The sequence below is a fragment of the Nicotiana tomentosiformis genome, unplaced genomic scaffold, assembly GCF_000390325.3.
Source record: "Nicotiana tomentosiformis unplaced genomic scaffold, ASM39032v3 Un00011, whole genome shotgun sequence".
In the NCBI taxonomy this organism is placed as follows: Eukaryota; Viridiplantae; Streptophyta; class Magnoliopsida; order Solanales; family Solanaceae; genus Nicotiana; species Nicotiana tomentosiformis.
In genome coordinates, this window is record NW_027174570.1 from 658,118 (window position 1) to 730,206 (window position 72,089).

Below are 72,089 nucleotides of genomic sequence, written 5' to 3' on the forward strand. Positions count from 1 at the left end.
AAAGGTTGGAACATGGGCAATCATTTCCTGGAGATGGTAATGGTAATTTTTCTATTGGCACGCTGAATTGGAACATGAAATTTAAGGATGCTACCTCTGCTGCTCAAGTAGCGACTAAGTTTGCAGAACATGTAGGACTAGAAACAAGAGCTGTTGTAGAACTTTCAAGGCAATATTGTGTTGATGATGGTGGTTCATGCCACTTAGGTTTCAAGGATGAAAGGTTGGAACATGGGCAATCATTTCCTCGAGATGGTAATAGTATTTTTTCTATTGGCAGGCAGAATTGGAACATGAAATTTAAGGATGCTACCTCTGTTGCTCAAGTAGCGACTGAGTTTGCAGAACACGCAAGCCTGGCTGCCAGAGCTATTGTAGAACGTTAAAGTCAATATTGTGTTGATGATGGTGGGTCATGCCACTTAGTTTTCAAGGATGAAAGATTGGAACATCTGGAATCATTTTCTTGAGATAGTAATGGAAATCTTTCTGTTGGCAGGCAGTATTGGAACATGAAATTTAAGGATGCTACCTCTGCTGCTCAAGCAGCGGTTGAGTTTGCAGAACATGCAAGCCTAGCTACCAGAGATGTTGGAGAACTCTCAAGGCAATATTGTGTTGATGATGGTGGTTTATGCCACATAGGTTTCAATGATGAAAGGTTGTAACATGGGCAATCATTTCCTTGAGATGGTAACAGTATTTTTTCTATTGGCAGGCAGAATTGGAACATGAAATTAAAGGATGCTACCTCTGCTGCTCAAGTAGCGACTTAGTTTGCAGAACATGCAAGCCTAGCTGCCAGCACTGTTGTAGAACTTTCAAGGCAATATTGTGTTGATGATGGTGGGTCATGCCACTTAGTTTTCAAGGATGAAAGATTGGAACATGGGGAATCATTTCCTTGAGATGGTAATGGAAATATTTCTGTTGGCAGGCAGTATTGGAACATGAAATTTAAGGATGCTACCTCTACTGCTCAAGCAGCGGCTGAGTTTGCAGAACATGCATGCCTAGCTGCCAGAGATGTTGGAGAACTTTCAAGGCAATATTGTGTTGATGATGGTTGTTCATGCCACTTAGGTTTCAAGGATGAAAGGTTGGAACATGGGCAATCATTTCCTGGAGATGGTAATGGTAATTTTTCTATTGGCACGCTGAATTGGAACATGAAATTTAAGGATGCTACCTCTGCTGCTCAAGTAGCGACTAAGTTTGCAGAACATGTAGGACTAGAAACAAGAGCTGTTGTAGAACTTTCAAGGCAATATTGTGTTGATGATGGTGGTTCATGCCACTTAGGTTTCAAGGATGAAAGGTTGGAACATGGGCAATCATTTCCTCGAGATGGTAATAGTATTTTTTCTATTGGCAGGCAGAATTGGAACATGAAATTTAAGGATGCTACCTCTGTTGCTCAAGTAGCGACTGAGTTTGCAGAACACGCAAGCCTGGCTGCCAGAGCTATTGTAGAACGTTAAAGTCAATATTGTGTTGATGATGGTGGGTCATGCCACTTAGTTTTCAAGGATGAAAGATTGGAACATGGGGAATCAGTTCCTTGAGATGGTAATGGAAATTTTCTTGTTGGCAGGCAGTATTGGAACATGAAATTTAAGGATGCTACCTCTACTGCTCAAGCAGAGGCTGAGTTTGTAGTACATGCATGCCTAGCTGCCAGAGCTATTGTAGAACTTTCAAGGCAATATTGTGTTGATGATGGTGGTTCATGCCACTTAGTTTTCAAGAATGAAAGGTTGGAACATGGGTAATCATTTCCTTGAGATGGTAATGGTAATTTTTCTGTTGACAGGCAGTATTGGAACATGAAATTTAAGGATGCTACCTCTGCTGCTCAAGCAACGGTTGAGTTTGCAGAACATTCAAGCCTAGCTGCCAGAGATGTTGGAGAAATCTCAAGGCAATATTGTGTTGATGATGGTGGTTCATGCCACATAGGTTTCAATGATGAAAGGTTGGAACATGGGCAATCATTTCCTTGAGATGGTAACAGTATTTTTTCTATTGGCAGGCAGAATTGGAACATGAAATTAAAGGATGCTACCTCTGCTGCTCAAGTAGCGACTTAGTTTGCAGAACATGCAAGCCTAGCTGCCAGCACTGTTGTAGAACTTTCAAGGCAATATTGTGTTGATGATGGTGGGTCATGCCACTTAGTTTTCAAGGATGAAAGATTGGAACATGTGGAATCATTTCCTTGAGATGGTAATGGAAATATTTCTGTTGGCAGGCAGTATTGGAACATGAAATTTAAGGATGCTACCTCTACTGCTCAAGCAGCGGCTGAGTTTGCAGAACATGCATGCCTAGCTGCCAGAGATGTTGGAGAACTTTCAAGGCAATATTGTGTTGATGATGGTTGTTCATGCCACTTAGGTTTCAAGGATGAAAGGTTGGAACATGGGCAATCATTTCCTGGAGATGGTAATGGTAATTTTTCTATTGGCACGCTGAATTGGAACATGAAATTTAAGGATGCTACCTCTGCTGCTCAAGTAGCGACTAAGTTTGCAGAACATGTAGGACTAGAAACAAGAGCTGTTGTAGAACTTTCAAGGCAATATTGTGTTGATGATGGTGGTTCATGCCACTTAGGTTTCAAGGATGAAAGGTTGGAACATGGGCAATCATTTCCTCGAGATGGTAATAGTATTTTTTCTATTGGCAGGCAGAATTGGAACATGAAATTTAAGGATGCTACCTCTGTTGCTCAAGTAGCGACTGAGTTTGCAGAACACGCAAGCCTGGCTGCCAGAGCTATTGTAGAACGTTAAAGTCAATATTGTGTTGATGATGCTGGGTCATGCCACTTAGTTTTCAAGGATGAAAGATTGGAACATGGGGAATCATTTCCTTGAGATGGTAATGGAAATCTTTCTGTTGGCAGGCAGTATTGGAACATGAAATTTAAGGATGCTACCTCTGCTGCTCAAGCAGCGGTTGAGTTTGCAGAACATGCAAGCCTAGCTACCAGAGATGTTGGAGAACTCTCAAGGCAATATTGTGTTGATGATGGTGGTTTATGCCACATAGGTTTCAATGATGAAAGGTTGGAACATGGGCAATCATTTCCTTGAGATGGTAACAGTATTTTTTCTATTGGCAGGCAGAATTGGAACATGAAATTAAAGGATGCTACCTCTGCTGCTCAAGTAGCGACTTAGTTTGCAGAACATGCAAGCCTAGCTGCCAGCACTGTTGTAGAACTTTCAAGGCAATATTGTGTTGATGATGGTGGGTCATGCCACTTAGTTTTCAAGGATGAAAGATTGGAACATGGGGAATCATTTCCTTGAGATGGTAATGGCAATATTTCTGTTGGCAGGCAGTATTGGAACATGAAATTTAAGGATGCTACCTCTACTGCTCAAGCAGCGGCTGAGTTTGCAGAACATGCATGCCTAGCTGCCAGAGATGTTGGAGAACTTTCAAGGCAATATTGTGTTGATGATGGTTGTTCATGCCACTTAGGTTTCAAGGATGAAAGGTTGGAACATGGGCAATCATTTCCTGGAGATGGTAATGGTAATTTTTCTATTGGCACGCTGAATTGGAACATGAAATTTAAGGATGCTACCTCTGCTGCTCAAGTAGCGACTAAGTTTGCAGAACATGTAGGACTAGAAACAAGAGCTGTTGTAGAACTTTCGAGGCAATATTGTGTTGATGATGGTGGTTCATGCCACTTAGGTTTCAAGGATGAAAGGTTGGAACATGGGCAATCATTTCCTCGAGATGGTAATAGTATTTTTTCTATTGGCAGGCAGAATTGGAACATGAAATTTAAGGATGCTACCTCTGTTGCTCAAGTAGCGACTGAGTTTGCAGAACACGCAAGCCTGGCTGCCAGAGCTATTGTAGAACGTTAAAGTCAATATTGTGTTGATGATGGTGGGTCATGCCACTTAGTTTTCAAGGATGAAAGACTGGAACATGGGGAATCATTTCCTTGAGATGGTAATGGAAATTTTTCTGTTGGCAGGCAGTATTGGAACATGAAATTTAAGGATGCTACCTCTACTGCTCAAGCAGCAGCTGAGTTTGCAGAACATGCAAGCCTAGCTACCATAGATGTTGGAGAACTTTCAAGGAAATATAGTGTTGATGATGGTTGTTCATGCCACTTAGGTTTCAAGGATGAAATGTTGGAACATGGGCAATCATTTCCTGGAGATGGTAATGGTAATTTTTCTATTGGCACGCTGAATTGGAACATGAAATTTAAGGATGCTACCTCTGCTGTTCAAGTAGCGACTGAGTTTGCAGAACATGTAGGACTAGAAACAAGAGCTGTTGTAGAACTTTCAAGGCAATATTATGTTGATGATGGTGTTTCATGCCACTTAGGTTTCAAGAATGAAAGGTCGGAACATGGGCAATCATTTCTTAGAGATGGTATTGGTAATATTTTTGTTGGCAGGTAGAATTGGAACATGAAATTTAAGGATGCTACCTCTTCTACTTAAGCAGTGGCTGAGTTTGCAGAACATGCAAGGCTAGCTGCCAGAGCTATTGTAGAACTTTCAAGGCAATATTGTGTTGATGATGGTGGTTCATGCCACTTAGGTTTCAAGGTTAAAAGGTTGGAATATGGGCAATCATTTCCTAGAGATGGTAAATTTTCTATTGGCAGGTAGAATTGGAACATGAAATTTAAGGATGCTACCGCTGCTGCTCAAGCAGCGGCTGAGTTTGCAGAATATGCAGGCCTAGAAACAAGAGCTGTTGTAGAACTTTCAAGGCTAGAAATTTCCAGAACATGCCAGAGATGTTGGAGAACTTTCAAGGCAATATTGTGTTGATGATGGTTGTTCATGCCACTTAGGTTTCAAGGATGAAAGGTTGGAACATGGGCAATCATTTCCTGGAGATGGTAATGGTAATTTTTCTATTGGCACGCTGAATTGGAACATGAAATTTAAGGATGCTACCTCTGCTGCTCAAGTAGCGACTGAGTTTGCAGAACATGTAGGACTAGAAACAAGAGCTATGGTAGAAATTTCAAGGCAATACTGTGTTGATGATGGTGTTTCATGCCACTTAGGTTTCAAGAATGAAAGGTCGGAACATGGGCAATCATTTCCTATAGATGTTATTGGTAATATTTTTGTTGGCAGGTAGAATTAGAACATGAAATTTAAGGATGCTACCTCTGCTACTTAAGCAGCGGTTGAGTTTGCAGAACAGGCAAGCCTAGCTGCCAGAGCTGTTGTACAACTTTCAAGGCAATATTGTGTTGATGATGGTGATTCATGCCACTTAGGTTTCAAGGTTAAAAGGTTGGAACATGGGCAATCATTTCCTGGAGATGGTAAATTTTCTATTGGCAGGTAGAATTGGAACATGAAATTTAAGGATGCTACCTCTGCTGCTCAAGCAGCAGCTGAGTTTGCAGAACATGCAAGCCTAGCTACCAGAGATGTTGGAGAACTTTCAAGAAAATATTGTGTTGATGATGATTGTTCATGCCACTTAGGTTTCAAGGATGAAAGGTTGGAACGTGGGCAATCATTTCCTGGAGATGGTAATGGTAATTTTTCTATTGGCATGCTGAATTGGAACATGAAATTTAAGGATGCTACCTCTGCTGCTCAAGTAGCGACTGAGTTTGCAGAACATGTCGGACTAGAAACAAGAGCTGTTGTAGAACTTTCAAGGCAATATTATGTTGATGATGGTGTTTCATGCCACTTAGGTTTCAAGAATGAAAGGTCGGAACATGGGTAATCATTTCCTATAAATGGTATTGGTAATATTTTTGTTGGCAGGTAGAATTGGAACATGAAATATAAGGATGCTACCTCTGCTACTTAAGCAATGGCTGAGTTTGCAGAACAGGCAAGCCTAGTTGCCAGAGCTGTTGTAGAACTTTCAAGGCAATATTGTGTTGATGATGGTGGTTCATGCCCCTTAGGTTTCAAGGTTAAAAGGTTGGAACATGGGCAATCATTTCCTGGAGATGGTAAATTTTCTATTGGCAGGTAGAATTGGAACATGAAATTTAAGGATGCTACCTCTGCTGGTCAAGCAGCGGCTGAGTTTGCAGAATATGCAGGCCTAGAATCAAGAGCTGTTGTAGAACTTTCAAGGCTAGAAATTTCCAGAACATGCAAGCCTAGCTGCAAGAGATGTTGGTGAACTTTCAAGGCAATATTGTGTTGATGATGGTTGTTCATGCCACTTAGGTTTCAAGGATGAAAGGTTGGAACATGGGCAATCATTTCCTGGAGATGGTAATGGTAATTTTTCTATTGGCACGCTGAATTGGAACACGAAATTTAAGGATGCTACCTCTGCTGCTCAAGTAGCGACTGAGTTTGCAGAACATGTAGGACTAGAAACAAGAGCTGTGGTAGAACTTTCAAGGCAATATTGTGTTGATGATGGTGTTTCATGCCACTTAGGTTTCAAGAATGAAAGGTCGAAACATGGGCAATCATTTCCTAGAGATGGTATTGGTAATAATTTTGTTGGCAGGTAGAATTGGAACATGAAATTTAAGGATGCTACCTCTGCTACTCAAGCAGCGGCTGAGTTTGCAGAACATGCAAGCCTAGCTGCCAGAGCTGTTGTAGAACTTTCAAGGCAATATTGTGTTGATGATGGTGGTTCATGCCACTTAGGTTTCAAGGATAAAAGGTTGGAACATGGGCAATCATTTCCTGGAGATGGTAAATTTTCTATTGGCAGGTAGAATTGGAACATGAAATTTAAGGATGCTACCTCTGCTGGTCAAGCAGCGGCTGAGTTTGCAGAATATGCAGGAATAGAAACAAGAGCTGTTGTAGAACTTTAAAGGCTAGAAATTTCTAGAACATGCAAGCCTAGCTGCAAGAGCTGTTGTAGAACTTTCAAGGCAATATTGTGTTGATGATGGTGGTTCATGCCACTTAGGTTTCAAGGATAAAAGGTTGGAACATGGGCAATCATTTCCTAGAGATGGTAAATTTTCTATTGGCAGGTAGAATTGGAACATGAAATTTTGAGGATGCTACCTCTGCTGGTCAAGTAGCGGCTGAGTTTGCAGAATATGCAGGCCTAGAAACAAGAGCTGTTGTAGAACTTTCAAGGCTAGAAATTTCCAGAACATGCAAGCCTAGCTGCCAGAGATGTTGGAGAACTTTCAAGGCAATATTGTGTTGATGATGGTTGTTCATGCCACTTAGGTTTCAAGGATGAAAGGTTGGAACATGGGCAATCATTTCCTGGAGATGGTAATGGTAATTTTTCTACTGGCACGCTGAATTGGAACATGAAATATAAGGATGCTACCTCTGCTGCTCAAGTAGCGACTGAGTTTGCAGAACATGTAGGACTATAAACAAGAGCTGTTGTAGAACTTTCAAGGCAATATTGTGTTGATGATGGTGTTTCATGCCACTTAGGTTTCAAGGATGAAAGGTTGGAACATGGGCAATCATTTCCTCGAGATGTTAATAGTATTTTTTCTATTGGCAGACAGAATTGGAACATGAAATTTAAGGATGCTACCTCTGTTGCTCAAGTAGCGACTGAGTTTGCAGAACATGCAAGCCTGGCTGCCAGAGCTATTGTAGAACGTTCAAGGCAATATTGTGTTGATGATGGTGGGTCATGCCACTTAGTTTTCAAGGATGAAAGATTGGAACATGGGGAATCATTTCCTTGAGATGGTAATGGAAATTTTTCTGTTGGCAGGCAGTATTGGAACATGAAATTTAAGGATGCTACCTCTACTGCTCAAGCACCAGCTGAGTTTGCAGAACATGCAAGCCTAGCTACCAGAGATGTTGGAGAACTTTCAAGGAAATATTGTGTTGATGATGGTTGTTCATGCCACTTAGGTTTCAAGGATGAAATGTTGGAACATGGGCAATCATTTCCTGGAGATGGTAATGGTAATTTTTCTATTGGCACATTGAATTGGAACATGAAATTTAAGGATGCTACCTCTGCTGCTCAAGTAGCGACTGAGTTTGCAGAATATGCAGGCCTAGAAACAAGAGCTGTTGTAGAACTTTCAAGGCTAGAAATTTCCAGAACATGCCAGAGATGTTGGAGAACTTTCAAGGCAATATTGTGTTGATGATGTTTGTTCATGCCACTTAGGTTTCAAGGATGAAAGGTTGGAACATGGGCAATCCTTTCCTGGAGATGGTAATGGTAATTTTTCTATTGGCACGCTGAATTGGAACATGAAATTTAAGGATGCTACCTCTGCTGCTCAAGTAGCGACTGAGTTTGCGGAACATGTAGGACTAGAAACAAGAGCTATGGTAGAACTTTCAAGGCAATACTGTGTTGATGATGGTGTTTCATGCCACTTAGGTTTCAAGAATGAAAGGTCGGAACATGGGCAATCATTTCCTATAGATGTTATTGGTAATATTTTTGTTGGCAGGTAGAATTGGAACATGAAATTTAAGGATGCTACCTCTGCTACTTAAGCAGCGGCTGAGTTTGCAGAACAGGCAAGCCTAGCTGCCAGAGCTGTTGTACAACTTTCAAGGCAATATTGTGTTGATGATGGTGATTCATGCCACTTAGGTTTCAAGGTTAAAAGGTTGGAACATGGGCAATCATTTCCTGGAGATGGTAAATTTTCTATTGGCAGGTAGAATTGGAACATGAAATTTAAGGATGCTACCTCTGCTGCTCAAGCAGCAGCTGAGTTTGCAGAACATGCAAGCCTAGCTACCAGAGATGTTGGAGAACTTTCAAGGAAATATTGTGTTGATGATGGTTGTTCATGCCACTTAGGTTTCAAGGATGAATGGTTGGAACGTGGGCAATCATTTCCTGGAGATGGTAATGGTAATTTTTCTATTGGCACGCTGAATTGGAACATGAAATTTAAGGATGCTACCTCTGCTGCTCAAGTAGCGACTGAGTTTGCAGAACATGTCGGACTAGAAACAAGAGCTGTTGTAGAACTTTCAAGGCAATATTATGTTGATGATGGTGTTTCATGCCACTTAGGTTTCAAGAATGAAAGGTCGGAACATGGGTAATCATTTCCTATAAATGGTATTGGTAATATTTTTGTTGGCAGGTAGAATTGGAACATGAAATATAAGGATGCTACCTCTGCTACTTAAGCAATGGCTGAGTTTGCAGAACAGGCAAGCCTAGCTGCCAGAGCTGTTGTAGAACTTTCAAGGCAATATTGTGTTGATGATGGTGGTTCATGCCACTTAGGTTTCAAGGTTAAAAGGTTGGAACATGGGCAATCATTTCCTGGAGATGGTAAATTTTCTATTGGCAGGTAGAATTGGAACATGAAATTTAAGGATGCTACCTCTGCTGGTCAAGCAGCGGCTGAGTTTGCAGAATATGCAGGCCTAGAATCAAGAGCTGTTGTAGAACTTTCAAGGCTAGAAATTTCCAGAACATGCAAGCCTAGCTGCCAGAGATGTTGGAGAACTTTCAAGGCAATATTGTGTTGATGATGGTTGTTCATGCCACTTAGGTTTCAAGGATGAAAGGTTGGAACATGGGCAATCATTTCCTGGAGATGGTAATGGTAATTTTTCTATTGGCACGCTGAATTGGAACATGAAATTTAAGGATGCTACCTCTGCTGCTCAAGTAGCGACTGAGTTTGCAGAACATGTAGGACTAGAAACAAGAGCTGTGGTAGAACTTTCAAGGCAATATTGTGTTGATGATGGTGTTTCATGCCACTTAGGTTTCAAGAATGAAAGGTCGAAACATGGGCAATCATTTCCTAGAGATGGTATTGGTAATAATTTTGTTGGCAGGTAGAATTGGAACATGAAATTTAAGGATGCTACCTCTGCTACTCAAGCAGCGGCTGAGTTTGCAGAACATGCAAGCCTAGCTGCCAGAGCTGTTGTAGAACTTTCAAGGCAATATTATGTTGATGATGGTGGTTCATGCCACTTAGGTTTCAAGGATAAAAGGTTGGAACATGGGCAATCATTTCCTGGAGATGGTAAATTTTCTATTGGCAGGTAGAATTGGAACATGAAATTTAAGGATGCTACCTCTGCTGGTCAAGCAGCGGCTGAGTTTGCAGAATATGCAGGACTAGAAACAAGAGCTGTTGTAGAACTTTAAAGGCTAGAAATTTCTAGAACATGCAAGCCTAGCTGCAAGAGCTGTTGTAGAACTTTCAAGGCAATATTGTGTTGATGATGGTGGTTCATGCCACTTAGGTTTCAAGGATAAAAGGTTGGAACATGGGCAATCATTTCCTAGAGATGGTAAATTTTCTATTGGCAGGTAGAATTGGAACATGAAATTTTGAGGATGCTACCTCTGCTGGTCAAGTAGCGGCTGAGTTTGCAGAATATGCAGGCCTAGAAACAAGAGCTGTTGTAGAACTTTCAAGGCTAGAAATTTCCAGAACATGCACGCCTAGCTGCCAGAGATGTTGGAGAACTTTCAAGGCAATATTGTGTTGATGATGGTTGTTCATGCTACTTAGGTTTCAAGGATGAAAGGTTGGAACATGGGCAATCATTTCCTGGAGATGGTAATGGTAATTTTTCTATTGGCACGCTGAATTGGAACATGAAATATAAGGATGCTACCTCTGCTGCTCAAGTAGCGACTGAGTTTGCAGAACATGTAGGACTAGAAACAAGAGCTGTTGTAGAACTTTCAAGGCAATATTGTGTTGATGATGGTGTTTCATGCCACTTAGGTTTCAAGGATGAAAGGTTGGAACATGGGCAATCATTTCCTCGAGATGTTAATAGTATTTTTTCTATTGGCAGGCAGAATTGGAACATGAAATTTAAGGATGCTACCTCTGTTGCTCAAGTAGCGACTGAGTTTGCAGAACATGCAAGCCTGGCTGCCAGAGCTATTGTAGAACGTTCAAGGCAATATTGTGTTGATGATGGTGGGTCATGCCACTTAGTTTTCAAGGATGAAAGATTGGAACATGGGGAATCATTTCCTTGAGATGGTAATGGAAATTTTTCTGTTGGCAGGCAGTATTGGAACATGAAATTTAAGGATGCTACCTCTACTGCTCAAGCAGCAGCTGAGTTTGCAGAACATGCAAGCCTAGCTACCAGAGATGTTGGAGAACTTTCAAGGAAATATTGTGTTGATGATGGTTGTTCATGCCACTTAGGTTTCAAGGATGAAATGTTGGAACATGGGCAATCATTTCCTGGAGATGGTAATGGTAATTTTTCTATTGGCACATTGAATTGGAATATGAAATTTAAGGATGCTACCTCTGCTGCTCAAGTAGCGACTGAGTTTGCAGAATATGCAGGCCTAGAAACAAGAGCTGTTGTAGAACTTTCAAGGCTAGAAATTTCCAGAACATGCCAGAGATGTTGGAGAACTTTCAAGGCAATATTGTGTTGATGATGGTTGTTCATGCCACTTAGGTTTCAAGGATGAAAGGTTGGAACATGGGCAATCCTTTCCTGGAGATGGTAATGGTAATTTTTCTATTGGCACGCTGAATTGGAACATGAAATTTAAGGATGCTACCTCTGCTGCTCAAGTAGCGACTGAGTTTGCAGAACATGTAGGACTAGAAACAAGAGCTATGGTAGAACTTTCAAGGCAATACTGTGTTGATGATGGTGTTTCATGCCACTTAGGTTTCAAGAATGAAAGGTCGGAACATGGGCAATCATTTCCTATAGATGTTATTGGTAATATTTTTGTTGGCAGGTAGAATTGGAACATGAAATTTAAGGATGCTACCTCTGCTACTTAAGCAGCGGCTGAGTTTGCAGAACAGGCAAGCCTAGCTGCCAGAGCTGTTGTACAACTTTCAAGGCAATATTGTGTTGATGATGGTGGTTCATGCCACTTAGGTTTCAAGGTTAAAAGGTTGGAACATGGGCAATCATTTCCTGGAGATGGTAAATTTTCTATTGGCAGGTAGAATTGGAACATGAAATTTAAGGATGCTACCTCTGCTGCTCAAGCAGCAGCTGAGTTTGCAGAACATGCAAGCCTAGCTACCAGAGATGTTGGAGAACTTTCAAGGAAATATTGTGTTGATGATGGTTGTTCATGCCACTTAGGTTTCAAGGATGAAAGGTTGGAACGTGGGCAATCATTTCCTGGAGATGGTAATGGTAATTTTTCTATTGGCACGCTGAATTGGAACATGAAATTTAAGGATGCTACCTCTGCTGCTCAAGTAGCGACTGAGTTTGCAGAACATGTCGGACTAGAAACAAGAGCTGTTGTAGAACATTCAAGGCAATATTATGTTGATGATGGTGTTTCATGCCACTTAGGTTTCAAGAATGAAAGGTCGGAACATGGGTAATCATTTCCTATAAATGGTATTGGTAATATTTTTGTTGGCAGGTAGAATTGGAACATGAAATATAAGGATGCTACCTCTGCTACTTAAGCAACGGCTGAGTTTGCAGAACAGGCAAGCCTAGCTGCCAGAGCTGTTGTAGAACTTTCAAGGCAATATTGTGTTGATGATGGTGGTTCATGCCACTTAGGTTTCAAGGTTAAAAGGTTGGAACATGGGCAATCATTTCCTGGAGATGGTAAATTTTCTATTGGCAAGTGGAATTGGAACATGAAATTTAAGGATGCTACCTCTGCTGGTCAAGCAGCGGCTGAGTTTGCAGAATATGCAGGCCTAGAATCAAGAGCTGTTGTAGAACTTTCAAGGCTAGAAATTTCCAGAACATGCAAGCCTAGCTGCCAGAGATGTTGGAGAACTTTCAAGGCAATATTGTGTTGATGATGGTTGTTCATGCCACTTAGGTTTAAAGGATGAAAGGTTGGAACATGGGCAATCATTTCCTGGAGATGGTAATGGTAATTTTTCTATTGGCACGCTGAATTGGAACATGAAATTTAAGGATGCTACCTCTGCTGCTCAAGTAGCGACTGAGTTTGCAGAACATGTAGGACTAGAAACAAGAGCTGTGGTAGAACATTCAAGGCAATATTGTGTTGATGATGGTGTTTCATGCCACTTAGGTTTCAAGAATGAAAGGTCGAAACATGGGCAATCATTTCCTAGAGATGGTATTGGTAATAATTTTGTTGGCAGGTAGAATTGGAACATGAAATTTAAGGATGCTACCTCTGCTACTCAAGCAGCGGCTGAGTTTGCAGAACATGCAAGCCTAGCTGCCAGAGCTGTTGTAGAACTTTCAAGGCAATATTGTGTTGATGATGGTGGTTCATGCCACTTAGGTTTCAAGGATAAAAGGTTGGAACATGGGCAATCATTTCCTGGAGATGGTAAATTTTCTATTGGCAGGTAGAATTGGAACATGAAATTTAAGGATGCTGCCTCTGCTGGTCAAGCAGCGGCTGAGTTTGCAGAATATGCAGGACTAGAAACAAGAGCTGTTGTAGAACTTTAAAGGCTAGAAATTTCTAGAACATGCAAGCCTAGCTGCAAGAGCTATTGTAGAACTTTCAAGGCAATATTGTGTTGATGATGGTGGTTCATGCCACTTAGGTTTCAAGGATAAAAGGTTGGAACATGGGCAATCATTTCCTAGAGATGGTAAATTTTCTATTGGCAGGTAGAATTGGAACATGAAATTTTGAGGATGCTACCTCTGCTGGTCAAGTAGCGGCTGAGTTTGCAGAATATGCAGGCCTAGAAACAAGAGCTGTTGTAGAACTTTCAAGGCTAGAAATTTCCAGAACATGCACGCCTAGCTGCCAGAGATGTTGGAGAACTTTCAAGGCAATATTGTGTTGATGATGGTTGTTCATGCCACTTAGGTTTCAAGGATGAAAGGTTGGAACATGGGCAATCATTTCCTGGAGATGGTAATGGTAATTTTTCTATTGGCACGCTGAATTGGAACATGAAATTTAAGGATGCTACCTCTGCTGCTCAAGTAGCGACTGAGTTTGCAGAACATGCAAGCCTGGCTGCCAGAGCTATTGTAGAACGTTCAAGGCAATATTGTGTTGATGATGGTGGGTCATGCCACTTAGTTTTCAAGGATGAAAGATTGGAACATGGGGAATCATTTCCTTGAGATGGTAATGGAAATTTTTCTGTTGGCAGGCAGTATTGGAACATGAAATTTAAGGATGCTACCTCTACTGCTCAAGCAGCAGCTGAGTTTGCAGAACATGCAAGCCTAGCTACCAGAGATGTTGGAGAACTTTCAAGGAAATATTGTGTTGATGATGGTTGTTCATGCCACTTAGGTTTCAAGGATGAAATGTTAGAACATGGGCAATCATTTCCGGGAGATGGTAATGGTAATTTTTCTATTGGCACACTGAATTGGAACATGAAATTTAAGGATGCTACCTCTGCTGCTCAAGTAGCGACTGAGTTTGCAGAACATGTAGGACTAGAAACAAGAGCTGTTGTAGAACTTTCAAGGCAATATTGTGTTGATGATGGTGTTTCATGCCACTTAGGTTTCAAGGATGAAAGGTTGGAACATGGGCAATCATTTCCTCGAGATGTTAATAGTATTTTTTCTATTAGCAGGCAGAATTGGAACATGAAATTTAAGGATGCTACCTCTGTTGCTCAAGTAGCGACTGAGTTTGCAGAACATGCAAGCCTGGCTGCCAGAGCTATTGTAGAACGTTCAAGGCAATATTGTGTTGATGATGGTGGGTCATGCCACTTAGTTTTCAAGGATGAAAGATTGGAACATGGGGAATCATTTCCTTGAGATGGTAATGGAAATTTTTCTGTTGGCAGGCAGTATTGGAACATGAAATTTAAGGATGCTACCTCTACTTCTCAAGCAGCAGCTGAGTTTGCAGAACATGCAAGCCTAGCTACCAGAGATGTTGGAGAACTTTCAAGGAAATATTGTGTTGATGATGGTTGTTCATGCCACTTAGGTTTCAAGGATGAAATGTTAGAACATGGGCAATCATTTCCGGGAGATGGTAATGGTAATTTTTCTATTGGCACACTGAATTGGAACATGAAATTTAAGGATGCTACCTCTGCTGCTCAAGTAGCGACTGAGTTTGCAGAACATGTAGGACTAGAAACAAGAGCTGTTGTAGAACTTTCAAGGCAATATTGTGTTGATGATGGTGTTTCATGCCACTTAGGTTTCAAGAATGAAAGGTCGGAACATGGGCAATCATTTCTTAGAGATGGTATTGGTAATATTTTTGTTGGCAGGTAGAATTGGAACATGAAATTTAAGGATGCTACCTCTGCTACTTAAGCAGTGGCTGAGTTTGCAGAACAGGCAAGGCTAGCTGCCAGAGCTGTTATAGAACTTTCAAGGCAATATTGTGTTGATGATGGTGGTTCATGCCACTTAGGTTTCAAGGTTAAAAGGTTGGAACATGGGCAATCATTTCCTAGAGATGGTAAATTTTCTATTGGCAGGTAGAATTGGAACACGAAATTTAAGGATGCTACCGCTGCTGCTCAAGCAGCGGCTGAGTTTGCAGAATATGCAGGCCTAGAAACAAGAGCTGTTGTAGAACTTTCAAGGCTAGAAATTTCTAGAACATGCCAGAGATGTTGGAGAACTTTCAAGGCAATATTGTGTTGATGATGGTTGTTCATGCCACTTAGGTTTCAAGGATGAAAGGTTGGAACATGGGCAATCATTTCCTGGAGATGGTAATGGTAATTTTTCTATTGGCACGCTGAATTGGAACATGAAATTTAAGGATGCTACCTCTGCTGCTCAAGTAGCGACTGAGTTTGCAGAACATGTAGGACTAGAAACAAGAGCTATGGTAGAACTTTCAAGGCAATATTGTGTTGATGATGGTATTTCATGCCACTTAGGTTTCAAGAATGAAAGGTCGGAACATGGGCAATCATTTCCTAGAGATGGTATTGGTAATATTTTTGTTGGCAGGTAGAAATGGAACATGAAATTTAAGGATGCTACCTCTGCTACTTAAGCAGCGGGTGAGTTTGCAGAACAGGCAAGCCTAGCTGCCAGAGCTGCTGTACAACATTCAAGGCAATATTGTGTTGATGATGGTGGTTCATGCCACTTAGGTTTCAAGGTTAAAAGGTTGGAACATGGGCAATCATTTCCTGGAGATGGTAAATTTTCTATTGGCAGGTAGAATTGGAACATGAAATTTAAGGATGCTACCTCTGCTGCTCAAGCAGCATCTGAGTTTGCAGAACATGCAAGCCTAGCTACCAGAGATGTTGGAGAACTTTCAAGGAAATATTGTGTTGATGATGGTTGTTCATGCCACTTAGGTTTCAAGGATGAAAGGTTGGAACGTGGGCAATCATTTCCTGGAGATGGTAATGGTAATTTTTCTATTGGCACGCTGAATTGGAACATGAAATTTAAGGATGCTACCTCTGCTGCTCATGTAGCGACTGAGTTTGCAGAACATGTCGGACTAGAAACAAGAGCTGTTGTAGAACTTTCAAGGCAATATTGTGTTGATGATGGTGTTTCATGCCACTTAGGTTTCAAGAATGAAAGGTTGGAACATGGGTAATCATTTCCTATAAATGGTATTGGTAATATTTTTGTTGGCAGGTAGAATTGGAACATGAAATATAAGGATGCTACCTCTGCTACTTAAGCAACTGCTGAGTTTGCAGAACAGGCAAGCCTAGCTGCCAGAGCTGTTGTAGAACTTTCAAGACAATATTGTGTTGATGATGGTGGTTCATGCCACTTAGGTTTCAAGGTTAAAAGGTTGGAACATGGGCAATCATTTCCTGGAGATGGTAAATTTTCTATTGGCAGGTAGAATTGGAACATGAAATTTAAGGATGCTACCTCTGCTGGTCAAGCAGCGGCTGAGTTTGCAGAATATGCAGGCCTAGAATCATGAGCTGTTGTAGAACTTTCAAGGCTAGAAATTTCCAGAACATGCAAGCCTAGCTGCCAGAGATGTTGGAGAACTTTCAAGGCAATATTGTGTTGATGATGGTGGTTCATGCCACTTAGGTTTCAAGGATGAAAGGTTGGAACATGGGCAATCATTTCCTGGAGATGGTAATGGTAATTTTTCTATTGGCACGCTGAATTGGAACATGAAATTTAAGGATGCTACCTCTGCTGCTCAAGTAGCGACTGAGTTTGCAGAACATGTAGGACTAGAAACAAGAGCTGTGGTAGAACTTTCAAGGCAATATTGTGTTGATGATGGTGTTTCATGCCACTTAGGTTTCAAGAATGAAAGGTCGAAACATGGGCAATCATTTCCTAGAGATGGTATTGGTAATAATTTTGTTGGCATGTAGAATTGGAACATGAAATTTAAGGATGCTACCTCTGCTACTCAAGCAGCGGCTGAGTTTGCAGAACATGCAAGCCTAGGTGCCAGAGCTGTTGTAGAACTTTCAAGGCAATATTGTGTTGATGATGGTGGTTCATGCCACTTAGGTTTCAAGGATAAAAGGTTGGAACATGGGCAATCATTTCCTGGAGATGGTAAATTTTCTATTGGCAGGTAGAATTGGAACATGAAATTTAAGGATGCTACCTCTGCTGGTCAAGCAGCGGCTGAGTTTGCAGAATATGCAGGACTAGAAACAAGAGCTGTTGTAGAACTTTAAAGGCTAGAAATTTCCAGAACATGCAAGCCTAGCTGCAAGAGCTGTTGTAGAACTTTCAAGGCAATATTGTGTTGATGATGGTGGTTCATGCCACTTAGGTTTCAAGGATAAAAGGTTGGAACATGGGCAATCATTTCCTAGAGATGGTAAATTTTCTATGGGCAGGTAGAATTGGAACATGAAATTTTGAGGATGCTACCTCTGCTGGTCAAGCAGCGGCTGGGTTTGCAGAATATGCAGGCCTAGAAACAAGAGCTGTTGTAGAACTTTCAAGGCTAAAAATTTCCAGAACATGCAAGCCTAGCTGCCAGAGCTGTTGGAGAACTTTCAAGGCAATATTGTGTTGATGATGGTGGGTCATGCCACTTAGTTTTCAAGGATGAAAGATTGGAACATGGGGAATCATTTCCTTGAGATGGTAATGGAAATTTTTCTGTTGGCATGCAGTATTGGAACATGAAATTTAAGGATGCTACCTCTACTGCTCAAGCAGCAGCTGAGTTTGCAGAACATGCAAGCCTAGCTACCAGAGATGTTGGAGAACTTTCAAGGAAATATTGTGTTGATGATGGTTGTTCATGCCACTTAGGTTTCAAGGATGAAATGTTGGAACATGGGCAATCATTTCTTGGAGATGGTAATGGTAATTTTTCTATTGGCACGCTGAATTGGAACATGAAATTTAAGGATGCTACCTCTGCTGCTCAAGTAGCGACTGAGTTTGCAGAACATGTAGGACTAGCAACAAGAGCTGTTGTAGAACTTTCAAGGCAATATTGTGTTTATGATGGTGTTTCATGCCACTTAGGTTTCAAGAATGAAAGGTCGGAACATGGGCAATCATTTCTTAGAGATGGTATTGGTAATATTTTTGTTGGCAGGTAGAATTGGAACATGAAATTTAAGGATGCTACCTCTGCTACTTAAGCAGTGGCTGAGTTTGCAGAACAGGCAAGGCTAGCTGCCAGAGCTGTTGTAGAACTTTCAAGGCAATATTGTGTTGATGATGGTGGTTCATGCCACTTAGGTTTCAAGGTTAAAAGGTTGGAACATGGGCAATCATTTCCTAGAGATGGTAAATTTTCTATTGGCAGGTAGAATTGGAACATGAAATTTAAGGATGCTACCGCTGCTGCTCAAGCAGCGGCTGAGTTTGCAGAATATGCAGGCCTAGAAACAAGAGCTGTTGTAGAACTTTCAAGGCTAGAAATTTCAAGAACATGCCAGAGATGTTGGAGAACTTTCAAGGCAATATTGTGTTGATGATGGTTGTTCATGCCACTTAGGTTTCAAGGATGAAAGGTTGGAACATGGGCAATCATTTCCTGGAGATGGTAATGGTAATTTTTCTATTGGCACGCTGAATTGGAACATGAAATTTAAGGATGCTACCTCTACTGGTCAAGTAGCGACTGAGTTTGCAGAACATGTAGGACTAGAAACAAGAGCTATGGTAGAACTTTCAAGGCAATATTGTGTTGATAATGGTGTTTTATGCCACTTAGGTTTCAAGAATGAAAGGTCGGAACATGGGCAATCATTTCCTAGAGATGGTATTGGTAATATTTTTTTTGGCAGGTAGAATTGGAACATGAAATTTAAGGATGCTACCTCTGCTACTTAAGCAGCGGCTGAGTTTGCAAAACAAGCAAGCCTAGCTGCCAGAGCTGTTGTAGAACTTTCAAGGCAATATTGTGTTTATGATGGTGGTTCATGCCACTTAGGTTTCAAGGTTAAAAGGTTGGAACATGGGCAATCATTTCCTGGAGATGGTAAATTTTCTATTGGCAGGTAGAATTGGAACATGAAATTTAAGGATGCTACCTCTGCTGCTCAAGCAGCAGCTGAGTTTGCAAAACATGCAAGCCTAGCTGCCAGAGATGTTGGAGAACTTTCAAGGAAATATTGTGTTGATGATGGTTGTTCATGCCACTTAGGTTTCAAGGATAAAAGGTTGGAACATGGGCAATCATTTCCTGGAGATGGTAAATTTTCTATTGGCAGGTAGAATTGGAACATGAAATTTAAGGATGCTACCTCTGCTGGTCAAGCAGCGGCTGAGTTTGCAGAATATGCAGGACTAGAAACAAGAGCTGTTGTAGAACTTTAAAGGCTAGAAATTTCCAGAACATGCAAGCCTAGCTGCAAGAGCTGTTGTAGAACTTTCAAGGCAATATTGTGTTGATGATGGTGGTTCATGCCACTTAGGTTTCAAGGATAAAAGGTTGGAACATGGGCAATCATTTTCTAGAGATGGTAAATTTTCTATGGGCAGGTAGAATTGGAACATGAAATTTTGAGGATGCTACCTCTGCTGGTCAAGCAGCGGCTGGGTTTGCAGAATATGCAGGCCTAGAAACAAGAGCTGTTGTAGAACTTTCAAGGCTAAAAATTTCCAGAACATGCAAGCCTAGCTGCCAGAGCTGTTGGAGAACTTTCAAGGCAATATTGTGTTGATGATGGTGGGTCATGCCACTTAGTTTTCAAGGATGAAAGATTGGAACATGGGGAATCATTTCCTTGAGATGGTAATGGAAATTTTTCTGTTGGCATGCAGTATTGGAACATGAAATTTAAGGATGCTACCTCTACTGCTCAAGCAGCAGCTGAGTTTGCAGAACATGCAAGCCTAGCTACCAGAGATGTTGGAGAACTTTCAAGGAAATATTGTGTTGATGATGGTTGTTCATGCCACTTAGGTTTCAAGGATGAAATGTTGGAACATGGGCAATCATTTCTTGGAGATGGTAATGGTAATTTTTCTATTGGCACGCTGAATTGGAACATGAAATTTAAGGATGCAACCTCTGCTGCTCAAGTAGCGACTGAGTTTGCAGAACATGTAGGACTAGCAACAAGAGCTGTTGTAGAACTTTCAAGGCAATATTGTGTTTATGATGGTGTTTCGTGCCACTTAGGTTTCAAGAATGAAAGGTCGGAACATGGGCAATCATTTCTTAGAGATGGTATTGGTAATATTTTTGTTGGCAGGTAGAATTGGAACATGAAATTTAAGGATGCTACCTCTGCTACTTAAGCAGTGGCTGAGTTTGCAGAACAGGCAAGGCTAGCTGCCAGAGCTGTTGTAGAACTTTCAAGGCAATATTGTGTTGATGATGGTGGTTCATGCCACTTAGGTTTCAAGGTTAAAAGGTTGGAACATGGGCAATCATTTCCTAGAGATGGTAAATTTTCTATTGGCAGGTAGAATTGGAACATGAAATTTAAGGATGCTACCGCTGCTGCTCAAGCAGCGGCTGAGATTGCAGAATATGCAGGCCTAGAAACAAGAGCTGTTGTAGAACTTTCAAGGCTAGAAATTTCCAGAACATGCCAGAGATGTTGGAGAACTTTCAAGGCAATATTGTGTTGATGATGGTTGTTCATGCCACTTAGGTTTCAAGGATGAAAGGTTGGAACATGGGCAATCATTTCCTGGAGATGGTAATGGTAATTTTTCTATTGGCACGCTGAATTGGAACATGAAATTTAAGGATGCTACCTCTACTGGTCAAGTAGCGACTGAGTTTGCAGAACATGTAGGACTAGAAACAAGAGCTATGGTAGAACTTTCAAGGCAATATTGTGTTGATAATGGTGTTTTATGCCACTTAGGTTTCAAGAATGAAAGGTCGGAACATGGGCAATCATTTCCTAGAGATGGTATTGGTAATATTTTTTTTGGCAGGTAGAATTGGAACATGAAATTTAAGGATGCTACCTCTGCTACTTAAGCAGCGGCTGAGTTTGCAAAACAAGCAAGCCTAGCTGCCAGAGCTGTTGTAGAACTTTCAAGGAAATATTGTGTTTATGATGGTGGTTCATGCCACTTAGGTTTCAAGGTTAAAAGGTTGGAACATGGGCAATCATTTCCTGGAGATGGTAAATTTTCTATTGGCAGGTAGAATTGGAACATGAAATTTAAGGATGCTACCTCTGCTGCTCAAGCAGCAGCTGAGTTTGCAAAACATGCAAGCCTAGCTGCCAGAGATGTTGGAGAACTTTCAAGGAAATATTGTGTTGATGATGGTTATTCATGCCACTTAGGTTTCAAGGATGAAAGGTTGGAACATGGGCAATCATTTCCTGGAGATGGTAATGGTAATTTTTCTATTGGCACGCTGAATTGGAACATGAAATATAAGGATGCTACCTCTGCTGCTCAAGTAGCGACTGAGTTTGCAGAACATGTCGGACTAGAAATAAGAGCTATTGTAGAACATTCAAGGCAATATTGTGTTGATGATGGTGTTTCATGCCACTTAGGTTTCAAGAATGAAAGGTCGGAACATGGGCAATCATTTCCTATAAATGGTATTGGTAATATTTATGTTGGCAGGTAGAATTGGAACATGAAATTTAAGGATGCTACCTCTGCTACTTAAGCAACGGCTGAATTTGCAGAACAGGCAAGCCTAGCTGCCAGAGCTGTTGTAGAACTTTCAAAGCAATATTGTGTTGATGATGGTGGTTCATGCCACTTAGGTTTCAAGGTTAAAAGGTTGGAACATGGGCAATCATTTCCTGGAGATGGTAAATTTTCTACTGGCAGGTAGAATTGGAACATGAAATTTAAGGATGCTACCTCTGCTGGTCAAGCAGCGGCTGAGTTTGCAGAATATGCAGGCCTAGAAACAAGAGCTGTTGTAGAACTTTCAAGGCTAGAAATTTCCAGAACATGCAAGCCTAGCTGCCAGAGATGTTGGAGAACTTTCAAGGCAATATTGTGTTGATGATGGTTGTTCATGCCACTTAGGTTTCAAGGATGAAAGGCTGGAACATGGGCAATCATTTCCTGGAGATGGTAATGGTAATTTTTCTTTTGGCACGCTGAATTGGAACATGAAATTTAAGGATGCTACCTCTGCTGCTCAAGTAGCGACTGAGTTTGCAGAACATGTAGGACTAGAAACAAGAGCTGTGGTAGAACTTTCAAGGCAATATTGTGTTGATGATGGTGTTTCATGCCACTTAGGTTTCAAGAATGAAAGGTCGAAATATGGGGAACCATTTCCTAGAGATGAAATTGGTAATAATTTTGTTGGCAGGTAGAATTGGAACATGAAATTTAAGGACGCTACCTCTGCTACTCAAGCAGCGGCTGAGTTTGTAGAACATGCAAGCCTAACTGCCAGAGCTGTTGTAGAACTTTCAAGGCAATATTATGTTGATGATGGTGGTTCATGCCTCTTAGTTTTCAAGGATAAAAGGTTGGAACATGGGCAATCATTTCCTGGAGATGGTAAATTTTCTATTGGCAGGTAGAATTGGAACATGAAATTTAAGGATGCTAGCTCTGCTGGTCAAGCAGCGGCTGAGTGTGCAGAATATGCAGGCCTAGAAACAAGAGCTGTTGTAGAACTTTCAAGGCTAGAAATTTCCAGAACATGCAAGCCTAGCTGCCAGAGATGTTGGAGAACTTTCAAGGCAATATTGTGTTGATGATGGTTGTTCATGCCACTTAGGTTTCAAGGATGAAAGGCTGGAACATGGGCAATCATTTCCTGGAGATGGTAAATTTTCTATTGGCAGGTAGAATTGGAACATGAAATTTAAGGATGCTACCTCTGCTGGTCAAGCAACGGCTGAGTTTGCAGAATATGCAGGCCTAGAAACAAGAGCTGTTGTAGAACTTTCAAGGCTAGAAATTTCCAGAACATGCAAGCCTAGCTGCGAGAGATGTTGGAGAACTTTCAAGGCAATATTGTGTTGATGATGGTTGTTCATGCCACTTAGGTTTCAAGGATGAAAGGCTGGAACATGGGCAATCATTTCCTGGAGATGGTAATGGTAATTTTTCTATTGGCACGCTGAATTGGAACATGAAATTTAAGGATGCTACCTCTGCTGCTCGAGTAGCGACTGAGTTTGCAGAACATGTAGGACTAGAAACAAGAGCTGTGGTAGAACTTTCAAGGCAATATTGTGTTGATGATGGTGTTTCATGCCACTTAGGTTTCAAGAATGAAAGGTCGAAACATGGGCAACCATTTCCTAGAGATGAAATTGGTAATAATTTTGTTGGCAGGTAGAATTGGAACATGAAATTTAAGGACGCTACCTCTGCTACTCAAGCAGCGGCTGAGTTTACAGAACATGCAAGCCTAGCTGCCAGAGCTGTTGTAGAACTTTCAAGGCAATATTATGTTGATGATGGTGGTTCATGCCACTTAGGTTTCAAGGATAAAAGGTTGGAACATGGGCAATCATTTCCTGGAGATGGTAAATTTTCTATTGGCAGGTAGAATTGGAACATGAAATTTAAGGATGTTGCCTCTGCTGGTCAAGCAGCGGCCGAGTGTGCAGAATATGCAGGCCTAGAAACAAGAGCTGTTGTAGAACATTCAAGGCTAGAAATTTCCAGAACATGCAAGCCTAGCTGCCAGAGATGTTGTAGAACTTTCAAGGCAATATTGTGTTGATGATGGTGGTTCATGCCACTTAGGTTTGAAGGATAAAAGGTTGGAACATGGGCAATCATTTCCTGGAGATGGTAAATTTTCTATTGGCAGGTAGAATTGGAACATGAAATTTAAGGATGCTACCTCTGCTGGTCAAGCAACGGCTGAGTTTGCAGAATATGCAGGCCTAGAAACAAGAGTTGTTGTAGAACTTTCAAGGCTAGAAATTTCCAGAACATTCAAGCCTAGCTGCCAGAGATGTTGGAGAACTTTCAAGGCAATATTGTGTTGATGATGGTTGTTCATGCCACTTAGGTTTCAAGGATGAAATGTTGGAACATGGGCAATCATTTCCTGGAGATGGTAATGGTAATTTTTCTATTGGCACGCTGAATTGGAACATGAAATTTAAGGATGCTACCTCTGCTGCTCAAGTAGCGACTGAGTTTGCAGAACATGTAGGACTAGAAACAAGAGCTGTGGTAGAACTTTCAAGGCAATATTGTGTTGATGATGGTGCTTCATGCCACTTAGGTTTCAAGAATGAAAGGTCGAAACATGGGCAATCATTTCCTAGAGATGGTATTGGTAATAATTTTGTTGGCAAGTAGAATTGGAACATGAAATTTAAGGATGCTACCTCTGCTACTCAAGTAGCGGCTGAGTTTGCAGAACATGCAAGCCTAGCTGCCAGAGCTGTTGTAGAACTTTCAAGGCAATATTGTGTTGATGGTGGTGGTTCATGCCACTTAGGTTTCAAGGATAAAAGGTTGGAACATGGGCAATCATTTCCTGGAGATGGTAAATTTTCTATTGGCAGGCAGAAATGATACATGAAATTTAAGGATGCTACCTCTGCTGCTCAAGTAGCGACTGACTTTGCAGAACATGCAAGCCTAGCTGCCAGAGATATTGGAGAACTTTCAAGGCAATATTGTATTGATGATGGTGGTTCATGCCACTTAGGTTTCAAGGATGAAAGGTTGGAACATGGGCAATCATTTCCTCGAGATGGTAATAGTATTTTTTCTATTGGCAGGCAGAATTGGAACATGAAATTTAAGGATGCTACCTCTGCTGCTCAAGTAGCGACTGATTTTGCAGAACAGGTAAGCCTAGCTGCCAGAGCTGTTGTAGAACTTTCAAAGCAATATTGTGTTGATGATGGTGGTTCATGCCACTTAGGTTTCAAGGTTAAAAGGTTGGAACATGGGCAATCATTTCCTGGAGATGGTAAATTTTCTATTGGCAGGTAGAATTGGAACATGAAATTTAAGGATGCTACCTCTGCTGCTCAAGCAGCAGCTGAGTTTGCAGAACATGCAAGCCTAGCTACCAGAGATGTTGGAGAACTTTCAAGGAAATATTGTGTTGATGATAGTTGTTCATGCTACTTAGGTTTCAAGGATGAAAGGTTGGAACATGGGCAATCATTTCCTGGAGATAGTAATGGTAATTTTTCTATTGGCACGCTGAATTGGAACATGAAATTTAAGGATGCTACCTCTGCTGCTCAAGTAGCGACTGAGTTTGCAGAACATGTAGGACTTGAAACAAGAGTTGTGGTAGAACTTTCAAGGCAATATTGTGTTGATGATGGTGTTTCATGCCACTTAAGTTTCAAGAATGAAAGGTCGAAACATGGGCAATCATTTCCTAGAGATGGTATTGGTAATAATTTTGTTGGCAGGTAGAATTGGAACATGAAATTTGAGGATGCTACCACTGCTACTCAAGCAGCGGCTGAGTTTGCAGAACATGCAAGCCTAGCTGCCAGAGCTGTTGTAGAACTTTCAAGGCAATATTGTGTTGATGATGGTGGTTCATGCCACTTAGGTTTCAAGGATAAAAGGTTGGAACATGGGCAATCATTTCCTAGAGATGGTAAATTTTCTATTGGCAGGCAGAAATGATACATGAAATTTAAGGATGCTACCTCTGCTGGTCAAGCAACGGCTGAGTTTGCAAAACATGCAAGCCTAGATGCCAGAGCTATTGTAGAACGTTCAACACAATATTGTGTTGATGATGGTTGTTCATGCCACTTAGTTTTCAAGGATGAAAGGTTGTAACATGGTCAATCATTTCCTTGAGATGGTAATGGTAATTATTCAGTTGGCAGGCAGAATTGGAACATGAAATTTAAGGATGCTACCTCTATTGCTCAAGTAGCGACTGAGTTTGCAGAACATGCAAGCCTAGCTGCCAGAGATGTTGGAGAACTTTCAAGGCAATATTGTGTTGATGATGGTGGTTCATGCCACTTAGGTTTCAAGGATGAAAGGTTGGAACATGGGCAATCATTTCCTCGAGATGGTAATAGTATTTTTTCTATTGGCAGGCAGAATTGGAATATGAAATTTAAGGATGCTACCTCTCCTGCTAAAGTAGCGACTGATTTTGCAGAACATGCAAGCCTAGCTGCCAGAGCTGTTGTAGAACTTTCAAGGCAATATTGTGTTGATGATGGTGGGTCATGCCACTTAGTTTTCAAGGATGAAATATTGGAACATGGGGAATCATTTCCTTGAGATGGTAATGGAAATTTTTCTGTTGGCAGGCAGTATTGGAACATGAAATTTAAGGATGCTACCTCTACTGCTCAAGCAGCGGCTGAGTTTGCAGAACATGCAAGCCTAGCTGCTAGAGATGTTGGAGAACATTCAAGACAATATTGTGTTGATGATTGTTGTTCATGCCACTTAGGTTTCAAGGATGAAAGGTTGGAACATGGGCAATCATTTCCTGGAGATGGTAATGGTAATTTTTCTATTGGTACACTGAATTGGAACATGAAATTTAAGGATGCTACCTCTGCTGCTCAAGTAGTGACTGAGTTTGCAGAACATGTAGGACAAGAAACAAGAGCTGTTGTAGAACTTTCAAGGCAATATTGTGTTGATGATGGTGGTTCATGCCACTTAGGTTTCAAGGATGAAAGGTTGGAACATGGGCAATCATTTCCTCGAGATGGTAATAGTATTTTTTCTATTGGCAGGCAGAATTAGAACATGAAATTTAAGGATGCTACCTCTGCTGCTCAAGTAGCGACTGAGTTTGCAGAACATGCAAGCCTAGTTGCTAGAGCTGTTGTAGAACTTTCAAGGCAATATTGTGTTGATGATGGTGGGTCATGCCACTTAGTTTTCAAGGATGAAAGATTGGAACATGGGGAATCATTTCCTTGAGATGGTAATGGAAATATTTCTGTTGGCAGGCAGTATTGGAACATGAAATTTAAGGATGCTACCTCTACTGCTCAAGCAACGGCTGAGTTTGCAGAACATGCAAGCCTAGCTGCCAGAGATGTTGGAGAACTTTCAAGGAAATATTGTGTTGATGATGGCTGTTCATGCCACTTAGATTTCAAGGATGAAAGGTTGGAACATGGGCAATCATTTCCTTGAGATGGTAATGGTAATTGTTCTGTTGGCAGGCAGAATTGGTACATGAAATTTAAGGATGCTACCTCTGCTACTCAAGCAGTGGCTGAGTTTGCAGAACAGACAAGCCTAGCTGCCAGAGCTGTTGTAGAACTTTCAAGGCAATATTGAGTTGATGGTGGTGGTTTATGCCACTTAGGTTTCAAGGTTAAAAGGATGGAACATGGGCAATCATTTCCTGGAGATGGTAAATTTTCTATTGGCAGGTAGAATTGGAACATGAAATTTAAGGATGCTACCTCTGCTGCTCAAGCAGCGGATGAGTTTGCAGAACATCCAAGCCTATCTGCTAGAGCTATTGTAGAACTTTCAAGGCAATATTGTGTTGATGATGGTGTGTCAGGCCACTTAGGTTTCATAGATGAAAGGTTGGAACATGGGCAATCATTTACTGGAGATGGTAATGGTAAATTTTCTGTTGGCAAGCAGAATTGGAACATGAAATTTAAGGATGCTACCTCTGTTGCTCAAGCAGCGGCTGAGTTTACAGAACATGAAAGCCTAGCTGCCAGAGCTGTAGTAGAACTTTCAAGGCAATATTATGTTGATGGTGGTGGTTCATGCCACTTAGTTTTTAAGGATGAAAGGTTGGAACATGGGCAATCATTTCCTTGAGACGGTAATGGTAATATTTCTGTTGGCAGGCAGTATTGGAACATGAAATTTAAGGATGCTACCTCTGCTGCTAAAGTAACGGCTGAGTTTGCAGAACATCCAAGCCTATATGCCAGAGCTGTTGTAGAACTTTCAAGGCAATATTGTGTTGATGATGGTGTTTCATGCCACTTAGGTTTTAAGGATGAAAGGTTGGAACATTTACAATCATTTCCTTGAGATGGTAATGGTAATTCTACTGTTGGCAGGCAGTAATGGAACATTAAATTTAAGGATGCTACCTCTGCTGCTCAAGCAGCGGCTGAGTTTGCAGAACATGTAAGCCTAGCTGCCAGAGATGTTGGAGAACTTTCAAGGCAATATTATGTTGATGATGGTGGTTCATGCCACTTAGGTTTCAAGGATGAAAGGTTGGAACATGGGCAATCATTTTCTGGAGATGGTAATGGTAATTTTTCTATTGGCACGCTGAATTGGAACATGAAATTTAAGGATGCTACCTTTGTTGCTCAAGTAGCGACTGAGTTTGCAGAACATGTTGGCCTAGAAACAAGAGCAGTTGTAGAACTTTCAAGGTAATATTGTGTTGATGATGGTGTTTCATGCCACTTAGGTTTCAAGAATGAAAGGTCGGAACATGGGTAAGCATTTCCTGGAGATGGTAAAGGTAATTTTTCTGTTGGCAGGCAGTATTGGAACATGAAATTTAAGGATGCTAACTCTGCTGCTCAAACAACGGCTGAGTTTGGAGAACATGCAAGCCTAGCTGCCAGAGCTGTTGGAGAACTTTCAAGGCAATATTGTGTTGATGATCGTGGTTCATTCCACATAGGTTTCTAGGATGAAAGGTTGGAACATGGGTAAGCATTTCCTGGAGATGGTAATGGTAATTTTTCAGTTGGCAAGCAGAATTGGAACATGAAATTTAAGGATGCTACCTCTGCTGGTCAAGCAGCGGCTGAGTTTGCAGAATATGTAGGCCTAGAATCAAGAGCTGTTGTAGAACTTTCAAGGCTAGAAATTTCCAGAAAATGCAAGCCTAGCTGCCAGAGATGTTGGAGAACTTTCAAGGCAATATTGTGTTGATGATGGTTGTTCATGCCACTTAGGTTTCAAGGATGAAAGGCTGGAACATGGGCAATCATTTCCTGGAGATGGTAATGGTAATTTTTCTATTGGCACGCTGAATTGGAACATGAAATTTATGGATGCTACCTCTGCTGCTCAAGTAGCGACTGAGTTTGCAGAACATGTAGGACTAGAAACAAGAGCTGTGGTAGAACTTTCAAGGCAATATTGTGTTGATGATGGTGTTTCATGCCACTTAGGTTTCAAGAATGAAAGGTCGAAACATGGGCAATCATTTCCTAGAGATGGTATTGGTAATAATTTTTTTGGCAGGTAGAATTGGAACATGCAATTTAAGGATGCTACCTCTGCTACTCAAGCAGCGGCTGAGTTTGCAGAACATGCAAGCCTAGCTGCCAGAGCTGTTGTAGAACTTTCAAGGCAATATTGTGTTGATGATGGTGGTTCATGCCACTTAGGTTTCAAGGATAAAAGGTTGGAACATGGGCAATCATTTCCTGGAGATGGTAAATTTTCTATTGGCAGGTAGAATTGGAACATGAAATTTAAGGATGCTACCTCTGCTGGTCAAGCAGCGGCTGAGTTTGCAGAATATGCAGGCCTAGAAACAAGAGCTGTTGTAGAACTTTAAAGGCTAGAAATTTCCAGAACATGCAAGCCTAGCTGCAAGAGCTGTTGTAGAACTTTCAAGGCAATATTGTGTTGATGATGGTGGTTCATGCCACTTAGGTTTCAAGGATAAAAGGTTGGAACATGGGCAATCATTTCCTGGAGATGGTAAATTTTCTATTGGCAGGTAGAATTGGAACATGAAATTTTGAGGATGCTACCTCTGCTGGTCAAGCAGCGGCTGAGTTTGCAGAATATGCAGGCCTAGAAACAAGAGCTGTTGTAGAACTTTCAAGGCTAGAAATTTCCAGAACATGCAAGCCTAGTTGCCAGAGATGTTGGAGAACTTTCAAGGCAATATTGTGTTGATGATGGTTGTTCATGCCACTTAGGTTTGAAGGATGAAAGGTTGGAACATGGGCAATCATTTCCTGGAGATGGTAATGGTAATTTTTCTATTGGCACACTGAATTGGAACATGAAATATAAGGATGCTACCTCCGCTGCTCAAGTAGCGACTGAGTTTGCAGAACATGTAGGACTAGAAACAAGAGCTATTGTAGAACTTTCAAGGCAATATTGTGTTGATGATGGTGTTTCATGCCACATAGGTTTCAAGGATGAAAGGTTGGAACATGGGCAATCATTTCCTCGAGATGGTAATAGTATTTTTTCTATTGGCAGGCAGAATTGGAACATGAAATTTAAGGATGCTACCTCTGTTGCTCAAGTAGCGACTGAGTTTGCAGAACATGGAAGCCTGGCTGCCAGAGCTATTGTAGAATGTTCAAGGCAATATTGTGTTGATGATGGTGGGTCATGCTACTTAGTTTTCAAGGATGAAAGATTGGAACATGGGGAATCATTTCCTTGAGATGGTAATGGAAATTTTTCTGTTGGCAGGCAGTATTGGAACATGAAATTTAAGGATGCTACCTCTACTGCTCAAGCAGCAGCTGAGTTTACAGAACATGCAAGCCTAGCTACCAGAGATGTTGGAGAACTTTCAAGGAAATATTGTGTTGATGATGGTTGTTCATGCCACTTAGGTTTCAAGGATGAAATGTTGGAACATGGGCAATCATTTCCTGGAGATGGTAATGGTAATTTTTCTATTGGCACGCTGAATTGGAACATGAAATTTAAGGATGCTACCTCTGCTGCTCAAGTAGCGACTGAGTTTGCAGAACATGTAGGACTCGAAACAAGAGCTGTTGTAGAACTTTCAAGGAAATATTATGTTGATGATGGTGTTTCATGCCACTTAGGTTTCAAGAATGAAAGGTCGGAACAAGGGCAATCATTTCTTAGAGATGGTATTGGTAATATTTTTGTTGGCAGGTAGAATTGGAAAATGAAATTTAAGGATGCTACCTCTGCTACTTAAGCAGTGGCTGAGTTTGCAGAACAGGCAAGGCTAGCTGCCAGAGCTGTTGTAGAACTTTCAAGGCAATATTGTGTTGATGATGGTGGTTCATGCCACTTAGGTTTCAAGGTTAAAAGGTTGGAACATGGGCAATCATTTCCTAGAGATGGTAAATTTTCTATTGGCAGGTAGAATTGGAACATGAAATTTAAGGATGCTACCGCTGCTGCTCAAGCAGCGGATGAGTTTGCAGAACATCCAAGCCTATCTGCTAGAGCTATTGTAGAACTTTCAAGGCAATATTGTGTTGATGATGGTGTGTCAGGCCACTTAGGTTTCATAGATGAAAGGTTGGAACATGGGCAATCATTTACTGGAGATGGTAATGGTAAATTTTCTGTTGGCAAGCAGAATTGGAACATGAAATTTAAGGATGCTACCTCTGTTGCTCAAGCAGCGGCTGAGTTTACAGAACATGAAAGCCTAGCTGCCAGAGCTGTAGTAGAACTTTCAAGGCAATATTATGTTGATGGTGGTGGTTCATGCCACTTAGTTTTTAAGGATGAAAGGTTGGAACATGGGCAATCATTTCCTTGAGACGGTAATGGTAATATTTCTGTTGGCAGGCAGTATTGGAACATGAAATTTAAGGATGCTACCTCTGCTGCTAAAGTAACGGCTGAGTTTGCAGAACATCCAAGCCTATATGCCAGAGCTGTTGTAGAACTTTCAAGGCAATATTGTGTTGATGATGGTGTTTCATGCCACTTAGGTTTTAAGGATGAAAGGTTGGAACATTTACAATCATTTCCTTGAGATGGTAATGGTAATTCTACTGTTGGCAGGCAGTAATGGAACATTAAATTTAAGGATGCTACCTCTGCTGCTCAAGCAGCGGCTGAGTTTGCAGAACATGTAAGCCTAGCTGCCAGAGATGTTGGAGAACTTTCAAGGCAATATTATGTTGATGATGGTGGTTCATGCCACTTAGGTTTCAAGGATGAAAGGTTGGAACATGGGCAATCATTTTCTGGAGATGGTAATGGTAATTTTTCTATTGGCACGCTGAATTGGAACATGAAATTTAAGGATGCTACCTTTGTTGCTCAAGTAGCGACTGAGTTTGCAGAACATGTTGGCCTAGAAACAAGAGCAGTTGTAGAACTTTCAAGGTAATATTGTGTTGATGATGGTGTTTCATGCCACTTAGGTTTCAAGAATGAAAGGTCGGAACATGGGTAAGCATTTCCTGGAGATGGTAAAGGTAATTTTTCTGTTGGCAGGCAGTATTGGAACATGAAATTTAAGGATGCTAACTCTGCTGCTCAAACAACGGCTGAGTTTGGAGAACATGCAAGCCTAGCTGCCAGAGCTGTTGGAGAACTTTCAAGGCAATATTGTGTTGATGATCGTGGTTCATTCCACATAGGTTTCTAGGATGAAAGGTTGGAACATGGGTAAGCATTTCCTGGAGATGGTAATGGTAATTTTTCAGTTGGCAAGCAGAATTGGAACATGAAATTTAAGGATGCTACCTCTGCTGGTCAAGCAGCGGCTGAGTTTGCAGAATATGTAGGCCTAGAATCAAGAGCTGTTGTAGAACTTTCAAGGCTAGAAATTTCCAGAAAATGCAAGCCTAGCTGCCAGAGATGTTGGAGAACTTTCAAGGCAATATTGTGTTGATGATGGTTGTTCATGCCACTTAGGTTTCAAGGATGAAAGGCTGGAACATGGGCAATCATTTCCTGGAGATGGTAATGGTAATTTTTCTATTGGCACGCTGAATTGGAACATGAAATTTATGGATGCTACCTCTGCTGCTCAAGTAGCGACTGAGTTTGCAGAACATGTAGGACTAGAAACAAGAGCTGTGGTAAAACTTTCAAGGCAATATTGTGTTGATGATGGTGTTTCATGCCACTTAGGTTTCAAGAATGAAAGGTCGAAACATGGGCAATCATTTCCTAGAGATGGTATTGGTAATAATTTTTTTGGCAGGTAGAATTGGAACATGAAATTTAAGGATGCTACCTCTGCTACTCAAGCAGCGGCTGAGTTTGCAGAACATGCAAGCCTAGCTGCCAGAGCTGTTGTAGAACTTTCAAGGCAATATTGTGTTGATGATGGTGGTTCATGCCACTTAGGTTTCAAGGATAAAAGGTTGGAACATGGGCAATCATTTCCTGGAGATGGTAAATTTTCTATTGGCAGGTAGAATTGGAACATGAAATTTAAGGATGCTACCTCTGCTGGTCAAGCAGCGGCTGAGTTTGCAGAATATGCAGGCCTAGAAACAAGAGCTGTTGTAGAACTTTAAAGGCTAGAAATTTCCAGAACATGCAAGCCTAGCTGCAAGAGCTGTTGTAGAACTTTCAAGGCAATATTGTGTTGATGATGGTGGTTCATGCCACTTAGGTTTCAAGGATAAAAGGTTGGAACATGGGCAATCATTTCCTGGAGATGGTAAATTTTCTATTGGCAGGTAGAATTGGAACATGAAATTTTGAGGATGCTACCTCTGCTGGTCAAGCAGCGGCTGAGTTTGCAGAATATGCAGGCCTAGAAACAAGAGCTGTTGTAGAACTTTCAAGGCTAGAAATTTCCAGAACATGCAAGCCTAGTTGCCAGAGATGTTGGAGAACTTTCAAGGCAATATTGTGTTGATGATGGTTGTTCATGCCACTTAGGTTTGAAGGATGAAAGGTTGGAACATGGGCAATCATTTCCTGGAGATGGTAATGGTAATTTTTCTATTGGCACACTGAATTGGAACATGAAATATAAGGATGCTACCTCCGCTGCTCAAGTAGCGACTGAGTTTGCAGAACATGTAGGACTAGAAACAAGAGCTATTGTAGAACTTTCAAGGCAATATTGTGTTGATGATGGTGTTTCATGCCACATAGGTTTCAAGGATGAAAGGTTGGAACATGGGCAATCATTTCCTCGAGATGGTAATAGTATTTTTTCTATTGGCAGGCAGAATTGGAACATGAAATTTAAGGATGCTACCTCTGTTGCTCAAGTAGCGACTGAGTTTGCAGAACATGGAAGCCTGGCTGCCAGAGCTATTGTAGAATGTTCAAGGCAATATTGTGTTGATGATGGTGGGTCATGCTACTTAGTTTTCAAGGATGAAAGATTGGAACATGGGGAATCATTTCCTTGAGATGGTAATGGAAATTTTTCTGTTGGCAGGCAGTATTGGAACATGAAATTTAAGGATGCTACCTCTACTGCTCAAGCAGCAGCTGAGTTTACAGAACATGCAAGCCTAGCTACCAGAGATGTTGGAGAACTTTCAAGGAAATATTGTGTTGATGATGGTTGTTCATGCCACTTAGGTTTCAAGGATGAAATGTTGGAACATGGGCAATCATTTCCTGGAGATGGTAATGGTAATTTTTCTATTGGCACGCTGAATTGGAACATGAAATTTAAGGATGCTACCTCTGCTGCTCAAGTAGCGACTGAGTTTGCAGAACATGTAGGACTCGAAACAAGAGCTGTTGTAGAACTTTCAAGGAAATATTATGTTGATGATGGTGTTTCATGCCACTTAGGTTTCAAGAATGAAAGGTCGGAACAAGGGCAATCATTTCTTAGAGATGGTATTGGTAATATTTTTGTTGGCAGGTAGAATTGGAAAATGAAATTTAAGGATGCTACCTCTGCTACTTAAGCAGTGGCTGAGTTTGCAGAACAGGCAAGGCTAGCTGCCAGAGCTGTTGTAGAACTTTCAAGGCAATATTGTGTTGATGATGGTGGTTCATGCCACTTAGGTTTCAAGGTTAAAAGGTTGGAACATGGGCAATCATTTCCTAGAGATGGTAAATTTTCTATTGGCAGGTAGAATTGGAACATGAAATTTAAGGATGCTACCGCTGCTGCTCAAGCAGCGGCTGAGTTTGCAGAATATGCAGGCCTAGAAACAAGAGTTGTTGTAGAACTTTCAAGGCTAGAAATTTCCAGAACATGCCAGAGATGTTGGAGAACTTTCAAGGCAATATTGTGTTGATGATGGTTGTTCATGCCACTTAGGTTTCAAGGATGAAAGGTTGGAACATGGGCAATCATTTCCTGGAGATGGTAATGGTAATTTTTCTATTGGCACGCTGAATTAGAACATGAAATTTAAGGATGCTACCTCTGCTGCTCAAGTAGCGACTGAGTTTGCAGAACATGTAGGACTAGAAACAAGAGCTATGGTAGAACTTTCAAGGCAATATTGTGTTGATGATGGTGTTTCATGCCACTTAGGTTTCAAGAATGAAAGGTCGGAACATGGGCAATCATTTCCTAGAGATGATATTGGTAATATTTTTGTTGGCAGGTAGAATTGGAACATGAAATTTAAGGATGCTACCTCTGCTACATAAGCAGCGGCTGAGTTTGCAGAACAGGCAAGCCTAGCTGCCAGAGCTGTTGTAGAACTTTCAAGGCAATATTGTGTTGATGATGGTGGTTCATGCCACTTAGGTTTCAAGGTTAAAAGGTTGGAACATGGGCAATCATTTCCTGGAGATGGTAAATTTTCTATTGGCAGGTAGAATTGGAACATGAAATTTATGGATGCTACCTCTGCTGCTCAAGCAGCAGCTGAGTTTGCAGAACATGCAAGCCTAGCTGCCAGAGATGTTGGAGAACTTTCAAGGCAATATTGTGTTGATGATGGTTGTTCATGCCACTTAGGTTTCAAGGATGAAAGGTTGGAACATGGGCAATCATTTCCTGGAGATGGTAATGGTAATTTTTCTATTGGCACGCTGAATTGGAACATGAAATTTAAGGATGCTACCTCTGCTGCTCAAGTAGCGACTGAGTTTGCAGAACATGTCGGACTAGAAACAAGAGCTGTTGTAGAACTTTCAAGGCAATATTGTGTTGATGATGGTGTTTCATGCCACTTAGGTTTCAAGAATGAAAGGTCGGAACATGGGCAATCATTTCCTGGAGATGGTAAATTTTCTATTGGCAGGCAGAAATGATACATGAAATTTAAGGATGCTACCTCTGCTGCTCAAGTAGCAACTGAGTTTGCAGAACATGCAAGCCTAGATGCCAGAGCTATTGTAGAACGTTCAAGGCAATATTGTGTTGATGATGGTTGTTCATGCCACTTAGTTTTCAAGGATGAAAGGTTGTAACATGGTCAATCATTTCGTTGAGATGGTAATGGTAATTATTCAGTTGGCAGGCAGAATTGGAACATGAAATTTAAGGATGCTACCTCTATTGCTCAAGTAGCGACTGAGTTTGCAGAACATGCAAGCCTATCTGCCAGAGATGTTGGAGAACTTTCAAGGCAATATTGTGTTGATGATGGTGGTTCATGCCACTTAGGTTTCAAGGATGAAAGGTTGGAACATGGGCAATCATTTCCTCGAGATGGTAATAGTATTTTTTCTATTGGCAGGCAGAATTGGAACATGAAATTTAAGGATGCTACCTCTGTTGCTCAAGTAGCGACTGATTTTGAAGAACATGCAAGCCTAGCTGCCAGAGCTGTTGTAGAACTTTCAAGGCAATATTGTGTTGATGATGGTGGGTCATGCCACTTAGTTTTCAAGGATGAAATATTGGAACATGGGGAATCATTTCCTTGAGATGGTAATGGAAATTTTTCTGTTGGCAGGCAGTATTGGAACATGAAATTTAAGGATGCTACCTCTACTGCTCAAGTAGCGGCTGAGTTTGCAGAACATGCAAGCCTAGCTGCCAGAGATGTTGGAGAACATTCAAGACAATATTGTGTTGATGATTGTTGTTCATGCCACTTAGGTTTCAAGGATGAAAGGTTGGAACATGGGCAATCATTTCCTGGAGATGGTAATGGTAATTTTTCTATTGGTACATTGAATTGGAACATGAAATTTAAGGATGCTACCTTTGCTGCTCAAGTAGTGACTGAGTTTGCAGAACATGTAGGACAAGAAACAAGAGCTATTGTAGAACTTTCAAGGCAATATTGTGTTGATAATGGTGGTTCATGCCACTTAGGTTTCAAGGATGAAAGGTTGGAACATGGGCAATCATTTCCTCGAGATGGTAATAGTATTTTTTCTATTGGCAGGCAGAATTAGAACATGAAATTTAAGGATGCTACCTCTGCTGCTCAAGTAGCGACTGAGTTTGCAGAACATGCAAGCCTAGTTGCCAGAGCTGTTGTAGAACTTTCAAGGCAATATTGTGTTGATGATGGTGGGTCATGCCACTTAGTTTTCAAGGATGAAAGATTGGAACATGGGGAATCATTTCCTTGAGATGGTAATGGAAATATTTCTGTTGGCAGGCAGTATTGGAACATGAAATTTAAGGATGCTACCTCTACTGCTCAAGCAGCGGCTGAGTTTGCAGAACATGCAAGCCTAGCTGCCAGAGATGTTGGAGAACTTTCAAGGAAATATTGTGTTGATGATGGCTGTTCATGCCACTTAGATTTCAAGGATGAAAGGTTGGAACATGGGCAATCATTTCCTGGCAATGGTAAATTTTCTATTGGCAGGCATAAATGATACATGAAATTTAAGGATGCTACCTCTGTTGCTCAAGTAGCGACTGAGATTGCTGAACATGCAAGCCTAGCTGCCAGAGCTGTTGTAGAACGTTCAAGGAAATATTGTGTTGATGATGGTGGTTCATGCCACTTAGTTTTCAAGGATTAAAGGTTGTAACATAGGCAATCATTTCCTTGAGATGGTAATGATAATTGTTCTGTTGGCAGGCAGAATTGGTACATGAAATTTAAGGATGCTACCTCTATTGCTCAAGTAGCGACTGAGTTTGCAGAACATGCAAGCCTAGCTGCCAGAGCTGTTGCAGAACTTTCAAGGCAATATTGTGTTGATGATGGTGGTTCATACCACTTAGGTTTCAAGGATGAAAGATTGGAACATGGGAAATCATTTCCTTGAGATGATAATGGTAATTTTTCTGTTGGCAGGCAGTATTGGAACATGAAATTTAAGGATGCTACCTCTGCTACTCAAGCAGTGGCTGAGTTTGCAGAACAGACAAGCCTAGCTGCCAGAGCTGTTGTAGAACTTTCAAGGCAATATTGAGTTGATGGTGGTGGTTCATGCCACTTAGGTTTCAAGGTTAAAAGGATGGAACATGGGCAATCATTTCCTGGAGATGGTAAATTTTCTACTGGCAGGTAGAATTGGAACATGAAATTTAAGGATGCTACCTCTGCTGCTCAAGCAGCGGCTGAGTTTGCAGAACATCCAAGCCTATCTGCTAGAGCTATTGTAGAACTTCCAAGGCAATATTGTGTTGATGATGGTGTTTCAGGCCACTTAGGTTTCATAGATGAAAGGTTGGAACATGGGCAATCATTTCCTGGAGATGGTAATGGTAAATTTTCTATTGGCAAGCAGAATTGGAACATGAAATTTAAGGATGCTACCTCTGCTGCTAAAGTAGCGACTGAGTTTGCAGAACATGCAAGCCTAGCTGCCAGAGCTGTTGTAGAACTTTCAAGGAAATATTGTGTTGATGATGGTGGGTCATGCCACTTAGTATTCAAGGATAAAAGGTTGGAACATGGGCAATCATTTCCTTGAGATGGTAATGGTAATTGTTCTGTTGGCAGGCAGTATTGGAAAATAAAATTTAAGGATGCTACATCTGCTTCTCAAGTAGCGACTGAGTTTGGAGAACATGCAAGCCTAGCTACCAGAGCTGTAGGAGAACTTTCAAGGCAATATTGTGTTGATGATGGTGGTTCATGCCACTTAGGTTTCAAGGATGAAAGGTTGGAACATGGGCAAGCATTTCCTGGAGATGGTAATTGTAATTTTTCTGTTGGCAAGCAGAATTGGAACATGAAATTTAAGGATGCTACCTCTGTTGCTCAAGCAGCGGCTGAGTTTACAGAACATGAAAGCCTAGCTGCCAGAGCTGTAGTAGAACTTTCAAGGCAATATTGTGTTGATGATGGTGGTTCATGCCACTTAGTTTTCAAGGATGAAAGGTTGGAACATGGGCAGTACTTTCCATGAGATGGTAATGGTAATATTTCTGTTGGCAGGCAGTATTGGAACATGAAATTTAAGGATGCTACCTCTGCTGCTCAAGTAACGGCTGAGTTTGCAGAACATCCAAGCCTATATGCCAGAGCTGTTGTAGAACTTTCAAGGCAATATTGTGTTGATGATGGTGTTTCATGCCACTTAGGTTTTAAGGATGAAAGGTTGGAACATTTACAATCATTTCCTTGAGATGGTAATGGTAATTCTACTGGTTGCAGGCAGTAATGGAACATGAAATTTAAGGATGCTACCTCTGCTGCTCAAGCAGAGGTTGGGTTTGCAGAACATATAAGCCTAGCTGCCAGAGATGTTGGAGAACTTTCAAGGCAATATTATGTTGATGATGGTGGTTCATGCCACTTAGGTTTCAAGGATGCAAGGTTGGAACATGGGCAATCATTTCCTGGAGATGGTAGTGGTAATTTTTCTATTGGCACGCTGAATTGGAACATGAAATTTAAGGATGCTACCTTTGTTGCTCAAGTAGCGACTAAGTTTGCAGAACATGTAGGCCTAGAAACAAGAGCAGTTATAGAACTTTCAAGGCAATATTGTGTTGATGATGGTGTTTCATGCCACTTAGGTTTCAAGAATGAAAGGTCGGAACATGGGCAAGCATTTCCTGGAGATGGTAATGGTAATTTTTCTGTTGGCAGGCAGTATTGGAACATGAAATTTAAGGATGCTAACTCTGCTGCTCAAACAACGGCTGAGTTTGGAGAACATGCAAGCCTAGCTGCCAGAGCTGTTGGAGAACTTTCAAGGCAATATTGTGTTGATGATCGTGGTTCATGCCACTTAGGTTTCTAGGATGAAAGGTTGGAACATGGGTAAGCATTTCCTGGAGATGGTAATGGTAATTTTTCTGTTGGCAAGCAGAATTGGAACATGAAATTTAAGGATGCTACCTCTGCTGCTCAAGCAGCGGCTGAGTTTGCAGAACATGAAAGCCTAGCTGCTAGAGCTGTTGGAGAACTTTCAAGGCAATATTGTGTTGATGATGGTGGTTCATGCCACTTAGGTTTCAAGGATGAAAGGTTGGAACATGGGAAAGCATTTCCTGGAGATGGTAATGGTAATTTTTCTGTTGGCAAGCAGAATTGGAACATGAAATTTAAAGATGCTACCTCTGCTGCTCAAGCAGCGACTGAGTTTGGAGAACATGCAAGCCTAGTTGCCAGAGCTGTTGGAGAAGTTTCAGGGAAATATTGTGTTGATGATGGTAGTTCATGCCACTTAAGTTTCAAGGATAAAAGGTTGGAACATGGGCAAGCATTTCCTGGAGATGGTAATTTTTCTGTTGGCAAGCAGAATTGGAACATGAAATTTCTGGATGCTACCTTTGTTGCTCAAGCAGCGGCTGAGTTTGCAGAACATGAAAGCCTAGCTGCCAGAGCTGTTGTAGAACTTTCAATGGAATATTGTGTTGATGATGGTGGTTCATGCCACTTAGGTTTCAAGGATGAAAGGTTGGAACATGGGCAATCATTCCCTCGAGATGGTAATGGTAATTGTTCTGTTGGAAGACAGTATTGGAACATGAAATTTAAGGATGCTAACTCTACTGCTCAAACAACGGCTGAGTTTGGAGAACATGCAAGCCTAGCTACCAGAGCTGTTGGAGAACTTTCAAGGCAATATTGTGTTGATGATGGTGGTTCATGCCACTTAGGTTTCTAGGATGAATGGTTGGAACATGGGCAAGCATTTCTTGGAGATGGTAATGGTAATTTTTCTGTTGGCAAGCAGAATTGGAACATGAAATTTAAGGATGCTACCTCTGCTGCTCAAGCAGCGGCTGAGCTTGCAGAATATGAAAGCCTAGCTGCCAGAGCTGTTGGAGAACTTTCAAGGAAATATTGTGTTGATGATGGTGGTTCATGCCACTTAGGTTTCAAGGATGAAAGGTTGGAACATGGGCAATCATTTCCTTGAGATGGTAATGGTAATTGTTCTGTAAGCATGCAGTATTGGAACATGAAATTTAAGGATGCTACCTCTGCTGCTCAAGCAGCGGTTGAGTTTGGAGAACATGCAAGCCTAGCGTCTAGAGCTGTTGGAGAACTTTCAAAGCAATTTTGTGTTGATGATGGTGGTTCATGCCACTTAGGTTTCAAGGATAAAAGGTTGGAACATGGGTAAGCATTTCCTGGAGATGGTAATGGTAATTTTTCTATTGGAAGGAAGAATTGGAACATGAAATTTAAGGATGCTATCTCTGTTGCTCAAGCAGCAGCTGAGTTTGCAGAATAGGCAAGCCTAGCTGCCAGAGCTGTTGTAGAACTTTCAAGGCAATATTGTGTTGATGATGGTGGTTCATGCCACTTAGGTTTCAAGGATAAAAGGTTGGAACATGGGCAATCATATCCTTGATATGGTAATAGTAATTGTTCTGTTGGCATGCAGTATTGGAACATGAAATTTAAGGATGCTACCTCTGCTGCTCAAGCAGCGGCTGAGTTTGGAGAACATGCAAGCCTAGCGGCCAGAGCTGTTGGAGAACTTTCAAGGCATTATTGTGTTGAGGATAGTAGTTCATGCCACTTAGGTTTCAAGGATGAAAGGTTGGAACATGGGCAAGCATTTCCTGGAGATGGTAATGGTAATTTCTCTGTTGGCAATCAGTATTGGAACATGAAATTTAAGGATGCTACCTCTGCCGCTCAAGTAGCGGCTGAGTTTGTAGAACATGTAAGCCTAGCAGCCAGAGATGTTGGAGAACTTTCAAGGCAATATTGTGTTGATGATGGAGGTTCATGCCACTTAGATTTCAGGGATGAAAGGTTGGAACATAGGCAGTCATTTCCTTGAGATGGTAATGGTAATTGTTCTGTTGGCATGCAGTATTGGAAGATGAAATTTAAGGATGCTACCTCTGCTGCTTAAGCAGCGGCAGAGTTTGGAGAACATGCAAGCCTAGCGGCCAGAGCTGTTGGAGAACTTTCAAGGCAATATTGTGTTGATGATGGTGGTTCATGCCACTTAGGTTTCAAGGATGAAAGGTTGGAACATGGGCAATCATTTCCTGGAGGTGGTAATGGTAATTTTTCTATTGGCAAGTAGAATTTGAACATAAAATTTAAGATGCTACCTCTGCTGCCCAAGCAGCGTCTGAGTTTGCAGAACATGCAAGCCTAGCTGCCAGAGGTGTTGTAGAACTTTCAAGGCAATATTGTGTTGATGATGGTGGTTCATGCTACTTAGGTTTCAAGGATGAAAGGTTGGAACATGGGAAAGCATTTCCTGGAGATGGTAATGGTAATTTTTCTGTTGGCAAGCAGAATTGGAACATGAAATTTAAGGATGCTACCTCTGCTGCTCAAGCAGCGACTGAGTTTGGAGAACATGCAAGCCTAGTTGCCAGAGCTGTTGGAGAAGTTTCAGGGCAATATTGTGTTGATGATGGTGGTTCATGCCACTTAAGTTTCAAGGATAAAAGGTTGGAACATGGGCAAGCATATCCTGGAGATGGTAATTTTTCTGTTGGCAAGCAGAATTGGTACATGAAATTTCTGGATGCTACCTTTGTTGCTCAAGCAGCGGCTGAGTTTGCAGAACATGAAAGCCTAGCTGCCAGAGCTGTTGTAGAACTTTCAATGGAATATTGTGTTGATGATGGTGGTTCATGCCACTTAGGTTTCAAGGATGAAAGGTTGGAACATGGGCAATCATTCCCTTGAGATGGTAATGGTAATTGTTCTGTTGGAAGATAGTATTGGAACATGAAATTTAAGGATGCTACCTCTGCTGCTCAAGCAGCGGCTGAGTTTGCCGAACATGCAAGCCTTGCTGCCAGAGCATTTGTAGAAATTTCAAGGCAATATTGTATTGATGATGGTGGTTCATACCGCTTAGGTTTCAAGAATGAAAGGTTGGAACATGGACAATCATTTCCTGCAGATGGTAATGGTAATTTTTCTATTGGCAGGCAGAATTGGAACATGATATTTAAGGATGTTACCTCTGCTGCTCAAGCAGTGTCTGAGTTTGCAGAACATGCAAGCCTAGCTGCCAGAGCTATTGTAGAACTTTCAAGGCAATATTGTGTTGATGATGGTGGTTCATGCTACTTAGGTTTCAAGGATAAATGATTGGAACATTGGCAAGCATTTCCTGTAGATGGTAATGGCAATTTTTCTCTTGGCAAGCAGAATTTGAACATGAAATTTAAGGATGCTACCTCTGTTGCTCAAGCAGCGGCTGAGTTTGTAGAACATGAAAGCCTAGCTGCCAGAGCTGTTGTAGAACTTTCAAGGCAATATTGTGTTGATGATGGTGGTTCATGCCACTTAGGTTTCGAGGATGAAAGGTTGGAACATGGGCAATCATTTCCTTGAGATGGTAATGGTTATTTTTCTGTTGGCAGGCAGTATTGGAACATGAAATTTAAGGATGCTACCTCTGCCGCTCAAGTAGCGGCTGAGTTTGTAGAACATGTAAGCCTAGCAGCCAGAGATGTTGGAGAACTTTCAAGGCAATATTGTGTTGATGATGGAGGTTCATGCCACTTAGGTTTCAGGACTAAAGGTTGGAACATGGGCAATCATTTCCTGGAGGTGGTAATGGTAATTTTTCTGTTGGCAAGTAGAATTTGAACATGAAATTTAAGATGCTACCTCTGCTGCCCAAGCAGCGTCTGAGTTTGCAGAACATGCAAGCCTAGCTGCCAGAGGTGTTGTAGAACTTTCAAGGCAATATTGTGTTGATGATGGTGGTTCATGCTACTTAGGTTTCAAGGATGAAAGGTTGGAACATGGGAAAGCATTTCCTGGAGATGGTAATGGTAATTTTTCTGTTGGCAAGCAGAATTGGAACATGAAATTTAAGGATGCTACCTCTGCTGCTCAAGCAGCGACTGAGTTTGGAGAACATGCAAGCCTAGTTGCCAGAGCTGTTGGAGAAGTTTCAAGGCAATATTGTGTTGATGATGGTGGTTCATGCCACTTAAGTTTCAAGGATAAAAGGTTGGAACATGGGCAAGCATTTCCTGGAGATGGTAATTTTTCTGTTGGCAAGCAGAATTGGAACATGAAATTTCTGGATGCCACCTTTGTTGCTCAAGCAGCGGCTGAGTTTGCAGAACATGAAAGCCTAGCTGCCAGAGCTGTTGTAGAACTTTCAATGGAATATTATGTTGATGATGGTGGTTCATGCCACTTAGGTTTCAGGGATGAAAGGTTGGAACATAGGCAATAATTTCCTTGAGATGGTAATGGTAATTGTTCTGTTGGTATGCAGTATTGGACGATGAAATTTAAGGATGCTACCTCTGCTGCTTAAGCAGCGGCAGAGTTTGGAGAACATGCAAGCCTAGCGGCCAGAGCTGTTGGAGAACTTTCAAGGCAATATTGTGTTGATGATGGTGGTTCATGCCACTTAGGTTTCAAGGATGAAAGGTTGGAACATGGGCAATCATTTCCTGGAGGTGGTAATGGTAATTTTTCTGTTGGCAAGTAGAATTTGAACATGAAATTAAAGATGCTACCTCTGCTGCCCAAGCAGCGTCTGAGTTTGCAGAACATGCAAGCCTAGCTGCCAGAGGTGTTGTAGAACTTTCAAGGCAATATTGTGTTGATGATGGTGGTTCATGCTACTTAGGTTTCAAGGATAAAAGGTTGGAACATGGGCAAGCATTTCCTGGAGATGGTAATTTTTCTGTTGGCAAGCAGAATTGGAACATGAAATTTCTGGATGCTACCTTTGTTGCTCAAGCAGCGGCTGAGTTTGCAGAACATGAAAGCCTAGCTGCCAGAGCTGTTGTAGAACTTTCAATGGAATATTATGTTGATGATGGTGGTTCATGCCACTTAAGTTTCAAGGATAAAATGTTGGAACATGGGCAAGCATTTCCTGGAGATGGTAATTTTTCTGTTGGCAAGCAGAATTGGAACATGAAATTTCTGGATGGTACCTTTGTTGCTCAAGCAGCGGCTGAGTTTGCAGAACATGAAAGCCTAGCTGCCAGAGCTGTTGTAGAACTTTCAATGGAATATTATGTTGATGATGGTGGTTCATGCCACTTAGGTTTCAAGGATGAAAGGTTGGAACATGGGCAATCATTCCCTTGAGATGGTAATGGTAATTGTTCTGTTGGAAGAAAGTATTGGAACATGAAATTTAAGGATGCTACCTCTGCTGCTCAAGCAGCGGCTGAGTTTGCCGAACATGCAAGCCTTGCTGCCAGAGCATTTGTAGAAATTTCAAGGCAATATTGTGTTGATGATGGTGGTTCATACCGCTTAGGTTTCAAGAATGAAAGGTTGGAACATGGACAATCATTTCCTGGAGATGGTAATGGTAATTTTTCTATTGGCAGGCAGAATTGGAACATGATATTTAAGGATGCTATCTCTGTTTCTCAAGCAGCGTCTGAGTTTACAGAACATGCAAGCCTAGCTGCCAGAGCTATTGTAGAACTTTCAAGGCAACATTGTGTTGATGATGGTGGTTCATGCTACTTAGGTTTCAAGGATAAATGATTGGAACATTGGCAAGCATTTCCTGGAGATGGTAATGGCAATTTTTCTCTTGGCAAGCAGAATTTGAACATGAAATTTAAGGATGCTACCTCTGTTGCTCAAGCAGCGGCTGAGTTTGTAGAACATGAAAGCCTAGCTGCCAGAGCTGTTGTAGAACTTTCAAGGCAATATTGTGTTGATGATGGTGGTTCATGCCACTTAGGTTTCGAGGATGAAGGGTTGGAGCATGGGCAATCATTTACTTGAGATGGTAATGGTTATTTTTCTGTTGGCAGGCAGTATTGGAACATGAAATTTAAGGATGCTACCTCTGTTGCTCAAGCAGCGGCTGAGTTTGCAGAACATGAAAGCCTAGCTGTCAGAGCTGTTGTAGAACTTTCAAGGGAATATTGTGTTGATGATGGTGGTTTATGCCACTTAGGCTTCAAGGATGAAGGGTTGGAACATGGGCAATCATTTCCTTGAGATGGTAATGGTAATTTTTCTGTTGGCAGGCAGTATTGGAACATGAAATTTAAGGATGCTACCTCTGCTGCTCAAGTAGCGGCTGAGTTCGAAGAACATGCAAGCCGAGCTGCCAGAGATTTTGGAGAACTTTCAAGGCAATATTGTGTTGATGATGTTGGTTCATGCCACTTAGGTTTCAAGGATGAAAGGTTGGAACATTGGCAATCATTTCCTTGAGATGGTAATGGTAATTGTTCTGTTGGCATGCAGTATTGGAATATGAAATTTAAGGATGCTACCTCTACTGCTTAAGCAGCGGCTGAGTTTGGAGAACATGCAAGCCTAGCGGCCAGAGCTGTTGGAGAACTTTCAAGGCAATATTGTGTTGATTATGGTGGTTCATGCCACTTAGGTTTCAAGGATGAAAGGTTGGAACATGGGCAATCATTTCCTGGAGATGGTAATGATAATTTTTCTATTCCAAGGCAGAATTGGAACATGAAATTTAAGGATGCTACCTCTGTTGCTCAAGCAGCGGCTGAGTTTGCAGAACATGAAAGCCTAGCTGCCAGAGCTGTTGTAGAACTTTCAAGACAATATTGTGTTGATGATGGTGGTTCATGCCACTTATTTTTCAAGGATGAAGGGTTGGAACATGGGCAATCATTTCCTTGAGATGGTATTGGTAATTTTTCTGTTGGCAGGCAGTATTGGAACATGAAATTTTAGGATGCTACCTCTGCTGCTAAAGCAGCGGCTGAGTTTGGAGAACATGCAAGCCTAGCTGCCAGAGCTGTTGGAGAACAGTCTAGGCAATATTGTGTTGATGATGGTGGTTCATGCCACTTAGGTTTCAAGGATGAAAGGTTGGAACATGGGCAATCATTTCATGGAGATGGTAGTGGTAATTTTTCTATTGGCAGGCAGAATAGGAACATGAAATTTAAGGATGCTATCTCTGTTGCTCAAGCAGCGGTTGAGTTTGCAGAACATGCAAGCCTAGATGCCAGAGCTGTTGCAGAACTTTCAAGGCAATATTGTGTTGATGATGGTGGTTCATGCCACTTAGGTTTCAAGGATGAAAGGTTGGAACATGGGCAATCATTTCCTGGAGATGGTAATGGTAATTTTTCTATTGGAAGGCAGAATATGAACATGAAATTTAAGAATGCTACCTCTGTTGCTCAAGTAGCGGCTGAGTTTGCAGAACATGAAAGCCTAGCTGCCAGAGCTATTGTAGAACTTTCAAGGCAATATTGTGTTGATGATGGTGGTTCATGCCACTTAGGTTTCAATGATGAAGGGTTGGAACATGGGCAATCATTTCCTTGAGATAGTAATGGTAATTTTTCTGTTGGCAGGCAGAATTTGAACATGAAATTTAAGGTTGCTACCTCTGCTGCCCAACCAGCGTCTCAGTTTGCTAAACATGTAAGCCTAGCTGCCAGAGAAGTTGGAGAACTTTCAAGTCAATATTGTGTTGATGATGGTGGTTCATGCCACTTAGGTTTCAAGGATGAAAGGTTGGAACATGGGCAAGCATTTCCTGGAGATGGTAATGGTAATTTTTCTGTTGGCAAGCAGAATTGGAACATGAAATTTAAGGATGCTACCTCTGCTGCTCAAGCAGCGACTGAGTTTGGAGAACATGAAAGCCTAGCTGCCAGAGCTGTTGTAGAACTTTCAATGGAATATTGTGTTGATGATGGTGGTTCATGCCACTTAGGTTTCAAGGATGAAAGGTTGGAACATGGGCAATCATTCCCTTGAGATGGTAATGGTTATTTTTCTGTTGGCAGGCAGTATTGGAACATGAAATTTAAGGATTCTACCTCTGTTGCTCAAGCAGCGGCTGAGTTTGCAGAATATGAAAGCCTAGCTGTCAGAGCTGTTGTAGAACTTTCAAGGCAATATTGAGTTGATGATGGTGGTTTATGCCACTTAGACTTCAAGGATGAAGGGTTGGAACATGGGCAATCATTTCCTTGAGATGGTAATGGTAATTTTTCTATTGGCAGGCAGTATTGGAACATGAAATTTAAGGATGCTACCTCTGCTGCTCAAGTAGCGGCTGAGTTTGCAGAACATGCAAGCCGAGCTGCCAGAGATGTTGGAGAACTTTCAAGGCAATATTGTGTTGATGATGTTGGTTCATGCCACTTAGGTTTCAAGGATGAAAGGTTGGAACATTGGCAATCATTCCCTTGAGATGGTAATGGTTATTTTTCTGTTGGCAGGCAGTATTGGAACATGAAATTTAAGGATGCTACCTCTGTTGCTCAAGCAGCGGCTGAGTTTGCAGAACATGAAAGCCTAGCGGCCAGAGCTGTTGGAGAACTTTCAAGGTAATATTGTGTTGATTATGGTGGTTCATGCCACTTAGGTTTCAAGGATGAAAGGTTGGAACATGGGCAATCATTTCCTGGAGATGGTAATGATAATTTTTCTATTCCAAGGCAGAATTGGAACATGAAATTTAAGGATGCTACCTCTGTTGCTCAAGCGGCGGCTGAGTTTGCAGAACATGAAAGCCTAGCTGCCAGAGCTAATGTAGAACTTTCAAGACAATATTGTGTTGATGATGGTGGTTCATGCCACTTATTTTTCAAGGATGAAGGGTTGGAACATGGGCAATCATTTCCTTGAGATGGTATTGGTAATTTTTCTGTTGGCAGGCAGTATTGGAACATGAAATTTTAGGATGCTACCTCTGCTGCTAAAGCAGCGGCTGAGTTTGGAGAACATGCAAGCCTAGCTGCCAGAGCTGTTGGAGAACAGTCTAGGCAATATTGTGTTGATGATGGTGGTTCATGCCACTTAGGTTTCAAGGATGAAAGGTTGGAACATGGGCAATCATTTCATGGAGATGGTAGTGGTAATTTTTCTATTGGCAGGCAGAATAGGAACATGAAATTTAAGGATGCTATCTCTGTTGCTCAAGCAGCGGTTGAGTTTGCAGAACATGCAAGCCTAGATGCCAGAGCTGTTGCAGAACTTTCAAGGCAATATTGTGTTGATGATGGTGGTTCATGCCACTTAGGTTTCAAGGATGAAAGGTTGGAACATGGGCAATCATTTCCTGGAGATGGTAATGGTAATTTTTCTATTGGAAGGCAGAATATGAACATGAAATTTAAGAATGCTACCTCTGTTGCTCAAGTAGCGGCTGAGTTTGCAGAACATGAAAGCCTAGCTGCCAGAGCTATTGTAGAACTTTCAAGGCAATATTGTGTTGATGATGGTGGTTCATGCCACTTAGGTTTCAATGATGAAGGGTTGGAACATGGGCAATCATTTCCTTGAGATAGTAATGGTAATTTTTCTGTTGGCAGGCAGAATTTGAACATGAAATTTAAGGTTGCTACCTCTGCTGCCCAACCAGCATCTCAGTTTGCTAAACATGTAAGCCTAGCTGCCAGAGAAGTTGGAGAACTTTCAAGTCAATATTGTGTTGATGATGGTGGTTCATGCCACTTAGGTTTCAAGGATGAAAGGTTGGAACATGGGCAAGCATTTCCTGGAGATGGTAATGGTAATTTTTCTGTTGGCAAGCAGAATTGGAACATGAAATTTCAGGATGCTACCTTTGTTGCTCAAGCAGCGGCTGAGTTTGCAGAACATGAAAGCCTAGCGGCCAGAGTTGTTGTAGAACTTTCAATGGAATATTGTGTTGATGATGTTGGTTCATGCCACTTAGGTTTCAAGGATGAAAGGTTGGAACATGGGCAATCATTCCCTTGAGATGGTAATGGTTATTTTTCTGTTGGCAGGCAGTATTGGAACATGAAATTTAAGGATGCTACCTCTGTTGCTCAACCAGCGGCTGAGTTTGCAGAACATGAAAGCCTAGCTGTCAGAGCTGTTGTAGAACTTTCAAGGCAATATTGAGTTGATGATGGTGGTTTATGCCACTTAGGCTTCAAGGATGAAGGGTTGGAACATGGGCAATCATTTCCTTGAGATGGTAATGGTAATTTTTCTATTGGCAGGCAGTATTGGAACATGAAATTTAAGGATGCTACCTCTGCTGCTCAAGCAGCGACTGAGTTTGGAGAACATATAAGCCTAGCGGCCAGAGCTGTTGGAGAAGTTTCAAGGCAATATTGTGTTGATGGTGGTGGTTCATGCCACTTAAGTTTTAAGGATGAAAGGTTGGAACATGGACAAGCATTTCCTTGAGATGGTAATGGTAATTTTTCTGTTGACTAGCAGAATTGGAACATGAAATTTAAGGCTTTTACCTCTGCTGCTCAAGCAGCGATTGAGTTTGCAGAACATGCAAGCCGAGCTGCTAGAGATGTTGGAGAACTTTCAAGGAAATACTGTGTTGATGATGGTGGTTCATGCCACTTAGGTTTCAAGGATGAAAGGTTGGAACATGGGCAAGCATTTCCTGGAGATGGTAATGGTAATTTTTCTGTTGGCAAGCAGAATTGGAACATGAAATTTAAGGATGCTACCTCTGCTGCTTAAGCAGCGGATGAGTTTGGAGAACATGCAAGCCTAGCGGCCAGAGTTGTTGGAGAACTTTCAAGGCAATATTGTGTTGATGATGGTGGTTCATGCCACTTAGGTTTCAGTGATGAAGGGTTGGCACATGGGCAATCATTTCCTTGAGATGATAATGGTAATTTTTCTGTTGGCAGGCAGAATTTGAACATGAAATTTAAGGTTGCTACCTCTGCTGCCCAACCAGCGTCTCAGTTTGCAGAACATGTAAGCCTAGCTGCCAGAGAAGTTGGAGAACTTTCAAGGCAATATTGTGTTGATGATGGTGGTTCATGCCACTTAGGTTTCAATGATGAGGGTTGGAACATGGGCAATCATTTCCTTGAGATGGTAATGGTAATTTTTCTGCTGGCAGGCAGAATTGGAACATGAAATTTAAGGTTGCTACCTCTGCTGCCCAACCAGCGTCTCAGTTTGCAGAACATGTAAGCCTAGCTGCCAGAGCTGTTGGAGAACTTTCAAGTCAATATTGTGTTGATGATGGTGGTTCATGCCACTTAGGTTTCAAGGATGAAAGGTTGGAACATGGGCAAGTATTTCCTGGAGATGGTAATGGTAATTTTTCTATTGGCAGGCAGTATTAGAACATGAAATTTAAGGATGCTACCTCTGCTGCTCAAGCAGCGACTGAGTTTGGAGAACATGCAAGCCTAGTTGCCAGAGCTGTTGGAGAAGTTTCAAGGCAATATTGTGTTGATGGTGGTGGTTCATGCCTCTTAGGTTTCAATGATGAAGGGTTGGAACATGGGCAAGCATTTCCTGGAGATGGTAATGGTAATTTTTCTGTTGGCAGGAAGAATTGGAACATGAAATTTATGGTTGCTACCTCTACTGCCCAACCAGCGTCTCAGTTTGCAGAACATGCAAGCCGAGCTGCCAGAGAAGTTGGAGAACTTTCAAGTCAATATTGTGTTGATGATGGTGGTTCATGCCACTTAGGTTTCAAGGATGAAAGGTTGGAACATGGGCAAGCATTTCCTGGAGATGGTAATGGTAATTTTTCTATTGGCAAGCAGAATTGGAACATGAAATTTAAGGATGCTACCTCTGCTGCTCAAGCAGCGACTGAGTTGGGAGAACATGCAAGCCTAGTTGCCGGAGCTGTTGGAGAAGTTTCAAGGCAATATTGTGTTGATGGTGGTGGTTCATGCCACTTAAGTTTTAAGGATGAAAGGTTGGAATATGGACAAGCATTTCCTGGAGATGGAAATGGTAATTTTTCTGTTGACTAGCAGAATTGGAACATGAAATTTAAGGCTTTTACCTCTGCTGCTCAAGCAGCGATTGAGTTTGTAGAACATGCAAGCCGAGCTGCTAGAGATGTTGGAGAACTTTCAAGGAAATATTGTGTTGATGATGGTGGTTCATGCCACTTAGGTTTCAAGGATGAAAGGTTGGAACATGGGCAAGCATTTCCTGGAGATGGTAATGGTAATTTTTCTGTTGGCAAGCAGAATTGGAACATGAAATTTAAGGATGCTACCTCTGCTGCTTAAGCAGCGGATGAGTTTGGAGAACATGCAAGCCTAGCGGCCAGAGTTGTTGGAGAACTTTCAAGGCAATATTGTGTTGATGATGGTGGTTCATGCCACTTAGGTTACAGTGATGAAGGGTTGGAACATGGGCAATCATTTCCTTGAGATGATAATGGTAATTTTTCTGTTGGCAGGCAGAATTTGAACATGAAATTTAAGGTTGCTACCTCTGCTGCCCAACCAGCGTCTCAGTTTGCAGAACATGTAAGCCTAGCTGCCAGAGAAGTTGGAGAACTTTCAAGGCAATATTGTGTTGATGATGGTGGTTCATGCCACTTAGGTTTCGAGGATGAAAGGTTGGAACATGGGCAAGCATTTCCTAGAGATGGTAATGGTAATTTTTCTATTGGCAGACAGTATTGGAACATGAAATTTAAGGATGCTACCTCAGCTGCTCAAGCAGTGACTGAGTTTGGAGAACATGCAAGCCTAGTTGCCAGAGCTGTTGGAGAAGTTTCAAGGCAATATTGTGTTGATGGTGGTGGTTCATGGCACTTAGGTTTCAATGATGAAGGGTTGGAACATGGGCAAGCATTTCCTGGAGATGGTAATGGTAATTTTTCTGTTGGCAGGCAGAATTGGAACATGAAATTTATGGTTGCTACCTCTGCTGCCCAACCAGCATCTCAGTTTGCAGAACATGCAAGCCGAGCTGCCAGAGAAGTTGGAGAACTTTCAAGTCAATATTGTGTTGATGATGGTGGTTCATGCCACTTAGGTTTCAAGAATGAAAGGTTGGAACATGGGCAAGCATTTCCTGGAGATGGTAATGGTAATTTTTCTGTTGGCAAGCAGAATTGGAACATGAAATTTAAGGATGCTACCTCTGCTGCTCAAGCAGCGACTGAGTTTAGAGAACATGCAAGCCTAGTTGCCAGAGCTGTTGGAGAAGTTTGAAGGCAATATTGTGTTGATGGTGGTTGTTCATGCCACTTAAGTTTCAAGGATGAAAGGTTGGAACATGGGCAAGCATTTCCTGGAGATGTTAATGGTAATTTTTCTGTTGGCAAGCAGAATTGGAACATGAAATTTAAGGATTCTACCTCTACTGCTCAAGCAGCGATTGAGTTTGCAGAACATGTAAGCCGAGCTGCTAGAGATGTTGGAGAACTTTCAAGGAAATATTGTGTTGATGATGGTGGTTCATGCCACTTAGGTTTCAAGGATGAAAGGTTGGAACATGGGCAAGCATTTCCTGGAGATGGTAATGGTAATTTTTCTGTTGGCAAGCAGAATTGGAACATGAAATTTAAAGATGCTACCTCTGCTGCTTAAGCAGCGGATGAGTTTGGAGAACATGCAAGCCTAGCGGCCAGAGTTGTTGGAGAACTTTCAAGGCAATATTGTGTTGATGATGGTGGTTCATGCCACTTAGGTTTCAGTGATGAAGGGTTGGAACATGGGCAATCATTTCCTTGAGATGATAATGGTAATTTTTCTGTTGGCAGGCAGAATTGGAACATGAAATTTAAGGTTGCTACCTCTGCTGCCCAACCAGCATCTCAGTTTGCAGAACATGTAAGCCTAGCTGCCAGAGAAGTTGGAGAACTTTCAAGTCAATATTGTGTTGATGATGGTGGTTCATGCCACTTAGGTTTCAAGGATGAAAGGTTGGAACATGGGCAAGCATTACCTGGAGATGGTAATGGTAATTTTTCTGTTGGCAAGCAGAATTGGAACATGAAATTTAAGGATGCTACCTCTGCTGCTCAAGCAGCGACTGAGTTTGGAGAACATGCAAGCCTAGTTGCCAGAGCTGTTGGAGAAGTTTCAAGGCAATATTGTGTTGATGGTGGTGGTTCATGCCACTTAAGTTTCAAGGAAGAAAGGTTGGAACATGGGCAAGCATTTCTTGGAGATGGTAATGGTAATTTTTCTGTTGGCAAGCAGAATTGGAACATGAAATTTAAGGATTCTACCTCTGTTGCTCAAGCAGCGACTGAGTTTGCAGAACATGCAAGCCGAGCTGCCAGAAATGTTGGAGAACTTTCAAGGAAATATTGTGTTGATGATGGTGGTTCATGCCACGTAGGTTTCAAGGATGAAAGGTTGGAACATGGGCAAGCATTTCCTAGAGATGTTAATGCTAATTTTTCTGTTGGCAAGCAGAATTGGAAAATGAAATTTAAGGATGCTACCTCTGCTGCTTAAGCAGCGGATGAGTTTGGAGAACATGCAAGCCTAGCGGCTAGAGTTGTTGAAGAACTTTCAAGGCAATATTGTGTTGATGATGGTGGTTCATGCCACTTAGGTTTCAATGATGAAGGGTTGGAACATGGGCAATCATTTCCTTGAGATGGTAATGGTAATTTTTCTGTTGGCAGGCAGAATTGGAACATGAAATTTAAGGTTGCTACCTCTGCTGCCCAACCAGCATCTCAGTTTGCAGAACATGTAAGCCTAGCTACCAGAGCTGTAGGAGAACTTTCAAGTCAATATTGTGTTGATGATGGTGGTTCATGCCACTTAGGTTTCAAGGATGAAAGGTTGGAACATGGGCAAGCATTTCCTGGAGATGGTAATGGTAATTTTTCTATTGGCAGGCAGTATTGGAACATGAAATTTAAGGATGCTACCTCTGCTGCTTAAGCGGCGGTTGAGTTTGGAGAACATGTAAGCCTAGTGGCCAGAGCTGTTGGAGAACTTTCAAGGCAATCTTGTGTTGATGATGGTGGTTCATGCCACTTAGGTTTCAATGATGAAGGGTTGGAACATGGGCAATCATTTCCTTGAGATGGTAATGGTAATTTTTCTGTTGGCAGGATGAATTGGAACATGAAATTTAAGGATGCTATCTCTGTTGCTCAAGCAGCGGCTGAGTTTGTAGAACATGCAAGCCGAGCTGCCAGAGCTGTTGTAGAACTTTAAAGGTAATATTGTGTTGATGATGGTGGTTCATGCCACTTAGGTTTCAATGATGAAGGGTTGGAACATGGGCAATCATTTCCTTGAGATGGTAATGGTAATTTTTCTGTTTGCAGGCAGAATTGGAACATGAAATTTAAGGATGCTATCTCTGTTGCTCAAGCAGCGACTGAGTTTGTAGAACATGCAAGCCTAGCTGCCAGAGCTGTTGTAGAACTTTAAAGGTAATATTGTGTTGATGATGGTGGTTCATGCGACTTAGGTTCAAGGATGAAAGGTTGGAACATTGGCAAGCATTTCCTGGAGATGGTAATGGTAATTTTTCTATTGGCAGGCAGTATTGGAACATGAAATTTAAGGATGCTACCTCTGCTGCTTAAGCAGCGGTTGAGTTTGGAGAACATGTAAGCCTAGCGGCCAGAGCTGTTGGAGAACTTTCAAGGCAATATTGTGTTGATGAAGGTTGTTCATGCCACTTAGGTTTCAAGGATGAAAGGTTGGAACTTGGGCAATCATTTCCTTGAGATGGTAATGGTAATTTTTCTATTGGGTGGCAGAATTGGAACATGAAATTTAAGGATGCTTTCTCTGTTGCTCAAGCAGCGGCTGAGTTTGTAGAACATGCAAGCCTAGCTGCAAGAGCTGTTCTAGAACTTTAAAGGTAATATTGTGTTGATGATGGTGGTTCATGCGACTTAGGTTTCAAGGATGAAAGGTTGGAACATGGGCAAGCATTTCCTGGAGATGGTAATGGTAATTTTTCTATTGGCAGGCAGTATTGGAACATGAAATTTAAGGATGCTACCTCTGCTGCTTAAGCAGCGGTTGAGTTTGGAGAACATGTAAGCCTAGCGGCCAGAGCTGTTGGAGAACTTTCAAGGCAATATTGTGTTGATGATGGTTGTTCATGCGACTTAGGTTTCAAGGATGAAAGGTTGGAACATGGGCAAGCATTTCATGGAGATGGTAATGGTAATTTTTCTATTGGCAGGCAGTATTGGAACATGAAATTTAAGGATGCTACCTCTGCTGCTCAAGCAGCGACTGAGTTTGGAGAACATGCAAGCCTAGTTGCCAGAGCTGTTGGAGAAGTTTCAAGGCAATATTGTGTTGATGGTGGTGGTTCATGCCACTTAGGTTTCAATGATGAAGGGTTGGAACATGGGCAAGCATTTCCTGGAGATGGTAATGGTAATTTTTCTGTTGGCAGGCAGAATTGAAACATGAAATTTAAGGTTGCTACCTCTGCTGCCCAACCAGCGTCTCAGTTTGCCAAACATGCAAGCCGAGCTGCCAGAGAAGTTGGAGAACTTTCAAGTCAATATTGTGTTGATGATGGTGGTTCATGCCACTTAGGTTTCAAGGATGAAAGATTGGAACATGGGCAAGCATTTCCTGGAGATGGTAATGGTAATTTTTCTGTTGGCAAGCAGAATTGGAACATGAAATTTAAGGATGCTACCTCTGCTGCTCAAGCAGCGACTGAGTTTGGAGAACATGAAAGCCTAGTTGCCAGAGCTGTTGGAGAAGTTTCAAGGCAATATTGTGTTGATGATGGTGGTTCATGCCACTTAGTTTTCAAGGATGAAAGGTTGGAACATGGCCAAGCATTTCCTTGAGATGGTAATGGTAATTTTTTTTTGGCAGGCAGTATTGGAACATAAAATATAATGATGCCACCTCTGCTGCTAAAGCAGCGGCTGAGTTTGGAGTACATGCAAGCCTAACTGCCAGAGTTGTTGGAGAACTATCAAGGCAATATTGTGTTGATGATGGTGGTTCATGCCACTTAGGTTTCAAGGATGAAAGGTCGGAACATGGGCCATCATTTTGTGGAGATGGTAGTGGTAATTTTTCTATTGGCAGGCAAAATTGGAACATGAAATTTAAGGATGCTATCTCTGTTGCTCAAGCAGCGGTTGAGTTTGCAGAACATGCAAGCCTAGATGCCAGAGCTGTTGTAGAACTTTCAAGGCAATATTGTGTTGATGATGGTGGTTCATGCTACTTAGGTTTCAAAGATGAAAGGTTGGAACATGGGCAATCATTTCCTGGAGATGGTAATGGTAATTTTTCTATTGGAAGGCAGAATTGGAACATGAAATTTAAGGATGCTACTTCTGTTGCTCAAGCAGCGGCTCAATTTGCAGAACATGCAAGCCTAGCTGCCAGAGCTGTTGGAGAATTGTCAAGGCAATATTGTGTTGATGATGGTGGTTCATGGCACTTAGGTTTCAAGGATGAAAGGTTGGAACATGGGCAATCATTTCCCGGAGATGGTAGTGGTAGTTTTTCTTTTGGCAGGCAGAATAGGAACATGAAATTAAAGGATGCTATCTCTGTTGCTCAAGCAGTGGTTGAGTTTGCAGAACATGCAAGCCTAGATGCCAGAGCTGTTGTAGAACTTTCTAGGCAATATGGTGTTGATGATGGTGGTTCATGCCACATAGGTTTCAAGGATGAAAGGTTGGAACATGGGTAATCATTTCCTGGAGATGATAATGGTAATTTTTCTGTTGGCAGGCAGAATTGGAACATGAAATTTAAGGATGCTATCTCTGTTGCTCAAGCAGCGGCTGAGTTTGTAGAACATGCAAGCCTAGCTGCCAGAGCTGTTGTAGAACTTTAAAGGTAATATTATGTTGATGATGGTGGTTCATGCGACTTAAGTTTCAAGGATGAAAGGTTGGAACATTGGTAAGCATTTCCTGGAGATGGTAATGGTAATTTTTCTATTGGCAGGCAGTATTGGAACAAGAAATTTAAGGATGCTACCTCAGCTGCTTAAGCAGCGATTGAGTTTGGAGAACATGTAAGCCTAGCGGCCAGAGCTGTTGGAGAACTTTCAAGGCAATATTGTGTTGATGATGGTTGTTCATGCCACTTAGGTTTCAAGGATGAAAGGTTGGAACATGGGCAATCATTTCCTTGAGATGGTAATGGTAATTTTTCTGTTAGCAGGCAGAATTGGAACATGAAATTTAAGGATGCTATCTCTGTTGCTCAAGCAGCGGCTGAGTTTGTAGAACATGCAAGCCTAGCTGCCAGAGCTGTTCTAGAACTTTAAAGGTAATATTGTGTTGATGATGGTGGTTCATGTGACTTAGGTTTCAAGGATGAAAGGTTGGAACATGGGCAAGCATTTCCTGGAGATGGTAATGGTAATTTTTCTATTGGCAGGCAGTATTGGAACATGAAATTTAAGGATGCTACCTCTGCTGCTTAAGCAGCGGTTGAGTTTGGAGAACATGTAAGCCTAGCGGCCAGAGCTGTTGGAGAACTTTCAAGGCAATATTGTGGTGATGATGGTTGTTCATGCGACTTAGGTTTCAAGGATGAAAGGTTGGAACATGGGCAAGCATTTCATGGAGATGGTAATGGTAATTTTTCTATTGGCAGGCAATATTGGAACATGAAATTTTAGGATGCTACCACTGCTGCTCAAGCAGTGACTGAGTTTGGAGAACATGCAAGCCTAGTTGCCAGAGCTGTTGGAGAAGTTTCAAGGCAACATTGTGTTGATGGTGGTGGTTCATGCCACGTAAGTTTTAAGGATGAAAGGTTGGAACATGGACAAGCATTTCCTGGAGATGGTAATGGTAATTTTTCTGTTGACTAGCAGAATTGGAACATGAAATTTAAGGCTTTTACCTCTGCTGCTCAAGCAGCGATTGAGTTTGCAGAACATGCAAGCCGAGCTGCCAGAGATGTTGGAGAACTTTCAAGGAAATATTGTGTTGATGATGGTGGTTCATGCCACTTAGGTTTCAAGGATGAAAGATTGGAACATGGGCAAGCATTCCCTGGAGATGGTAATGGTAATTTTTCTAGTGGCAAGCAGAATTGGAACATGAAATTTAAGGATGCTACCTCTGCTGCACAAGCAGCGACTGAGTTTGGAGAACATGAAAGCCTAGTTGCCAGAGCTGTTGGAGAAGTTTCAAGGCAATATTGTGTTGATGATGGTGGTTCATGCCACTTAGGTTTCAAGGATGAAAGGTTGCAACATTGGCAATCATTTCCTGGAGATGGTAATGGTAATTTTTCTATTCGAAGGCAGAATTGGAACATGAAATTTAAGGATGCTACTTCTGTTGCTCAAGCAGCGGCTCAGTTTGCAGATCATGCAAGCCTAGCTGCCAGAGCTGTTGGAGAATTGTCAAGGCAATATTGTGTTGATGATGGTGGTTCATGGCACTTAGGTTTCAAGGATGAAAGGTTGGAACATGGGCAATCATTTCCCGGAGATGGTAGTGGTAATTTTTCTTTTGGCAGGCAGAATAGGAACATGAAATTTAAGGATGTTATCTCTGTTGCTCAAGCAGTGGTTGAGTTTGCAGAACATGCAAGCCTAGATGCCAGAGCTGTTGTAGAACTTTCTAGGTAATATTGTGTTGATGATGGTGGTTCATGCCACTTAGGTTTCAAGGATGAAAGGTTGGAACATGGGCAATCATTTCTTGGAGATGATAATGGTAATTTTTCTATTGGAAGGCAGAATTGGAACATGAAATTTAAGGATGCTACCTCTGTTGCTCAAGCAGCGGCTGAGTTTGCAGAACATGAAAGCCTAGCTGCCAGAGCTGTTGTAGAACTTTCAAGGCAATATTGTGTTGATGATGGTGGTTCATGCCACTTAGGTTTCAAGGATGAAGGGTTGGAACATGGGCAATCATTTCCTTGAGATGGTAATGGTAATTTTTCTGTTGGCAGGCAGAATTGGAACATGAAATTTAAGGATGCTACCTCTGCTGCCCAAGCAGCGTCTGAGTTTGCAGAAAATGCAAGCCGAGCTGCCAGAGATGTTGGAGAACTTTCAAGGAAATATTGTGTTGATGATGGTGGATCATGCCACTTAGGTTTCAAGGATGAAAGGTTGGAACATGGGCAATCATTTCCTGGAGATGGTAATGGTAATTTTTCTACTGGAAGGCAGAATTAGAACAAGAAATTTAAGGATGCTATCTCTGTTGCTCAAGCAACGGCTGAGTTTGCAGAACATGCAAGCCTAGGTGCCAGAGTTATTGTAGAACATTCAAGGCAATATTGTGTCGATGATGGAGGTTCATGCCACTTAGGTTTCAAGGATGAAAGGTTGGAACATTGGCATCATTTCCTTGAGATGGTAATGGTAATTTTTCTGTTGGCAGGCAGAATTGGAACATGAAATTTAAGGATACTACCTCTGCTGCCCAAGCAGCGTCTGAGTTTGCAGAACATGTAAGCCTAGCTGCCAGAGAATTTGGAGAACTTTCAAGGCAATATTGTGTTGATGATGGTGGTTCATGCCACTTAGTTTTCAAGGATGAAAGGTTGGAACATGGCCAAGCATTTCCTTGAGATGGTAATGGTAATTTTTTTTTGGCAGGCAGTATTGGAACATAAAATATAAGGATGCCACCTCTGCTGCTAAAGCAGCGGCTGAGTTTGGAGTACATGCAAGCCTAGCTGCCAGAGTTGTTGGAGAACTATCAAGGCAATATTGTGTTGATGATGGTGGTTCATGCCACTTAGGTTTCAAGGATGAAAGATTGGAACATGGGCAAGCATTCCCTGGAGATGGTAATGGTAATTTTTCTGTTGGCAAGCAGAATTGGAACATGAAATTTAAGGATGCTACCTCTGCTGCACAAGCAGCGACTGAGTTTGGAGAACATGAAAGCCTAGTTGCCAGAGCTGTTGGAGAAGTTTCAAGGCAATATTGTGTTGATGATGGTGGTTCATGCCACTTAGGTTTCAAGGATGAAAGGTTGCAACATGGGCAATCATTTCCTGGAGATGGTAATGGTAATTTTTCTATTCGAAGGCAGAATTGGAACATGAAATTTAAGGATGCTACTTCTGTTGCTCAAGCAGCGGCTCAGTTTGCAGATCATGCAAGCCTAGCTGCCAGAGCTGTTGGAGAATTGTCAAGGCAATATTGTGTTGATGATGGTGGTTCATGGCACTTAGGTTTCAAGGATGAAAGGTTGGAACATGGGCAATCATTTCCCGGAGATGGTAGTGGTAATTTTTCTTTTGGCAGGCAGAATAGGAACATGAAATTTAAGGATGTTATCTCTGTTGCTCAAGCAGTGGTTGAGTTTGCAGAACATGCAAGCCTAGATGCCAGAGCTGTTGTAGAACTTTCTAGGCAATATTGTGTTGATGATGGTGGTTCATGCCACTTAGGTTTCAAGGATGAAAGGTTGGAACATGGGCAATCATTTCTTGGAGATGATAATGGTAATTTTTCTATTGGAAGGCAGAATTGGAACATGAAATTTAAGGATGCTACCTCTGTTGCTCAAGCAGCGGCTGAGTTTGCAGAACATGAAAGCCTAGCTGCCAGAGCTGTTGTAGAACTTTCAAGGCAATATTGTGTTGATGATGGTGGTTCATGCCACTTAGGTTTCAAGGATGAAGGGTTGGAACATGGGCAATCATTTCCTTGAGATGGTAATGGTAATTTTTCTGTTGGCAGGCAGAATTGGAACATGAAATTTAAGGATGCTACCTTTGCTGCCCAAGCAGCGTCTGAGTTTGCAGAAAATGCAAGCCGAGCTGCCAGAGATGTTGGAGAACTTTCAAGGAAATATTGTGTTGATGATGGTGGATCATGCCACTTAGGTTTCAAGGATGAAAGGTTGGAACATGGGCAATCATTTCCTGGAGATGGTAATGGTAATTTTTCTACTGGAAGGCAGAATTAGAACAAGAAATTTAAGGATGCTATCTCTGTTGCTCAAGCAACGGCTGAGTTTGCAGAACATGCAAGCCTAGGTGCCAGAGTTATTGTAGAACATTCAAGGCAATATTGTGTCGATGATGGAGGTTCATGCCACTTAGGTTTCAAGGATGAAAGGTTGGAACATTGGCATCATTTCCTTGAGATGGTAATGGTAATTTTTCTGTTGGCAGGCAGAATTGGAACATGAAATTTAAGGATACTACCTCTGCTGCCCAAGCAGCGTCTGAGTTTGCAGAACATGTAAGCCTAGCTGCCAGAGAATTTGGAGAACTTTCAAGGCAATATTGTGTTGATGATGGTGGTTCATGCCACTTAGTTTTCAAGGATGAAAGGTTGGAACATGGCCAAGCATTTCCTTGAGATGGTAATGGTAATTTTTTTTTGGCAGGCAGTATTGGAACATAAAATATAAGGATGCCACCTCTGCTGCTAAAGCAGCGGCTGAGTTTGGAGTACATGCAAGCCTAGCTGCCAGAGTTGTTGGAGAACTATCAAGGCAATATTGTGTTGATAATGGTGGTTCATGCCACTTAGGTTTCAAGGATGAAAGGTTGGAACATGGGCCATCATTTCGTGGAGATGGTAGTGGTAATTTTTCTATTGGCAGGCAAAATTGGAACATGAAATTTAAGGATGCTATCCCTGTTGCTCAAGAAGCGGTTGAGTTTGCAGAACATGCAAGCCTAGATGCCAGAGCTGTTGTAGAACTTTCAAGGCAATATTGTGTTGATGATGGTGGTTCATGCTACTTAGGTTTCAAAGATGAAAGGTTGGAACATGGGCAATCATTTCCTGGAGATGGTAATGGTAATTTTTCTATTGGAAGGCAGAATTGGAACATGAAATTTAAGGATGCTACCTCTGTTGCTCAAGCAGCGGTTGAGTTTGCAGAACATGAAAGCCTAGTTGTCAGAGCTGTTGTAGAACTTTCATGGCAATATTGTGTTGATGATGGTGGTTCATGCCACTTAGGTATCAAGGATGGAGGGTTGGAACATGGGCAACCATTTCCTTGAGAAGGTAATGGTAATTTTTCTGTTGGCAGGTAGTATTGGAACATGAAATTTAAGGATGCTACCTCTGCTGCTCAAGCAGCGGCTGAGTTTGCAGAACATGCAAGCCTAGCTGCCAGAGGTGTTCTAGAACTGTTAAGGCAATATTGTGTTGATGATGGTGGTTCAAGCCACTTAGGTTTCAAGGATGAAAGGTTGGAACATAGGCAATCATTTCCTGGAGATGGTAATGGTAATTTTTCTATTGGAAGGCAGAATTGGAACAAGAAATTTAAGGATGCTATCTCTGTTGCTCAAGCAACGGCTGAGTTTGCAGATAATGCAAGCCTAGGTGTCAGAGTTGTTGTAGAACTTTCAAGGCAATATTGTGTTGATGATGGAGGTTCATGCCACTTAGGTTTCAAGGATGAAAGGTTGGAACATGGGCAACCATTTCCTTGAGAAGGTAATGGTAATTTTTCTGTTGGCAGGTAGTATTGGAACATGAAATTTAAGGATGCTACCTCTGCTGCTCAAGCAGCGGCTGAGTTTGCAGAACATGCAAGCCTAGCTGCCAGAGGTGTTCTAGAACTGTTAAGGCAATATTGTGTTGATGATGGTGGTTCAAGCCACTTAGGTTTCAAGGATGAAAGGTTGGAACATAGGCAATCATTTCCTGGAGATGGTAATGGTAATTTTTCTGTTGGCAGGCAGAATTGGAACATGAAATTTAAGGATGCTACCTCTGTTGCCCAAGCAGCGTCTGAGTTTGGAGAACATGTAAGCCTAGCTGCCAGAGAAGTTGGAGAACTTTCAAGGCAATATTGTGTTGATGATGCTGGTTTATGCCACTTAGTTATCAAGGATGAAAGGTTGGAACATGGCCAAGCATTTCCTTGAGATGGTAATGGTAATTGTTTTGTTGGCAAGCAGTATTGGAACATGAAATATAAGGATGCTACCTCTGCTGCTAAAGCAGCGGCTGAGTTTGGAGAACATGCAAGCCTAGCTGCCAGAGGTGTTCTAGAACTGTTAAGGCAATATTGTGTTGATGATGGTGGTTCATGCCATTTAGATTTCAAGGATGAAAGGTTAGAACATGGGCAATCATTTCCTGGAGATGGTAGTGGTAATTTTTCTATTGGCAGGCAGAATTGGAACATGAAATTTAAGGATGCTATCTCTGTTGCTCAAGCAGCGGTTGAGTTTGCAGAACATGCAAGCCTAGATGCCAGAGCTGTTGTAGAACTTTCAAGGCAATATTGTGTTGATAATGGTGGTTCATGCCACTTAGGTTTCAAGGATGAAAGGTTGGAACATGGGCAATCATTTCCTTGAGATGGTAATGGTAATTTTTCTATTGGAAGGCAGAATTGGAACATGAAATTTAAGGATGCTACCTCTATTGCTCAAGCAGCGGCTGAGTTTGCAAAACATGAAAGCCTAGCTGCCAGAGCAGTTATAGAACTTTCAAGGCAATATTGTGTTGATGATGGTGGTTCATGCCACTTAGGTTTCAAGGATGAAGGGTTGGAACATGGGCAATCATTTCCTTGAGATGGTAATGGTAATTTTTCTCTTGGCAGGCAGTATTGGAACATGAAATTTAAGGATGCTACCTCTGCTGCTCAAGCAGCGGCTGAGTTTGCAGAACATGCAAGCCGAGCTGCCAGAGATGTTGCAGAACTTTCAAGGCAATATTGTGTTGATGATGGTGGTTCATGCCACTTAGGTTTCAAGGATGAAAGGTTGGAACATGGGCAATCATTTCCTGGATATGGTAATGGTAATTTTCCTATTGGAAGGAAGAATTGGAACATGAAATTTAAGGATGCTACCTCTGCTGCCCAAGCAGCATCTGAGTTTGTAGAACATTTAAGCCTAGCTGCCAGAGAAGTTGGAGAACGTTCTAGGCAATATTGTGTTGATGATGGTGGTTCATGCCACTTAGGTTTCAAGGATGAAAGGTTGGAACATTGGCAATCATTTCCTTGAGATGGTAATGGTAATTGTTCTTTTGGCATGCAGTATTGGAACATGAAATTTAAGGATGCTACCTCTGCTACTTATGCAGCGGCTGAGTTTGGAGAAACCTAGCGGCCAGAGCTGTTGGAGAACTTTCAAGGCAATATTGTGTTGATGATGGTGGTTCATGCCACTTAGGTTTCAAGGATGAAACATTGAACATGGGCAAGCATTTCCTGGAGATGGTAATGGTAATTTTTCTGTTGGCAGGCAGTATTGGAACATGAAATTTAAGGATGCTACCTCTGCTTCTCAAGCAGCGGCTAAGTTTGCAGAACATGCAAGCCGAGCTGCCAGAGATGTTGGAGAACTTTCAAGGCAATATTGTGTTGATGATGGTGGTTCATGCCACTTAGGTTTCAAGGATGAAAGGTTGGAACATGGACAATTATTTTCTGGATATGGTAATGGTAATTTTCCTATTGGAAGGAAGAATTGGAACATGAAATTTAAGGATGCTACCTCTGCTGCCCAAGCAGCATCTGAGTTTGTAGAACATGTAAGCCTAGCTGCCAGAGAAGTTGGAGAACGTTCTAGGCAATATTGTGTTGATGATGGTGGTTCATGCCACTTAGGTTCAAGGATGAAAGGTTGGAACATTGGCAATCATTTCCTTGAGATGATAATGGTAATTGTTCTTTTGGCATGCAGTATAGGAACATGAAATTTAAGGATGCTACCTCTGCTACTTATGCAGCGGCTGTGTTTGGAGAACATGCAAGCCTAGCGGCCAGAGCTGTTGGAGAACTTTCAAGGCAATATTGTGTTGATGATGGTGGTTCATGCCACTTAGGTTTCAAGGATGAAAGGTTGGAACATGGGCAAGCATTTCCTGGAGATGGTAATGGTAATTTTTCTGTTGGCAAGCAGAATTGGAACATGAAATTTAAGGATGCTACCTCTGCTGCTCAAGCAGCGACTGAGTTTGGAGAACATGCAAGCCTAGTTGCCAGAGCTGTTGAAGAAGTTTCAAGGCAATATTGTGTTGATGATAGTGGTTCATGCCACTTAGGTTTCAAGGATGAAAGGTTGGAACATGGGCAATCATTTCCTGGAGAAGGTAATGGTAATTTTTCTGTTGGAAGACGGTATTGGAACATGAAATTTAAGGATGCTACCTCTGCTGCTCAAGCAGCGGCAGAGTTTGCAGAACATGCAAGCCTAGCTGCCAGAGCTGTTGTAGAACTTTCAAGGCTATATTGTGTTGATGATGGTGGTTCATGCCCACTTACTTATCAAGGATGAAAGGTTGGAACATGGCCAAGCATTTCCTTGAGATGTTAATGGTAATTGTTTTGTTGGCAAGCAGTATTGGAACATGAAATATAAGGATGCTACCTCTGCTACTAAAGCAACGGCTGAGTTTAGAGAACATGCAAGCCTAGCTGCCAGAGGTGTTGGAGAACTGTCAAGGCAATATTGTGTTGATTATGGTGGTTCATGCCACTTAGGTTTCAAGGATGAATGGTTGGAACAGGGGCAATCATTTCCTTGAGATGGTAATGGTAATTTTTCTGTTGGCAGGCAGTATTGGAACATGAAATTTAAGGATGCTACCTCTGCTGCTCAAGCACCGGCTAAGTTTGCAGAACATGGAAACCGAGCTGCCAGAGATTTTGGAGAACTTTCAAGGCAATATTATGTTGATGATGGTGGTTCATGCCACTTAGGTTTCAAGGATGAAAGGTTGGAACATGGGCAATCATTTCCTTGAGATGGTAATGGTAATTTTTCTATTGGAAGGCAGAATTGGAACATGAAATTTAAGGATGCTACCTCTATTGCTCAAGCAGCGGCTGAGTTTGCTGAACATGAAAGCCTAGCTGCCAGAGCTGTTGTAGAACTTTCAAGGCAATATTGTGTTGATGATGGTGGTTCATGCCACTTAGGTTTCAAGGATGAAGGGTTGGAACATGGGCAATCATTTCCTTGAGATGGTAATGGTAATTTTTCTATTGGCAGGCAGTATTGGAACATGAAATTTAAGGATGCTACCTCTGCTGCTAAAGCAGCGGCTGAGTTTGCAGAACATGCAAGCCGAGCTGCCAGAGATATTGGAGAACTTTCAAGGCAATATTGTGTTGATGATGGTTGTTCATGCCACATAGGTTTCAAGGATGAAAGGTTGGAACATGGGCAATCATTTCCTGGATATGGTAATGGTAATTTTCCTATTGGAAGGAAGAATTGGAACATGAAATTTAAGGATGCTACCTCTGCTGCCCAAGCAGCATCTGAGTTTGTAGAACATGTAAGCCTAGCTGCCAGAGAAGTTGGAGAACGTTCAAGGCAATATTGTGTTGATGATGGTGGTTCATGCCACTTAGGTTTCAAGGATGAAAGGTTGGAACATTGGCAATCATTTCCTTGAGATGGTAATGGTAATTGTTCTTTTGGCATGCAGTATTGGAACATGAAATTTAAGGATGCTACCTCTGCTACTTATGCAGCGGCTGAGTTTGGAGAACATACAAGCCTAGCGGCCAGAGCTGTTGGAGAACTTTCAAGGCAATATTGTGTTGATGATGGTGGTTCATGCCACATAGGTTTCAAGGATGAAAGATTGAACATGGGCAAGCATTTCCTGGAGATGGTAATGGTAATTTTTCTGTTGGCAGGCAGAATTGGAACATGAAATTTAAGGATGCTACCTCTGCTGCCCAAGCAGCGTCTGAGTTTGTAGAACATGTAAGCCTAGCTGCCAGAGAAGTTGGAGAACGTTCAAGGCAATATTGTGTTGATGATGGTGGTTCATGCCACTTAGGTTTCAAGGATGAAGGGTTGGAACATGGGCAATCATTTCCTTGAGATGGTAATGGTAATTTTTCTATTGGTGATGTTTGGCATATTTCGATATGTGTTGATGTTACTTTGCCCATGTTTTAACCACTTCTTGATGTTATTTAATCTTTAAAACACCCAACATGGTGTAATTATTGGTTTGATGACTAATTAAGTTATGTGTGACGATTTAAGGTGTTCGGAGTGCAAAATATGAAGAAAAGGTGGTTTAGCTAGAGGAAGAAGGGTTGGATGCGTCGCATCCAACCTAGGAAAACATCATCCTGCATGCAACCTTAGCAGTGATGTTGGGCCATAGCGTCCGCCATCGCGTGCGAAACTGGGAAGTAGAAGTGAAGCTGGATGCGTCGCGTCCACCATCGCATGCAAGCTGAGAAATAGAGGACAAGGTGGATGCGTCGCATCCACCTTCGCAGGCAAAATTGAAATGGAGGACGAGGTGGATGCGTCGCATCCACCTTAGCATCAATCCCTGAAGCCGATTTGGACTAGGAATAGGAGAGCTTTGGCCCACGACTTTTGTACGCAATATATAAGCCAAAAACGCCTCCTTTAGGTTATCTAACATATTGGGAAGGGGGAAAAAGCCACGACAAAGCTGTGGAGGCCGGAATTCATCAAGTTTCATCTTTCTCCCACCAAACTTATTAATTTTTATGTTTCTTTATATGATTTGTTGTTTGGCTACCATGTCTATATGGAGCTGAACTTCACATTCTAGGGTTGTGGTTCTTTCATGACTATTGTTATTCGGATATTGATTTTGACTTCTTGATTTATCATATTAGTTTATTTATTCAATCTTGCGCTTAATTATTTAATTGCTTGATCACCAATTGAATACTATCTACGAATCTATAATTGAACTCGAAAGTGGGAATTCTACATTGCATATAGGATTGAGTAGGGCAAGTTCTTGAACTCGGGCATCGGGGAACGGATTCGTGGTTAGGATAGACATATACCTAATTGCCTTGCTTGGTTGATTTACAGGAATTATAAATGCATTCTTGTTGATTCTAACTCCATAGACATATAGGCGTTAGGTTAGCTTGAATAGGCAAGTAAGAACTCGACAGATTCTTATGAGCATTAACCCTGTCAACCAATAAGCTAGATAAATTAGTCGGTCAATTCAATTGAAGAATACAATAGGATTGTTAGATAGACCATAACCCTAGATCGTTTTAATTACATTGATATCATTAAAATCTGCTCTTTCTCTGTTCAAAGTTTATTATTTATATTTTTCTTATTTAATTAGTTGGAATAAAATATTTTTAGATTTAATTCTTGTTTAGATAATAAGGATAGTCTAATTTAGTTAATAGTTAATCATAAGTCCTCGTGGGTTCGATATCCGACTTTTAGTCACTTTATTACTTGACGACCGCGTATACTTGCGTGAGTGTGTTTGGTCGCAACAAGTTTTTGGCGCCGTTGCCGGGGACTTAGAAATTAGCTACGTGACTAAGTTAAGCTTTTATTAGATATTTGTTTTCAAGTTTTAATTTTCAGTTTGCCTGGTTTGTGTCAACGCAGGGTTTACTCTCGAATGCAGAGGAGTAGAAGTGCAAACAACCTCATTCCTCTTGATCCAGAAATCGAACGAACATTACATAGAGTGAGAAGGGAACACGAAGCTAGAACGAGAATAGAAAGAGATTTGGACATCGCAATCCAACCACAGCCAATAGATATGGCAGGCAATGAAGAGCGTCCGGTAATCGAAGCCGCAAGGCCCAATCTTGCGAATATGACTCAGGCTATTGTGAAGCCTGATATCACTGGGCATTTTGAACTCAAACAGTACATGGTACAGCTGATTCAGTCCACAGGACAATATGTGGGTCTATCTCATGAGGACCCGCAGAGGCATATTCAGAACTTCTTGGAAATCACGGACACTTACAATTATCCGAACGTCTCCAAGGACTATGTCAGGCTGACACTATTCCCTTTTTCACTGTTGGGGGAAGCTAAAGAATGGTTGCAAAAGGAGCCCGCGAACTCTATCCACACTTGGGATGATCTAGCAAGGAAATTCCTGATCAAGTTTTTCCCAACTAAGAAGACAAAGTCATTGAGGAGCCAAATTCTTGGGTTCCAACAACGGGATGGCGAGACACTTCGTCAAGCTTGGGAAAGATACAAGAAACTACTCAGAGACTGCCCGCATCATTGTCAAACTGATGAGGTATTGGGTCACACTTTTGTTGATGGGTTAGATGAAGCATCAAAGATGAATCTTGACTCAGCTTGTGGGGGTAGTTGCATGGCAAGACCGTATAGTGAAATACAACTCCTGCTAAATAATTTCACTGCTAATGACCATAATTGGCAAGGAGAGGGGGATTCACGAAGGGGAATTAAACAGAAGGCCGCCGGTTTGATTGAGCTTGATGACTTTTCCGCCATGAGAGCCGATATAGCAAAATTGGCAAATCAGATGAATAGAATGACAACACAACAAATGCAACATGTACAGCAGATGTCTATTTGTTGCGAACTATGCGGAGACAGTCATATGATTGACATGTGCCCCACGAATCCTGAATCTATATACTATGTGGGGCAACAAAACAGAGGTCCTATGAATCAACATGCGCAATATGGGAACACTTACAACCCAAACTGGAGGAATCATCCTAACTTCTCATGGGGCGGAAGTCAACAGAATCAGTATAGGCCTCAAGGGAATTTTACTCAACCTCAGAAGCCACCCCAACAAATGGAAGAAAGTACGAATGACTTGCTGAAAAAGTTGTTACTAGACAATCAACAGCTCAGGACCGATTTCAGAAATCTTGAGAGGCAAATGGGGCAGTTAGCAGCAAACCAAAATACTAGACCTACAGGCTCACTTCCCAGTGATACAGAGAAGAACCCTCAAATTAATGCAGTTACACTTAGAAACGGGAGGGAACTAGAGGAAGTGCCAAGGAAGATAAAAGAAAAACCTATACCTGGGGGGAGTTGACACCTAAGGCAACACAAGAGTCAAAGGAAGATGATGCAAGTTCAGAGCGAATGGAGGTTACAAGGCCACCACCACCTTTCCCCCAAAGATTGCAGAAAAGGAATGACGATCGCATGTTCAACAAATTTCTCTCCATGTTGAGTCAGGTTCAATTAAATATTCCATTAGTGGATGTACTTCGTGAAATTCCAAAGTACGCTAAGTACATAAAAGACATAGTGGCTCATAAGAGGAAATTGACTGAGTTCGAGACGGTTGCACTTACTGAGGAGTGCACATCAAGGGTCCAAAACAAGCTTCCCCAAAAGCTTAAGGACCCTGGCAGCTTCACCATTCCAGTACAAATCGGTAATATTAACGTGGGACGTGCTCTGTGTGATTTGGGTGCAAGCATAAATCTGATGCCGTTATCCTTGTTTAAGCAATTAGGTCTGGGAGCTCCGAGACCAACCACCGTGATGTTGCAATTAGCTGATAGGTCCATAGCCTACCCCGAAGGAGTGATTGAAGATGTGCTGCTGCAAATTGGAAAATTCATCTTCCCAGCTGACTTCATTATTCTAGACTTCGAGGCTGATGAACAAGTTCCAATCATATTGGGACGACCTCTCTTGGCTACTGGCGATGCAATAATTAAAGTGAGAGAAGGGAAAATGATTATGAGAGTGGACAACGAGGAGGCAGTCTTCAATGTCTACAAAGCAATCCAACTCCCCCGCCACTATGAGGAGCTCTCTATGATATCTGTGGTGGAGGTGGATGAGAAACTTCTTAACACGAGTGTATATCTAGGCGACTGTTTAGAAAAAGCAATCATGATGTTTGATAGCTTGGAGATGGATGATGAGGTTGAGGAGATGAAGGGAATCCTAGATACATCATGTGGTTACATGCAAGGAATAATCCCATTTGAGCCCCTGAATAGGCCAAGTGGCCCCCCACCAAAGCCGTCAATTGAAAAAGCTCCAAATTTGGAACTTAAACCCCTACCCCCTCACCTTCAATATGCTTATTTGGGAAGTTCTGACACTTTACCTGTTATTATTTCTGCTCACTTGTCTAAATTACAGGAAGAAAAGCTATTAAGGGTGCTACGTGAGCACAAGCGAGCAATTGGGTGGACAATGTCTGACATTAAAGGCATTAGTCCAGCTTTCTGCATGCACAAAATCCTCATGGAGGACGGACACAAGCCAAGTGTAGAACACCAACGCCGACTAAATCCAATCATGAAAGAAGTGGTAAGGAAAGAAGTGATTAAGTGGCTTGATGCAGGTATTGTATTTCCAATCTCTGATAGTAAATGGGTAAGCCCCGTTCAATGTGTGCCGAAGAAAGGGGGGATAACCGTAGTAGTTAATGAAAATAATGACTTAATTCCTACAAGAACTGTAACTGGATGGAGAATTTGCATAGATTACAGAAAACTGAACAATGCCACCCGGAAAGACCACTTTCCCCTTCCTTTTATTGACCAAATGCTTGATAGATTAGCTGGCCAGGAATACTACTGTTTCCTGGACGGTTATTCGGGGTATAATCAGATTGCTATAGCCCCAGAAGACCAAGAGAAAACTACATTTACATGTCCTTATGGCACGTATGCGTTCAAGAGAATGCCCTTCGGTCTTTGTAATGCACCTGCGACTTTTCAAAGGTGTATGATGGCTATTTTCACTGACATGGTTGAAAG